This window comes from Anser anser, assembly GCF_964211835.1.
Source record: "Anser anser genome assembly, chromosome: 2".
Taxonomy (NCBI): domain Eukaryota; kingdom Metazoa; phylum Chordata; class Aves; order Anseriformes; family Anatidae; genus Anser; species Anser anser.
This window is the reverse complement of record NC_139721.1, coordinates 28,930,451-29,002,539: the sequence shown is the minus strand read 5'-3', so window position 1 is coordinate 29,002,539 and position 72,089 is coordinate 28,930,451.

The following is a 72,089-nucleotide window of genomic DNA, read 5'->3' as shown; positions in this document are numbered from 1 at the left end:
AACAACTGGTTTTGTCGCTAAAGACTGAGGCAAAGAAGGCATTAAGCTCCTCAGCCTTTTCCTCATCTCTCATCACTAAGTTTCCCCCCGCATCCAGTAAAGGAGATTCTCCTTAATCCTCCTTTTTGTGTTAATGTATTTACAGAAACATTTTCTGTTATCTTTAATGGCAGTAGCCAGACTGAGCTCCAGATGAGCTTTGTTCTTTCTAATTTTGTCCTGTAACAGCCTCGCAACATCCTTATAGTCCTCTTTTGGCCCGTCCATGTCTTTTGGCCCGCCCTCTTTTCCAAAGATCATAAACCCTCTTTTTTCTCCTAAGCTCAAGCCATAACTCTCTGTTCAGCCAGGCCGGTCCTCTTCCGCGCCATCTTGTCTTTGGGCACGTGGGGACAGACCGCTCCTGAGCCATTAAGATTTCCTTCTTGAAGAGTGCCCAGCCTTCCTGGACTCCTCTGCCCTTCAGAACCACCTCCCAAGGGACTCTGCCAACCAGTGTCCTGAACAGCTCAAAGTTCGGAAGTTTTTTTTAAAACAATGGTTTTACTGATCCCCTTCCTGACTTCACCAAGAATAGAGAACTCTACCATTTCGTGGTCACTCTGCCCAAGACAGCTCCCGACCACCACACCTCCCACCAGTCCTTCTCTGTTTGTGAACAGAAAGTCTAGCGGGGCACCTCCCCTGATAGGCTCACTAACCAGCTGCGTCAGGAAGCTATCTCCCACGCCCTCCAGAAACCTCCTAGACTGCTTCCTCTGAGCTGTATTGCATTTCCAGGATATGTCTGGGAAGTTGAAGTCCCCCACGAGAACAAGTGCTGACAATTTTGCCACTTCTGCCAGCTGGCTGTAGAACTCCTCATCTGTCTCCTCATCCTGGTTTGGCGGTCTATAACAGACCCCCCACCAGGATGCCTGCCTTGTTGGCCTTCCTGCCGATCCTAACCCATAGAGACTCAATGTTATCATTCCCAGCCTCGAGTTCCACAACATCAAAGCACTCTCTAATATAGAGAGCCACACCACCACCCCTTCTGTGCTGCCTGTCCCTTCTGAAAAGCCTATAGCCAGCCATTGCAGCACTCCAGTCATGAGAGTGGTCCCACCACGTTTCAGTGATGGCAACCAAGTCATAGCCTGCCTGCTGCATGATGGCTTCCAGCTCCTTTTGTTTGTTACCCATGCTGCGTGCATGAGTGTAGATGCACTTCAGCTGGTCCATTGCCTTCTCCCTCGGCCTTGACATTGTTCCCCCGGCACACCTCTAACAAGCCTTATTTCAGCCCCATCCCCCTTCTTACCTAGTTTAAAGCCCTCTCAGTGAGCCCTCCCAGCTCCTGGGCTAGGATCTGTTTTCCCCTTAGAGATAGGTGGGACCCGTCTGCGGCTATCAGGCTGGGTGCCGAGTAAAGCGCCCCATGGTCAAAAAAACCAAAACTTCTGTGTTGGCACCAGCCTCTGAGCCACGTGTTTATCAGGTGGGCTTTCCGTGTCCTCTCTGTACCCCTCCCTGCCACTGTAGGGATGGAGGAAAACACCACCTGTACTCCCGCTCCATCTACTAATCGTCCCAGTCCCCTAAAGTCCCGTTTGATAGCCTTCAGGCTTCTCTATTCAATATTATCACTGCCAGCCTGGACTATCAAAAGAGGATAGTAATCAGAGGGGCGAACCAGGTTAGGAAGCTTTCTGGCAACATCCCTGACCCTGGCCCCAGGGAGGCAGCAGACTTCCCTACAGGTAGGGTCAGGCCAAAAAATAGGGCCCTCTGTACCCCTGAGAAGGGAGTCACCTACAACGATTACCCTTCTGTCTTTCTTGGTGGAGGCAGTCTTGAGGCGTGGAGTCGACTTCCTCGCCCTAGGCATCCTCCTGGGTAGACTTTCTACCTCATCCTCACCAACTGGTCTCTCAAGCTCCAGGGCCTCAAATCAGTTGTGTAAGGGCACCTGGGAAGATGGGGCCGGTAGGGGGGGGGCGTTGCCTGCAAGATCGAGCAGGGACCTGCCTCCATTCCTCCTCAACTCCTAGGTCCCCTCCCTCTGCCTGACAGCGACAGGGCAGGGGGTCCACCCCCATCTGGGGTGTCTCACCCCAGTACCTCTCCTTCAGGCCTTGCAGGGAGTTGCTCCACCAGCCTTCTTCCGCGCACACTCCCTGATGGCCCTCAACCTCTCCACCTCCTCCCTGAGCTCTGCCACCAGGCGGACCAGGTCATCCACCTGCTCGCACCTCACACACACTGTGTCTCTGCCGCCCTCAGAAGGCAGCAACAGGCTCAGGCATTCCCTGCACCCAGAGACCTGAACCGCCGCATTTTTGAGCGGGCAGTCAGTCTGGGTGATTACAGACTTTCTAGAGACAGCTCTCTGCCTAGTGTAGACCATTGCGGCCTAGCTAGTGGTAGACAGCTGTTAGATGAGTTGCTCTTACGAGCAGGGCGGAACGCTCTGCCCTGCCTGAGCGCGCCCTGCCCGCGCGAACTGCCGCGCAAACTGCCGCGCCCTGCCCTTCTGATGCACCACGCCCTGTCTACCCATCCTGGTCACTGCACTCCTGGTCGCTCACGCTCCCTAGGGGCTGCTTTTGAACATCAGGGTAGAAGGGCATTGCTGGCTCCGCCTACGCCTCATCAGCCTCCCTCGCGAGGGCTGCCGGGTCCTGGCGGCTCCCTCGGCTGCCTCGAGTGGCCTCGATGCCGGAAAAAAAAGCCCTGCCTGCTTCGATCCCCCACTCCGCTGCAGAATGCGTCTGCCCTGGAGCCGGTCGCCTCGGCGAGAGTGCATGCTTCTGTATGCTGAGAAAGCTGAAACAACTTCCTCTTCTAAAATGTAGAAATAGTTGTCCTGATTCAATTAAAGGTTTCAGCTGTGTCAGAGTGGCCAGTAGCTGATTTATAAGCAGGTGATCTATAAATTAAAGAATAGTGTATATTTTTCTGAAAGTCAGTAAAATTTGTTCTCTTTGTACTTTTTATCTTTTATGCCGCAGTTACATTTTGTGTTCTAAAACAACTATTAGAAATGCTGGAAGTATTTATCAATATTATTTTTCTATTTCTTAATTCAATTCATTAAATTATTTTTCTTTTGTCTAGAAGGTTCCTGGAGTGCATGGAAGACAGCTTCCTAACTTAGCTGGTTAGTGAGCCTACCATAGGGGGTGCCCTGATAGACCTGCTGTTCATGATCAGAGAAGGACCAGTGGGAGATGTGGTGGTAGAGAGTTCTCTTGGGCAGAGTGACCATGAAATGGTAGAGTTCTATTCTTGGTGAAGTCAGGAGGGGGGGTCAGTAAAACTGCTACCTTGGACTTCCAGAGGGCTGGCTTTGAATTGTTCAGGGCACTGATAGGGAGGGTCACTTGGGAGTCAGTCCTGAAGGTCAGAGGGGTCCAGGAAGGCTGGATGCTCCTGAAAAAGGAAGTCTTAAAGGCACAAGAGCAGGCTGTCCCCGAGTGCCGTAAAATAAGCCAGAGGGGAAGAAGACCAGCCTGGCTGAACAGGGAATTTGTGCTGAGTCTCCAGGAGAAAAAGAGAGTTTATATCCGGTGGAAGAAGGGGCAGGCAACTTGGGGAGAGTACAAGGAAGTTGCCAGCACATGCAGAGAAAAAATCAGGAAGGCCAAAGCCCAGTACGAGCTCAACCTGGCCACTATGGTAAATGATAACAAAAAATGTTTTTATAAATATATTAATAGCAAGAGAAGGGACAAAGAGAATCTCCGTTCTTTACTAGACACAGGTTAGAACATGACTACTGAGGATAAGGAAAAGGCTTAATGCCTTCTTTGCATTTGCATTTACTAGCCAGACCACTTATCCTTGGGGTACTCAGCCTCACAACCTGGAAGTCTGGGACAGGGAAAAGAAGAAACCCCCCACAGTTCACGTGGAAACAGTTAAAGACCTGCTGCTCCACCTGGACTGTCACAAGTCCATGGGGCCAGATGGTATCTACCTGAGGGTGCTGAGGGAGTTGGTGGATGTGATTGCTGGGCTGCTTTCCATCATCTATCAGCAGTTATGTCCATCCAGAGAGGTCCCGGATGACTGGAGACTTGCTAAAGTGACAACAGTCTATAAGAAGGGTCATAAAGAGGACCTGAGGAATTACAGGCCTGTCAGCCTGACCTCAGTGCCAGGAAAGGTGATGGAACAGTTCATGTTGATTGAAATCACACAGCATGTGCTGGACATCACGGTATCAGGCCCAGTCAGCATGGGTTCATGAAAGGCGAGTCCTGCCTGACCAACCTCATCTCCTTCTATGACCGGGTGACCTGCCTGATGGATAAGGAAAGCCTGTTGATGTAGTCTGCCTAGACTACAGCAAGGCCTTTGACACAGTCTCCCATAGTATTCTTCTGGAGAAGCTGGCAGCCCATGGCTTGGACAGGTACATACTTTGATGGGTTAAAAAACAGCTGGATGTCCGGAACCAGAGAGTTGTGGTGAAGAGAGTGAAATCCAGCTGGTGACCATTCACCAGGGGTGTTCCCCAGGGGTTGGTGTTGGGGCCCATCCTCTTTAATATCTTTATTGATGATTTGGATGAGGGAATTGGGTGCACCCTCAGTAAGTTTGCAGACAACACCAAGTGGGGGGGAAGTGTCAACCTGCCAGAGGGTAGGTAAAAAGTTGTGGGGAGTTGGGGGTTGGCCTCTTCTCGCAGATAACCAGTGACAGAACTTGAGGGAATGGCCTCAGGTTGCGCCAGGGGAGGTATAGCTTAGAAATTAGGAAACATTTCTCAGAAAGAGTAGTCAGGCATTGGAACGGGTTTCCCAGGGAGGTGGTGTAGTCACCGTCCCTGGAGTTGTTTAAGGAGAGGTTGGATGTGGTGCACAGGGACATGGCTTAGTGGTTGATACTGGTGGTAGGGTGATGGTTGGACCAGACGATCTTGAAGGTCTTTTCCAACCTTAATGATTCTATGATTCTATGATTGAGATGTATTTGTAGGATGTTTTAATTTCAAATAATAATTTGGATGCTTTTCCAGGAAACAAAAGCTATACTTCCTAGTCCATAAAAGTATAATGCATAGGGCATGGATTTAGCAAATGTTGTTTTGTATATGGTGTGATTTCATCAATATAGCTCATCCATTTAAACTATCAGAAACATTTAGGACATCAGAATGGGGGTAGACCATATTTGACTATGATTTTTCAAGTTACTTTAACTGCTGAATGCAGAACAAATGTACCTTATGGTAAATGTGTTGTCTTTACAAAAACAAACAAGCAAAAAATCAACATGAGCCACAAATTCTAAAGGCAACTTAATTTTTCTGTCTGTAAAAGCATTTTATGAAATATTGATTCCAGTCTGCCCAATACTTTTCTGTAAGATTCTCTCTTTATATCTTGTCTTGATGTGTTTTGATGTTGGCCACAGTATAGAGAAAGACTATGTCATGTAACTCTCTTGTGGAAATGTACATGAAAACAGCATTTACAAAACATTGGCCTTTCACCACACTAAGCAATGTTTTACTCATGCAAGTCAAAAACTCTCCAAACTCAGGAGATTTGACTATGGCAGTATGAATGGCAGGCACGTAGGCCACTCAGATATTAACTTTAGCAGTATTACAAGTTTCTGTGACTTTTTTTTTTTTTCTGAGACTGTTCATTCTGTTTCTTAATATGCTGTGTTTCTGTATTTCTCATATTGCCTGTCCTTTATGCTGAGTTAAAGATGTCTTCCTCACCTCATACAGTCATGACTGTAGATTAAAATTTTCCATTTCTGATGATTTTGTATGAAAATCATAAAGTCTAGTCCTAGATTTTCAGCTTTGACTGCTCCCATAATTACTACCTCAGAACTCTTTTAGTTTACTTAGGGGTCTTTTCTGCACCTTATCAGGCTATTTTCTGCAGAAAAAAAAATATATATCTATATATATACGTACATAATATATATAAGGTAAGGACACTTGATTTTAATTAATAATGAGAGGCAAATACAAGAGGATGGAAGGTGCGGAGATGAGTATAGTTAAAAAGAAAAAAAAAACACAACTTATATGAACATAGAGACTGACTCTATTAAAAAGATACCAGAATCATTTACTATCAAGGGCAGACATCTAAGTCTCTCTCTTCATAGTAAGTCCAGCAGTAAGGCTAACATGAACATGAACATACATGATTATAGGAAAGGTATTTGACTTTTGAAGTAAACAGCACTTTGGAACCAGAAAAAAAAAAAAAAAAAAAAAAACTGAGAAATGGAAATGAGATAAACCTAAGTATAGCAGTTATTTCCATGTTATTTGTTACAATGATTCTCTCTTTACTGAGACCTTCTTGCTGATAAGTACATTACACAGGTACAATACATAGTGAAATGAGGATGACTACTTTTAGAAAACACAAAGTGCTAAACTGATGGACAAACAAATTTAAAATGTATTTGCATAAATGTCATCCTCCTTATATTGAGCTCATATTTTTATAAAGGAAAAAAATTGATGCATCAATGTATTACAAGCTCAGAATATGATTCTGCTGTGGTCCATCTCCAAATCCCTTCTTCCTTTCTTATGTCAACACCAGCACACACCTAACCCTTTGAGAGAGCTCAGCTCACAGAGCCAACAGGAAGCTACTCACTTGTGTTGTTGCTGGATTAGTTTTCTCCTGGCTCAGATGACTCACCAATTTCACAAAACAGTCAAATAAACCACTCAGGACCACATAATTACAGTTGTAACTGCAAAGGCAGAAAGAAAACTGATTTCTACAATAGTCTCAGCTTAAACAAATGTGAAGGTCAGAGTGCACAGACCTGGGAAATCAGACTGGATAGGGGCAGCTACACTGAGTGCTCAGAATGGTACTTACATCCTAGTCAGTTGCATTTATGTTGATACATTGAAGGTAATTTCATGAATGAGTGCATATTCACTGTCTTCTGAACAAAGGATCTGACCTGTAATTGATGTAAATTAGCATACCTGTTCTGCCTTTAGTAAACGCATATTACTCTAGGTCAGATGCAGTCCTCTTCTATGTGATTAGCACAAGGAGTCTGACTCAAGAGACCGAAGTATGGAGTGAACTAAACAATTGAAAAAGGTATGCTAGGACAGATCCAAAATGAGGATTAACTAAATGTTTAAAAGAAAAGGTATAATAATAATAATAATAATAATTATAATAATAATAATAATAAGTAGAATCATGGAATATCCTGAGTTGGAAGGGACCCATAAGGATCATCGAGTCCAACTCCTGGCTCCACACAGGGCTACCCAGAAATTCAGACCATATGACTAAGTGCACAGTCCAAACGCTTCTTAAACTTCAGCAGGTTTGGTGCTGTGACTATGTCCCTGGGGAGCCTGTTCCAGTGTGAAAGTACATATGCTTTGTATGTAAATTATCTGTGATTCTGTATTATAATATGAAGAACAACTGTTAATAGGTTCAACATCCCAAATTAAGTACGTTTTTAATTAGAAGTATCATTTGGTCTCTTAGGACTATATCAAGATTTTAAAAACTCTGCAGACATGGGGTACTGATGAAATTTCTTTGTTTTCTATGAACATCTGATATACCATATGGGAATCAAATTCACTAATGCCTAAAGTAAACATGGACCTGAGAATTTATAATATATATAAGTTATAATATAGGCACGGTTGATTTATGAGCTTTTTCCTATTTCTAGCAATGGCAATAGGTAAAATTTAAGCACTAAGCACTAACTTAGTTTTTTTTATCACTTCCAGAATGCACCACATTTTGTGCTGTTCAGTTGCCTCTTCCTTTCACCAGTCAGCTTCAGTCCTTGCCCACTTTACAATTGATGGGCCATACAGGTGAAGTCTTAAAAATGAGCAGAACCGCCTCATGGTCAGTGGTCATGGCTGAAATTGTTGGCATCCAAGTAAATGTGTCCATCTCTACTCTGCAATTTTCAAATTAATAAATAACTTGTTCAGTCCTTTGCATTTCAGGGAAAAAAAAATAAAAAAAGTGTTGTGGTTTAACCCAGCTGGCAGCTAAACACCACACAGCCGTTCGCTCACCCTCCCCCCTCCCTCTCTGGGATGGGGGAGAGAAATGGGAAAGTGAAGCCTGTGGGTTGAGATAAAGACAGTTTATTAAGACAGGAAAATAATAATAACAATAATAATAATAACAGTAGTATACTACTAATAATGTGTACGAAACAAGTGATGCACAATGCAATTGCTCACCACCCGCTGACCGATGCCCAGCCTATCCCTGAGCAGCCGGCCCCCCCACCCCGGCCAGCCACCCCTATATATTGTTCAGCATGATGTCAGATAGTATGGAATACACCTTTGGCCAGTTTGGGTCAGCTGTCCTGGGTCTGTCCCCTCCCAGCTCCTGCTGCACCCCTAGCCTGCCCACTGGCAGGACAGAGCGAGAAGCCGAAAAGTCCTTGGCCTGGTGTAAACACTGCTCTGCAACAACTAAAACATCAGCATGTTATCAGCGCTCTTCTCATCCTAATCCAAAACATAGCACCCTACCAGCTACTAGGAGGAAAATTAACTCTGTCCTAACTGGAACCAGGACAAAAAGAAAAAAAAAAAAAAAAAGATGATAAAAAGTCTTAGTGAGACTGTTTTCAAAGGAGAGCAGGATCAGTGAGGACACTAACAGGACACTTCTGAAGCATCTCCCTGATTGGTCTGTAACACCTGGCACTTCTTCAAGATGCAAAGAAGGGAAATACACTTAAGCCAGATGATGACAGCTACCTGGCAAGAGGTCTGGTGTGGTAGTTAGGACCACAGGAACATGTGAAAGCCTACCACAGGAAAAGTTTTTCAGAACTTGAGTCTAAAAACTGACACCATGATTTGAGAATTCATAGTTTTGTGTGTGTGTTTTTAATTCGGGAACATGTATTTCACATAACAGATTGCACTACAAAATAACTCTCAAAGGAATACAGAACTGATGAGAATTCATTAGATAGCAGAGTGACAAGCCAAAAGTTATTTTTAAAATGAGTAGCATAAGGGCAGGTGAATGAAGCTCATAGAAACTAATCTATATGAATCACTTAAAATGAAATTAGATTAAATGTTAAGCAACCACTGTGCTATTGACACACTGCATAGCTCCTTTTTTATTCGCCATTAAGTTCACAGGGTACTGTAAATTAACATTTCACTTTTTTTTATTGTTATTTATTTATTTTTTTCCTGGAGAGGGGTATATCTAGTATCATGCACTGACAAACATGTTAATACCTTTTCTCTCTTTATTTAGATTTTGGATCCACTGCAAAAGGCTAACATGTTAGAATAAAACAAACATAAAAAAGAAAAAAAGAGTACATCTCTAATAAGAGATGCAGGTACTAGTACAATAAGTAGATTCAGCCTGTGGGTTTTTTGTATGACTCTCCTTGCCTGAATAGCAGAGTGGGCTTGTTTTGTCTAAAGATTTTCATGACTCTTGCACCATAGCTCCATGTTCTAATATACATTAGATGCTTCTGTGCTATAACGGCATTAGTCAAAGCAGATCTGTATCTGGACAAACATGCTATTGAAACTCTACAGGGACGTGCTATTAGGAAAGCAGACAGTGAAGCAGGAATCTGGTGGCCTGCTTGAGTAAGGGGATTGGACAAGATGACCTCCAGAGGTGCTGCTCAACCTCAGCTGCTCTGTGATTTTGTGATTCTGTGACAGAAAAAGCAGTGTGTATACATAAAGATTAATGTATGCATGTGTAGGTATGTATGACTGTGTATAAGAAATGCTACATGAAGATTTTCTGACAGACGTCAATCAGATATTGTTATACCACTCTTCAACAAAACTATGCCACAGAAATATGTTACATAGATTTGGCTTCATATCCACATTTTTTCTTCATATTTGCCATGAAGAAGTTTCTATTCATAAACTACTTATAATGGGAAAGTTGAAGGTTTAGTTTCTCATGACTTCTTGAAAGTAGATGCTTTATGGTCAAACGTTTCAGGTCTGTGAAATCACATGTCCAATTGGACATTGCAGCTAAAGGAAACTTCAAAAACTTCAGCATTTGAATAGTTAAGACCTGGCATTTAGTATACCTGGTTAGTTTTCAGAGTTCTCACTCTGAAGGGAGTGAGGGTAACTTACACCTCTCGGTCTTGTAATTTTACCACACACAGTATTTCTTTTACACTGTTTCTGACAATTCTTTTCTCCAACAAAAACATAATCTTAACTTTAAAAATTTGCTACTGAGACAGTAGCCTATTGAAAGAGGTGGATCCTACAATAATTTTCACAGCAAAGGGATCCTGATTGTTCACTATGAATTATTCACTCTTCAAACAGTGAGGTCAGATATTGTTTTCTCTTTGTTCTTTGTCTCTCCAGGTATTATTATCATTAATCAATGCTTCTGCTTCTTGCAGAATATTCTCTTACTTCTTTATTTATTTAAAGAGAAAAACAAACTGAAATAGCTATTTAGAAACTCAGTCATTAGAGATTTTTATTTTCTTTTTACCTACTGGATTTTCATAGAATTTTTGTCTTTTCACAATACTCTGGATATGTGTAGGCAATATTTTCTTATTTCATTTGGTTTCATTATCTGGCATATTTTAATCCTGCTTTATTATGTGTCTTATCTTATTCATGTACGCTGTGATAGCTGCCTTCTATCTGTTCCTTCCATTCTCCATTTTCTTCTATTTTCTGTACCATTTCATTCTGCAATACAAGTCTATTGCTAAAATTTCTTTCAGTGATGTGTTGGGAGTTAATTTTGATTTGATTTGTTTTAATATCATGTTTTGGTGATGACGAAAAGCTTGGTTTTATCTTTAACATTTTTTTTCTTTCTTTTCAAGCGGTCTACTTGTCTATTTAGTGCTTTGTTCATTTCAAATAGCAAAGTTTGTGTATCCTGATATGACTAATACACTATATAACTGTTGTTTTTACAGTTTCAACTCTCACAAAATTTGTCTAAATATTTCTTTGACAAATCTCACTAATCATTTTTCAATAAATCTCTCAATAAGCACCCAATGACACACCTTCTCTATGATAAAGACCATACCCTGTCCATGTAGCTCACTACTGTGAAGATGAGTATCACAGAATGGTTGAAGATGGAAGAGACTTTGGGAGGTCATCTGGTCCAACTTTCCTCTCATAGGAGAGTTGCTCCAATCCCTTCATTGTCTTTGTGTCCATTCACTGGAATCTCTGCAGTATCTCCATACCTTTCTTGTATTGGGGAACCCATAACTAGACATAGTACTATACCAGTGCCTAATAGAGGGAAAGGATTACCTCCCGAGACCTGCTGGCAATACTTTACCTAATGAAGCCCAGGATACCATTGATCTTCTTTGAGACAAAAGCACACTGCTGGCTCATGTTGAACTTTGTTTCCACTAGGACCCTCAGGTCCTTTTCTTCAAAGCTGTTTTCCATCAGGTTGACCCCCAGAATATACTGGTGCATGGAGATTTTCCTCCTCAGGTACAGGAATTTGCACTTCATGTTGAACATCATGAGGTTCCTGTCAGCTCATTTCTTCAGTCTTTCCAGGTACCTCTGCATATCAGTACAACTCTTTGGTGTATTAACTACTCCTCCCAGTTTTGTATCATTAGCAAACTTGCTGTGGATACACTGTCCCATCTTCCAGATCCTTAATGAAGATATTCAAAAGGATTGGACCCAGTATTGATCAATTATTGACTAGTGGTGTACACCACTAGCTGCTGGCCTCCAGCTAGACTTTGTACACACTCTAGGCCCAGCACATCAAGACAGTTTTTGATCTAGCTCACTGTCTGCCCATGCAGCCCATAGTTCAACAGCTTCTGTATGAAGATTTTAAAGGACCATGTCAAAGGCCTTACTGAAGTCCAAGAAGACAATAAACACTGCTTTCCCCTCATCTACCTGGCCAGTTACTTCATCATAGAAGGCTATCAGACTGGTCAAGCATGACTTCCCCTTGTTGAATCTATGCTATCTACTCCTGATGATTTTCTTATCTTTCATATGCCTGGAAATGGTTTTGAGGATTAGATGCTCCGTCATCTTCCCAGTAAACTCTCTGTCTGCTCCTTATTCATCCCTAGGCAGAGCTCTATGCACTCTAGCTGGTCTTTCCCATAGAGGACAATCCCCCCTCCTCATCTTCCCAGCCTGTATTTTATTTTATTTTATTTTATTTTATTTGTTTTGTTTTGTTTTGTTTTATATTTTATTATTTTTTATTTTATTTTGTTTTGTTTTATTTTTCATAAAAAGTCTGTATTCCTCCATTGTAACACTCTAGTCGTGGGAGCCACTTCATCACATCTCTGTGATCCCAACTAGCCTTACAACTGCACAATTATTTCTAACTCATTATGTTTATTCCCACACTGCATACATTAGTGTACAAATACTTTGTAGAGGCACTGTGTCACATTGAGGTACTAGAAAATGTTAGAGAGTGATTTGTCCATAATGGTGTCTTGTAGGCTTTCCCTTCCTTACATGCAAATGCTAGAGGTGACACCACTTAAGTCCCATTTTGTTGCCTTTGTGATCCCTTCCTGTCACATCACTGAGCACTTTGCTCAGTGGCCCTGTCTGTCAGTCCTTCACAGGATTACTAGTTATTCTGTGCCTCTCCCATCATTCCTATCTCTGTGAAGGTATGCATGACATCAGCAGTAATCTGTTATTACTCTCCAGGAATTTGTTTAGAGGGAAGATGAATCAGACTATAAGTATCTGAATGTCTAAAATACATACCTCATAACTAGGCTTCTTAGAAACTTTTGGATTCCTCTTTGTAACCTTTGTTTGATTGGTCATGCTGGATATTTTATTTAATGAAATACACCTCTTGGTTTTCTTAAGGAATTTAGGATTTGACTGTGAATGGAAATTAAATGCAATAGAATGTTCTTGGAAATTAAGTTAAACCTTTCTGTACACATGCACACCATGCTCAGAGGAAAGTAATTAAGATACAGTGGTCTTATATGACCTTATTTCTAACTTAAAGTACTCATTTGGTGGGAGTGATACATTTAACCTAACTAACTTACAGACTATATCACCATGCCTTCCATGGCTTCACATTAATGTTTCATATCATCGCTGGGCAGTCTAGCCATTTTTCATTTATATGAAAACACAAACAAAGACACAAAATCAAATGTAATAAGGCCTGTTCTCTTTAATTCAGCTCTTTAACAAATTTGAACAAGAAATCTGGTAGAATTATTTTAGAGGTATTTTAGGGCATCAGATTCAGAACTTTTAATAAATTGAAGTTGATCTCATACAATGTCAGCACATCAGAGGCACAAAATGTCACTTAGTCAAGAAGCAGTCTTTTCTGAACACCAAAAGAATTTTTTTGTGGTTTAATAATCTTTTCAGGTTATTGACAGTCAGGTATTTGAACATACTGGGCTTCAAATTCCTGTAGACAGTTTTAACCATATATATATATTTATTTTATTTTTTTTTTGAGATGTTTATTTTATGTAAATTTAATATAAATGGAAGGTATTTAAAGTGCCTTTTCCAAAATCTAAAGTTATGTGATTTTTTCTCTTGTCCTCAGACAATACTGTAATAGTTTTTGAAGATTTAAAGTTAAGAAGTTCAGTATTTTATTATAAATGTAAATTTAACAAAAATAGCTCTTTGAAGCTCTAAAATGCATACTATTTACATTGAAAAAATATTAGTGTTACAGAGTATAATTTACAGAGTAATATACAGAGTATAATTTAATTTAAAGAAACTATTGTTTCTACAGAATTTCAAAGGTTTATAGAAAGATTGTAATACCCTTAAATTATAAAGTTCAAAAATAAATTAATAGGAATATAGAAGTAGAAACAAAATAATTAGTGGAATGAATGAGGATGACACAATGATCTGTCACTCCATATTACAATATTTAGATATTTATTTCACATATCAATACTGCAAGGAAAAGAACAGAAGATAATTAGGCATAGGAAATTCTAATTCATATATTCATGTTTTCACACTGTTACCAAACATAGCAGTATCTGATATGTATTAGTTAAATCTTGCTATCTGTTTTTGAGCTTATTAAAAGTGTAAGAATGACCATTTTGAGTTATGTTTTACCCCACTGCACTACCCTGTATTACATTGCAAGTAAATGAATCACAGATCTGAAACTTTTCATGTTTTTTCAAACAAAACAAAACAAAACAAAACACATCATTACTGTTGTGATCATAACTATCTGACAAGGAAAATATTCTGAACATATTTCTCTCAAATAATGAAGGTTATTTCAACTTTTCTTGCAAGCTTATATTCATTTTAATCACACCTAGCCAGCTAAGCTCTCTGAAGCTTGCAAGGCTCTCTGTAATGGTTAACGTAGCTACAGGATAAATTTATCTTCACAGGGACCTGTGCTACAGTACTACATATTCTCACATGCCTTTGACTAAAGTTCTGTTCTGGACCTAAAACTCTACTTGTAGATAAATGTTCTATGAGTCAAGATTTCATCCTTCATCTTCAGATGTCTCTTGAATGGTGAAAATGAGTCAGCAATGTGCCCTTGCCACTAAGAAGGCTAATGATATCCCAGGCTGCATTAGGCTGGCAAAAAGTGCCACCATCTGCTCAGCACTGGTGAGGTGGCACCTGGAGTACTGTGTCCAGTTCTGGGCTCACCAGTACAAGAGAAATGTGGACATACTGGGGAGTCTAATGAAGGGCCACTAAGGTGATAAAGGGACTGAAACATCTTTCCTATGAGGAAAGGCTGAGAGCAGGGACTGTTCAGCCTGGAGAAGGGAAAGGTTGGGGGGATCTCATCAAAGTCCTGAAGGGGCTATAAATACCTGAAGGGAGCCAGGTTCTTTTCAGTTTCACAGTGACAGGACAAGAGACAATGGGCATAAACAAGGGGTTCCTTCTGAACATCCAGAAGCACTTCTTTACTTTGCAGATGACTGGACGCTGGCACAGATTCCAAAGAAAGGCTGCAGAGTCTCCCTTGGAGATCTTCAAGAGCTGCCTGGACATGGTCCTGAGCAACCTGCTCTAGGTGTCTCTGCTTGAGCAGGGGGGTTGGAGTAGATGGCCTCCAGAGGTCACTTCCTACATCACCTATTCTGTGATTTTGTGATTCTGTGAAATGGGGGAACACAACTATCTTGCATAACAACCCTTTTGCTAATAGGTCTGTATACTTGTCCACAAGTAGCATCTATTTCTGAATAACCACAGTTTCATTTTATTCATATTCTAATCCAGGCCATCTGAATGTTCCAATTCCCAAAGATAGAAAAATATATTTCTAATTGTGATACTATGTTCTAAATATGTCAAAGTCCTAGAGAAGGTAAAGTTTCACATACACAGTTTGCATATTTCACAAAATTTCATATATCTTGATAACATTTTTCCATTTACAATTCAGAGCTGTCTATGGTGTTGCAAGTGAAAGTATTCTATACATTTGAACCTTCATTTGACCTTTTTCACTGTCGCTTTCTCTTGTCCATAGTTTATTATTTTCAAGTTGTCCATAGGCATAAGAATACCATTGACACCACGCTATACCTATAGCTATTTGAGCACCAAAAATGGACAGCAACTTATGTTTCTTGAACATGTGCAAACTGTGGTGATTAAAAACTTGGCCATTAAAACAATGAAATCCTTTTTTCTTTTCCACATTTCAAAATTAATACAGTATACAACTAGTTTTGAAGAAAGCTAAAAAAAATACATTATAATCCTTTTAGATTATTTTCAAATGAAACTGCAAATAGCAACATTTTTTTTAGCTTTTGGACATTTTTCTTTTAATCCCATTTAATTATAGATACCAAAGATTTCTCCAAGCTCCTTGTAGAAAACTTTGTGAGATCTCTCTCCTCACGTTGTGATATTCTACTCAGTGCTTTCCATGCCCCATTTCTGATTGACTGAAGTGCTTCTGGAATTTTTTTAGAGTGATAATTTTTCAACTGAATCATTTTTTTTTTATTAAATTTGTCTTCTTTTTTTTTCTTAAGTTTTCTTTCACTTACAGACATCCCATAACCTTAGTTACGTTGTTTACCCTCTTAATACTATAAGCAGTATTTCTTTCCAGTTGGTGATTGCAACTTCCAAAAATTTGTTTTAGTTCTTCTGTCATGTCATTATCTCACCAAAGTAGACATATATAGCTCTAGTGTTTATACATTGGAAATGAGGAAATCCCTTAATCATGGTTTCTTTCATTTGACATTCTACCAGTGTCTTCACATCTTTCTTGTATTGAAATGCTAAGAACTGAATGCAGCATTTTTTGAGCCACGCAAAAGAACTACTTTTCTCAATATAGAATCATAGAATGGTTTGGGTTGGAGGGGACCTTAAAGATCATTTAATTCCAATCCCCCCTGTCATGGGCAGGGATAACTCCCACTAGATGAGGTTGCTCAAAGCCCCATCCAACCTGGCCTTGAACACTTCCAGGGATGGGGCATTCACAGCTTCCCTGGGCAACCTGTTCCAGTACCTCACCATCCTCACTGTAAAAAAATTTCTTCCTAATACCTTATCTAAATCTACACAGATACTCTCAGATTACTAGGAAAGCAGGACAGAGTGAATTCAATCTCAAATGCAAGCACAGACACCAAAGGCCAATGAGACTATACAGCATGAAGGATCATGGTGTTAGCCCATTTACTGTCCCAGAAAAGATCTGGAGGTTCTATGTAGATGCTTATGAAGAAAGCAGGAATGCTCAGGCATTCCTGATGAATAAAGTGAATAAAGATGGCTGTCACCACTGGACAACTTTAAGCAGATGGTGAATATTTGATGCGGATTAGAACATACCAGCGAGTCACTGAATGGTCTTTACAGTTAAATATCTTATATTTGGCCCTGCAATGAAACAAGAGCCATTTGAAGCAAAAGAACTAGAAAAATACATCAATATGATAACCAAAACCAAAGTTTTATATGAAATTACTGAAGTTTTTAAATTAATTAGTTGTGTGGAAGGAAAAACTATATCATCTTTCATACTACATATAACTAATTTTCTAAATCCTTTTCCAAAAATATTTTCTATTAATGTCCATAGCTTCTTTTGAGGTTAATCAGAATCATACAAATAGATTCTTTTGTCACCACGTAATGTAAAATGGACTTCTCCATTATAATAAAACTAACTATGGAATAGGAAATATGAAAACTCTAGTTTGTTAGGTCTTCAAAGCTTACAGGGTTTATTACAATGGAGTTCTAGTTTCTTGTTATTACCACAAGTAAAACAACAAATAACTAAAAATAAATTACATGTCATATAATGTTTATTTACACTGCAACAATTACGTGCTATGACAAACTCCTTGAGTAGTTCATCTATGCACTGTTTTTACACAAAGCTTGTAGAAAAGCTATGGTTCAAGCCTGAGACACACAGGATGTTGTGTCCTCACAATACAACTCCATAATCTAGGTAGAATTCTCCCATAACATCTCTCTCTGCAGCTTTATTTACTGATCAAAAGGTCCTCCAATTCTGCAGGGTAATCATTTATCTAGATGACCTCTATTAACTTCCTTCAGAAAAATCTGGATGAAGAGGATAAAAGCAGTCATCAGATTTATAAGAGCTGAAAGCTCTTCTGTTTGCAAAGGACTGTAAATATAAGAAATGGCTTTTCATGAAAAAAATATCACAGAAATAAAGGTGAAGTTACATTTACTAAGGAAAAGATACAAAGAACTAATTTCAGTGGATGTTATCCTTGACAGAAACCGATGTTCCTTTTCCTTCAAAATTCAAAGTTTATATTTAGTACCTAGTGAACAAATAGCAGATTCATATGGGTATGTTTATTTCCTATTCTGTCTGGTAGTGAAAAACAAAATAAAAATATCATAAAATACTATTTTATATTAACTGTCTCATTTCGTTTGCAAAGCAATATCCACCTCACCCACTCTAGTCTTGATAAAAGGAAGTTAATTCTTAAGGCTTCTTATGTTTGTGCTTCAATACCTTTTCCTGTGTTCCAGCTGGAACTTGTCAGTCATTATGAACAGCCTGTTAAGTCTCACGCCTGCAGCAAGTTTTAGCCAGCATTTCTGAATAGGAAGAGGAGAGTGAGATATCACTGAATTATAACAGGAACTTAACTCCTGAAATATGAGAGCACCATATATATCAGTGTGTTCTTTATAAGCGGATTCTCTCTTCTTTACAGAAATCTGAAAAAATGCTTTGCCATAAAACATATTTGCTGTGTTTGAGCTTATGTGCTTGCAATACTTTTTTCTGTTTGCTGTTTCACCATGAATGCACAATATTTCAGACACTGCATTGTGTGGTTCTTTGTTTCTGCATCTATGCTTGATGTCAGCTGATTATCAGTGTATATCACATAAAACCAAGTTTGGTAACCATCAGAGGTTATTTAGCCTAGTGTAATTATAGACACTATTCTGTCTACCTCAATCTAAATACATGTTTCAGTAAAACACAGCAAGCTCTTACGTGTTATAAAGCAAAATTATGTTACAAATTAATGTTATAAAATCAAACCACTCTTGGACACTCACAGTTTTATCAGTTTTTGTGCCAATTTTGTTTGCTTATTTTTAATAGAATTCCAAGAAAATATTCCTTGGGCTCAGATAAGAAAATACAATTGTGGCACATGAGAAAACATTGGATGTGGCATTTTGATTTTGAATTGAAACAGAACATGCAACTTACACGGGTTGGCATCAGTCTTTGCCAGATAGACTTATCTTACTTTCCCTTGGATATGCATGACTGACTTCTGCTACCATAGAAAGGCAAACAGACTAAAATTGGAATAAAAAGAGAAGAGATTTCTCTTCTCTTTGCTTCTCTTCTGTGGAGATCCACAAAGGACTGGAGACTTCTCATGAACCCACTAGTAAGCACCTTAGTAAGTCTCTTCAGGAGCTGGCTCACCTTCCAATTAATTCTGTACAGTACATTTCTATCCAACAAAACAAATGAATACTGGGATCAACATGAGCTTTTGTAGCTTAGGACACACTAATTTTTGCCATCTTAGAGGCCTGTACTGTGGAGCTGGGTTCATTCATATCTCTAATTTACAGTTCCTTCCCTCACTTGTCTCTTAATTGACTCTGACATGCCATGGTGACATTTGACCTAGTATCTCCAACATCTAACAGCTCTCCAAACTGCTACTTCTCCTCCAGATCTGGTATCTCTACTCCTTAATGAGAGGAATCATTAAGTCAGTTTTCTGCAGAACTACAGAGTTGAATCTTAGATTTTAATCTACACATCACCTGCATCTATAAAGTTTGCTTTGAAAAAGGCAATGAATTCAGTCACCCCAGGTGAGCAAATAGAACTTAGATCAGAACATAAACATTATGACTACTTAGAGCTGCATAAAATATATGTAATAATAACAGATTGGTATAAAATTAAATGGATGAAACCAAGAGTCATATAGAAATTATATTTGTCTTTTAGTCTTGTCATAAAGTACGCATCCTGTTAGTTCAGTAATCAGCCAGAAGTCTGATGTTTCCTTTATCAGGATATACTTAGTGATGCTTACATTAACACCCTTATGTGTCTGTGTTAATCAGTGCAACTTCTGTTTTGGCCAATCACATGAATTTTACAAATACAATCTGAAGCTAATAGGTTTGGTTATCAGGAGTTCACTAGGCCTTTTTCCCGTATTCCAACTGTTTTGGCTGCACTATAGGGAAAACCTGTCAGATGCAGAAAGAACACTGTTGGCTTCCCCAGAAGTTTGCTTAAGGGCTGCACAGGAATCAGGAGGCTGGAGTTAGCAGAGGGAGGTATATACTTGATGGTGAGACATCTATGCCCATGGAAAAATACTATGGTCTTTAGAGAACCTTGGCAATTCAGAACGTAGCAAGTTAATCTGGATCTGTCTGCCTACCCTCTCTCAGAATGAATTCTTTGTGTGAGGCTTTCAAAGCAGCACTGAAGAATATCTAGAAATGTTTTTATATTCTTTTAGAAAAGTAAGACAGGAAGGTTAGGGGAGATATTATTAATCTTGCTTGTGGGTGTCTATGTGGGCTGTTTAGTTAGTTCACTATACAGCGTTCAGATAATTTTGTGCAATGAAAGCCAATGTGTGAATTCATCCAAAGGATGGAATGGTATACAATGAATCCTGTTTTAATGATAAATGAAACATTTTAATTCTTCATCTTGATCTCATTCTCTGTATTATATCTTTCATCTGTCTAGATAGAAATGACTAGCCAAATCAAACTTACCATTGCTATGAGGAACACTATAGTCCCATTTAGAGACATCCTAGACACAAATAAACAATAGAGCTTTTAACAATGTTTATAAAAGTGTTCAATTTGTACTGGAAAAGGAAGGAAAAAGTAGTAAGTTTCATTAATTAAAAATTACTATGCTCAATTAATTTGTTAAGAAAATTATTGTCATTTTTATGTTTTTAAGGAAAATCTAAGAAGTAAAATCTAGTGTGTTTTTTTTTCTTTTTTTCTTTTTTCTTTTTTTTTTTTCCTGTGAGTCTTTTACTTGCCTAAGTGCAAGTTATTGCATTATTTTCATGAATTTTAGGAAAAATGGATGGGAAAACTGAAGGTAGGAAAGTCACACTCTAAAAAATCTTGTCTTATATGTTGTATATATGTGCTTGCAATAGGGTGAAACATTATTAAGGACACTATGTCGATCTTTTCAAAAACATATTGGGTGCACTTGCTCATATTATCCAATCAAGTGGGCAGTGGATCCTGGCAGAAAAAGTAGGTATGCCCAAATTTGCTTCAAAGAGAACGATAAAACAGAGAGGCCTGTGCTATATTGATGCCATAATAAGCACAGCAACATGACAGTTGTAATAATTTATCTGTTTGGTTTTATTCCCCAAGAATAATATTCCTGGCTTTTCTAAGAAATTGCTTATCTAAGCCTCTTTCCTTTTACTTTGTTAAACTGATCACAGCTGTTACAAGAAGGTGGAAAGAACAATGGACACCTTGAAAAGTATTACATTTTGCTGTTCTGTTGTTTAACTGTATGGTGATGACATACACCATGAGCTGACCTTTGCCTAGATGAAGATAGCTGTCACATTTCTTGCCATGTTTCTGCTACATTAGAGCTACCCATGACTCACTCAACCTTTGATACATGCAAGAACTGTAAGTACTTGTCATAATGATTAAGAATTGGCAAGGCTCTTATGAGCTAGATAGACCAAAATATAAAGTTATTTAAGTTATTTTCTAATTCATCAGAGAAGAGGCAGAGGATGCAGACCAACTGATGAGGTCGTTCCAAGAGAGCAGTTTCATTTCATGCCTTTTTTTTTTTTTTTTTTTTCCCAAGTGCTGGAGAGGGTGCTTTATCATAGTAAGCTTTAAAGAATCCAACCTACTTGCTTTATGCAGAAGAGTGGCATATAACTTGATTATCCTAAGTACTGACAGGGAAGAAAATCAGTGGGTTCTAATTAATTGGTCTAGCAAAGAAAAGGAAATTAAATAAACAGTCAGGTGTCTAGGGGCAAAGCTAAAACAAAAATAAAAAATAAAAAAAAAATACTAAAAAGAGCACAGAATTTTATAACCATTTTTTCTATTTTTATATTGAGTGAGAACAGTGAGAATGGTTACTGCTTGAAAAAAAGAAAAAACAAAAGAAGACAAAAAACAACAATAATAAACACAGTACTGTAAAAACAGTTTTTATCCAACAGAAGATATTAGATTCTCTGCAGCCACAACTGGGTGAAACCAGTTTGCCTGTTGTCTGCATGGGGTCAAATCAAATCTATTGGTTCTTCTTGAGATCCAATTGCTTTGGAACATGTATTCTTTGGTGTTTAATTTTAAAGTATATAGCATTGAAGATGTGTTGTTCCAGTTACTCTGCCTACAAATCTATATTTACTAGGTAAATATATTTTCCCTCAGCTCATCAAGCTATCTTTTTTTTCTGATTCATGACACAGTGTAAGTCTATCTTTCTCATCCTGGCGAAAACATGCTCTGATCTGTGTTGCCCCCAAGACCATATGCCACATGAGGACAAGAGGCAATGGATCAGCATCAGTGATTTGTACTATGCTCTAAAGTGACATTAGTTCACAAGGACATTGTTTGTTGATTTTATATTTGAGATGTGAATGAACAAAAATGATGAAACTCAACAACTTCATATTTTGGTAACGTAATATAAAGTGGTTTTGATATAGAATGTACTCTTCTGTTTATAACAAGAAGGAACAAAACTAGCAATATGAGTTTTCCAAAACTGGTGAGATGCAGGTCTAGATCTGGAAGTGAATTTTCCAACTTAAAACAATTTGTAATGTTTATTGTTGATATGATAAATGAGATATGTTGAAAAACTCACTGTTCTTTGCTAGGCAGGTTTTCTCGCAGGAAAGGTGTTGCCAAATAGTAACCCAGATGGGTCAGCTTCCCAATCTTAAATGCATATTGACCTGCATATTGACCTACATATTGACTTTTAGTGAAGTGTAATTCATTTTTAAAACAGTACCAAGTCATTTAACGATATATCCTCAACAGTATTAACTTACCCATTTTGCTAATAATTCTGAATGCTTTTCTAATAATTCTGAATTCTGAAAATGCAGGAATAAGACATTCTTGCAACCCCAAAGTGATGTTCTCTGATTACCTGTTCAGTCATTAAACTTCTTCAGCTTTTGAAATGCATCAGAAAAACTAAAATACTGTGTTACAGAGAGTATATGCGTTAATGTGCTTTTTCCTGAGACCACAGATTATTGTCAGAAGAAAAAAGAGCAATGATTCCATTTCAAGATTATTTGCTTCAAGCAAAATTGTTTTAGTCATGGGATCAATACGTTTATAGTGCGGAGCTTCACCCAGTCTGAAATGGATCCTATGTTTGAAATTTAATCAATCAATTAATTGGAGAATTAATGAATATCTCATATACACTTGTTAAATGATGGATATTCTATAAGCAACAGAAACCCTGCCATGATATGCTGTTAAAGTTTGCCTTCAGTAATTTTCTATTTAAGATGTTGTCACATCTAAGCTATTATATGTATACAATAAAAATTTAAATTACCAGGGCTTGTAATACATATAGAAGCAGTATCATGGTGGTGTGTATTAGAAACTAAACAGCGTTATTAAGTCATTAAGAAAATAACATTTTTAGAAGGATTATCTTTCCCTATAACTGAGCAATCTTATTAAAGTCATTAAGAAAAAGAAGACCAAATACAGGAATGTATTTAAGTAAAAATTGCATCTTCGTTCTTATTTTAAATATTTCAGACTTTTTTGTTTGTTTTCATTTGGAAATACTGTGATATATAAGATTTTTTCTAATCTCAGAGGCGCAGCTTTATACGATACTGACTGTCAGTTATGCATGCAGTTACTCAGAAAACCATGGAAGTAAAATAATTTTTACTCTGGACCAATCTCCAGGTTCAGCTATTACAATATCCTGTATCCAGCACCAGACGCTTACTAGGACTATGGAATCATTTCTGGAAAGAAAAAATATAAGAAAGCTATTTTAGTTTAGTTTAGTTTATATTTTATTTATTTAGTTAGTTATTTGGGAATACAAAACAGAGCAAATGGGAAACTGTAGTCTTGTAAGGCTATCAAATCATCTTGATTAAAACAAGTAACAAGTCATTGTTCTTGATTTCATGAGACTTAATAGGAAACTACATTTCATAGAAAGAGTGCAGAAGTTTAACAAAACACAGCATTGGATAAAAAAAAATGATGATCAAAAAAAGATGATCAAGGGGCTGGAGCACCTCTCCTATGTAGAAAGGCTGAGAGAGATAGGTCTGTTCAGCCTAAAGAAGAGAAGGCACCAGGGGACCTCATTGCAACCTTTCAGTACCTGAAGGGGACTTATAAAAAAGATGGGATGCAACACTTTGCTCAATCAAATAATGACAGGATGAGGGGGAATGGCTATAAACTAAAAGAGTGGAGATTGAGATTAGAGTTTAGGAGGAAATTCTTCACTCAGAGGGTGGTGAGGCACTGGAACAGGTTGCCCAGAGTGGCTGTGGATGCCCCATCCCTGGAGGTGTTTAAGACCAGGTTAGATGAGGCTCTGAACAACCTGGTCTAGTGGGTGGCATCCCTGCCTATGGCAGGGAGGTTGAAACTAGATTATCTTTGAGGCCCCTTCCAACCCAAGCCATTCTATGATTCTATGATTCTATACCTTGCTTTCTAAAGGATATAAAACAAGCCTATAAAGATGACTGTATCTTGAAAATATGCTGTCATCAATTTACATGTGCTTAATCCTGGGAGCTCAAGTGGCAGCACTCAGGATAGTGGTCTCTCTCAAGTCACATGCACAAACACTTAACCTCATGTTTTGCAAATGTTATTCTATATTAAATTTACAACTGCACTAGTTTCTTCTTATTCAGGTTCAGTGTTCAGCAGGTAACTCACAGCGGATCTAGATTTTCACCATACTTCACATTGTTCTAATGAAAGAATTTGAAACCAGATTATGATGGTTATTCATTCACTGACTATTTAAACTCCAACATTCCAAAAAACAACAACAACAACAACAACAACCTTTAGTCCTTGGTGTGCTTCTACATTATCACTGTATTATTAACTGTAAAGAATTGTATGCTTATTTTCTTTCCCCATATAATTTCAGCTTTCAGGAACTGCTTCTATTTCTGTTTTAACTGAATTCCATTCGGGGTAATGCAGTGTTTATGTGTCCAATACAGAAATGCATTTTAACAATATCCACGCTAGTTGAACTTAGAATACAGGTCCTTTGGTCTGAACTCCAGTATACTTTGATAGTCAAGATCCCTAGTTGGCTGGGCTTCTAGCCAGCTGGGTATTGCTACACTACATTGCAGCAAACACAAAATGGGCATGGATTATGATAGAAAATTGTATAGTACTTGTGTCATTTCATAATTTTCTATATGTATTGTAAAAGCAGTTAAAATATAAGTTCTCATAACTGATTTTCTTTTTTGTTTTTTCTTTTTCTTTGGCCAGCTCATTCACTTTTAACAAGCCTGTGGAGTCAAATGCAAAAGACTTTCCACCATTCCTTTCATGGACTTCTTAATAAAATATAAATGCTCTGTATTTCTTCATTATTTTCTCTAAATAGTTAACTGATGCAGAAAGGTACAGCAAAGCATAAAACTACTCAAAAGCTTAATTGAATTATTTCAGAAAGAAAAATATATTAAAAATTAATAATCCCCATCTAATAAAGATTTTTTCCTTGATGGTGGAAAAACTACAACTGGAAAAAAACTAGTCCAAAGTCTGTAATGATTCTTTATTATTATCCTGTCATAAAATATATTTTTTTACCATTGGTTGTTCAGTTCACAGTATGAGTTCAGACAGCAGTCACACTACACTGTACATTGAATTATTATTATTCACCTGTGGTGTCTCTTTCACGCCAAGTGATCACAAAAGCTTCAAAAACTTAATCCAAAAATTATTTTTTTCATAAGATGTTAGATTTTATTCATCAAAGTGGTACCATAGATGTCCTGAATAAAGCTTATGAAAAACATACTTTTTAATACTTTTTTTTTTAATACTTTTTAAAAACTCTTTTTAATAATCAAAGTACTCTGAAACATGGCAAAATACTTCTGCAGCAACAAAAAGTATTCACTAATTCTTTAATTACAAGGAAAAAAAAAAGGAAAAATTGTCTTATGGATGTCAAATAATGATCTAAATAATAATTCCCTGTGTGCGTTAGCTGTTCGGGTAAGGTCACTTTTTGTTGTTATTGTTGGTTTTTTTCTCTTTCTGCAGGACAAGACCAGTAACATGCACCCTTCCCAGGCTTTCCTTTATGAGAAGTGTCTGTGGTAGTTTTGCCTGGCAGGGCAGCTGAACTCGACCACAACCATTCTCTCACTCTCCCTCCTTAGAGGAAGAGGGGGAGAAAATATGATGGAAAGGACTCAAGGACTGAGATAAAGACAAGGAGATCACTCAACAATTATCATCACAGGCAAAACAAACTCAGCATAAGGAAAATTGTCTTAATTCACTGACTTTCACTAGTGGACTAGTACAGTGAGAAACTGAAAGTAAACTAACACCCCCCACCACCACCACCCCCCGGGGGGCTGTGGTCCATCCCTAACACTTTGTCTCCGTCACGGCTTTAGGATCACTCTCTGCCCCTGCCCACGTGGGGTCCCTCCCACGGGATGCCGTCCTTCCCGAACTGAGCCTACGGGGGCTGCCCACAGGCAGCAGCTCTTCGACAACTGCTCCCACACGGCTCCGTACCACGGGGTCCATCCCCCAGGAGCAAACTGCTCCAGCACAGGTCCCCCATGGGTGGCAGCTCCCCCCAGACCCCCTGCTCCTGCGTGGGCTCCTCTCCACGGGCTGCAGCTCCGGCCCGGGGCCTGCTCCTGCGGGGGCTCTCCATGGGCCGCAGCCTCCTCCAGGCCACATCCACCTGCTCCACCGGGGGCTCCTCCACGGGCTGCAGCGTGGAGATCTGCTCCGTGTGGGACCCATGGGCTGCAGGGGCACAGCCTGCTCCACCAGGGGCCTCTCCACAGGCCGCAGGGGAACTGCTGCTGTGTGCCTGGAGCACCTCCTGCCCTCCTGCTGCACTGACCTTGGGGTCTGCAGGGATGGTTCTCACTCCTCTTGCCCAGCTGCTGGCTGGCCCCCCACACCCCCTACTTCTTAAATCTGATTTCCCAGAGACCCATCCGATGTCACTCACTGGCTTGGCTCTGGCCAGCAGCAGGTCCCTTTTGGAACTGGCTGGAGCTGGCTGTAATTTGCTGGGCTCTGCTCACAGAGGCCGCCCCTGCAGCCCCCTTGCTACCAAGCCGTTGCCACGTAAACCCAGTACAATGGCTAAGGCACTTTCTTCTTCAGAAAATTGAATTAAACACAGGCTTCTGGGTTCTGCGTAAATAGCCATGTCCATAGGTTTCTTTTGTTGAAATCAAACGAATGGACCAACCAACACAGGAGCCAATACTGTGTTCTTTTGCCTGCACTTTGAAAAGAAAGTGACTGTGACTGCTGGTCATGCTGAACACAGACTTAAGTACCCCAACCAGACTGGCCCCTGTGAGAACCTGGACATCTCTGCTAAACGTCAGTTTTTAGAGGTGCTTCCACATATGTTCAAAAGTTCAATGTCTAGGGTATGACCATGTATTAAATGAATTTCAGCTTAATTAGGATCTCTCAGGTACCACCATTTTTCATCTTTCATGACATATAAAGAATTCTGCTTAATGTTTCTTTGGCATGAGCTTTCTTTTATCTTCAGTCATAATAAGCATGAGGTTGATGTAAAAGCACTTATTTTACTTTTCACATATAACCATAGCTTGCTGTGTCATTAATGAGAACTATATGTGAAAGCATTGAAAAAGAAAAAGGTCCTGAATATTTTACAAAGGTGAACTACAAATAAGTGACTAAAATACCACAATAATAAAATAAGCACATGGGGACTAAATTGCTCAAGAGCTGGTAATGAAACATGAAGCTCTTTATCTATGATGTCTACCTATCTATCTTACCTGGTTAATATATTTCTGTAATCCCTCTGAAATGTACTATCCAAATTCATTATCAGTAATTTCTGTAAAAGGATATTAAAAAAAAAAAAATCCCTTCTACCTGCTATAAATAATAATAATATAAAAAAAAATCAGAAAGCATAAATTGTCAGAATACTTGTTTAACAGCCTTGTTTCATGCCTTCAGTTAACTTTAGGAATGAAAGCCTAAGATTCTCCTATAAACACAAAATGTCTATAATCCACCAGGGTATAATGAAGCAAATGATTATTTCTGAAACACCTACCCTGCTTGTCAGCCCCTAAGCACTTCAACAAAGCACTCTGAGTCATTCTTATAAAGAGGTGGTGTGACAGAAGAAATGAGCCACAGGTTGGAGATCCTCAGGCAAATGCAACCCAGTGCATATGGTACATCATTACCAGTCTGATTTTAATGAAGTTTTAGAGCCTTAAATCTCACATCACAGTTGGTGCTGATATGCATTTTACTGTTATTGCCTTTCATTTGCCAAGTAAAGATAATTGATGATCTTTACTTAGAGAATTTGTAGATTTTGGAGCTGTCTATTTTTAACAGTGATTTCTATTTTTTTCTGTGTGGTGTGCATGCTTTCATTTTTGCAGATTTTTTATTGCATCTAATGACTTTTTTTTTAAAAAAATGTTTTTTTAAAATAGAATGACAAAGAGATGGGCTTCTTTATCTTTATATAACAGAGCAAAATTTCATTTACAACTCCGCTAATATCAGTAAAAATATGTGTGAGGAAAGATTACACTAACTCTGAGTAAGAAAAGAAGAATATGGTCCTTACTGAGTATGTCTTCTACAAACTCACTCTGAATCTTATCTATCATTTTATCACTTTGTTAGAAGACTGTATTACAAGAAATAGAGGTTTCTATTATTTTTTTATAAAGAAAAAAAGAAAAAAGAAAAACATTAAAAATATGGACAGATTGTAAAAAGAGGCAAGAGATAAGCAGTAAAAGTTGAACAGAAAAAAATGAAAATGAAAGAAAGGGTGAAAATATTTTTTTTATTATTATTATTTAGAAGGAACAATTAAGAGAGTAAAGCTTCAACCATTCAAAATCAATCTAGAGAAAGGCATATTAAAATGACTGCTTATGTAGTGCATTTCATTGCATCTGTCTTTTACTTTCCTTGTTTTTCTGAGTGATCTTCCACATCTCCTTCATATGCTGCATAGGTCCTGGGTACTTCCCAGGTTCAAGATCACAGTCACTGCTGATCTGGAGTTCTTTGCCAAAATAAGTTTTTAGATTGTTACTACCACATCTAAAATAACATAATTTCTGGGAATATAGCTAACTGCTAAATATTCGGAATTACTATGATCATTCTGCCTGCTTTGAGCCTCCTATGTCCAAGATCAACAGATTTTATGCTCTGTGCCACCAGAATATAGGTTATGAGAAACGTTTTAAAGTCCTGTTTAAATAATAAAAGCCTGAACATAGAAAGTAGCCCTCACTGCTGTTTTTGGAGTATGGTGGATATTCAGAAATACATTTTAAAACCATCTTTTTGTACATTAATAATAGATTAAGTTTAAAGAAAATAAAAATATTTTTGATTTAAAGGCCCTATTAACATTAAAGAGATTGTATTTTAAGATCAGATTTATAGGACTTCATTGTAAATGATAAGGATTTGGGGGAATACGAAGAAGCTGTCAGCAAAGATCAGCTCAGATTTAGTAATTCAAAGAGTACAATGTTATAATGTTTATAAATGACAGACTTTTAAAGATATTTTCCGTATCACCTGTCTCCTTCATTACTCACAAAGTACTTGTCTGTTTTTAGTTGTTGTTTATTTGTTTTTTTGTTTGTTTTTTCCACATAGTGCTGAAGGTCTTCTTCAACACCTTTCTGATATTATGGACTGAAACTCTTCAGAGATTTGAGTCTTCCTTTACCTATAGGCTAATAAATCTGGGTTAATATTTCCATTGTATATTTTCATTTTCATTAATATTTTCTTCTAAAGCTTCTATCTTGAAAAAAAAAAAATGTGGCATGACAGTTCTGCCATTTCAAAGCTGAACAACACATCCAGTAGTCACTGAAAATTTGTAGTATAGTATAAGTTCCTTTACAGGGGAATCATTTCGTAGTTATGTTGCAGTAAATATCACACAAATTTTCTTATACGTAATTTCCTTATTGAAATTGAAAAGGTAGAAGGCCTTTGAAATACATTACTTTAACATGCAGCCCCAAACACAGTGTCATAACCATTAACTTTATCTCAATTGTGCAACTTAGTGCAGGCTTGGGTTAACATAAAGATTTTTTTTTTCTCCACTCTTAGGTAAAATTTTCTAAAAGATTAAGTTTATTTAGGCTGAATTCTACGCTGAACACAGGGTTTAATTAAATGCTGCTTTGCTTAACATTCTTCTGGAAAATATATTATTTCAACTTTTAATCAATCAAGAATGTTAATCACCTGAAGGGTTAAAAAAAAAAAAAAAGTATTTTCCCTGTCAAAAGGGAAAAAGAAAGGAAATTATCCCAGTTATGGGAGTTTTTGTTGTTTCTGTTGAGGCTCATAGATCCTAAACTGATAAAGCTGAATGCTCTGACCACCCCAAGGCTCTCATTTTTAACATTAACATTCTGAGATGATTTATACTGTATCAAAGAAATGCAGTGAAAAAAAAATGGACCAAAACATCACAAATTTGTTGGGACAGATATATTTTTCATCAAACCGTACTGTGAGAAAAGAAACCAGTTTGTACTGGGATGATGAACCACCCTTGCTAGAGAAAGATGTGATAAAGTCCTTCACAGAGAGATTACTGCAAAGTTTGTGTCTGCAAGAGATGCATAAGACACTAGAAGCTGCTGTTAAACCATCTGCAGGGGAAAAAGTATGCAGCCTGGTGAGGTTAAGGACAATGGTTGCTGATATGGACACCTTCAAGAGACCATAAATTAGAGGGACTAGAGGGCAGGAGATGCTGAAAGTAGTATCTTACAGTGGTCAGAGACACTATCTAGTTTCCTACCAAACATCAGTAACGTTAATACAAGTCTGTTCTATAAATAATAATAATAATAGTGGTAATATCTCCTTAAACAGGCTGGAAAAGACAGTTAGCTACCTTTCATACAGTGAAGCAGCTGTTAGAGTTTTAGCTTGTAAAAATTGTACAAATATTGTTCATTAATAACAAATTAATGCGTATTTTACAGGGCAAGAGTAGAAGGGAACAAAAATGTCTAATGCAGCAGAGAGAGGAAAAGGAAAAAAGGGATAGACCCTAATTTCTTTCTTCAAGTACTTCATGGATGGAGAAAGCTGGGTTCAATTTCTCCAGAGGTGATTATTAAAAGGACAGGAGGCAGCAGATACAAATTGCAGCAATGGATATTCTAACTAGATAAAATGAATAGATTATTTGTGATAAGGATGGGCAAAGACTGAAGAGGTTACCTGGAGGAGCTTTGGAGCCTCCACCCTTGAGTGTTGAGAGTGCATCTGGACAGGTTCACAAGACACCTAACATGACTCTTAAATTAGTAACATAAATGTCTGTCCTGTTTTCAACTAACTCAGCTGACCTGCAGAGGAGACTCTAACTATAGATATCTTATACTATTTTATTAATATATTATCTTCCAAGGAAGACTCTCCTTCCTTGTGCATATTCAAAAGCCATCTGGACATTGTCCTGGGCAACCCTCTCTAGATGGTCCTGCTTGAGCAGGGGGGTTGGAGTAAATGACCTCCGGAGGTTCCTTCCAACCTCAACCATTCTGTGATTCTATGATCTTATCTTAGACAAACATTGAAGCTTCCATATTAAAAGGAAAATAATGTCTTTAAGTTTTTATTATAATTATTATTTCAGCTTTGTGCTCGTAATTCAATGCTATCAATCTGTCAGTTAGCTGAAGCCACTGTTCAGGCAGGCACTTATCAAAACCTGAATTCGTCTCTCAAGAAACTGATTTTCCTTGCAGAAGGCATTGCACCAACAGTGATAGCAGCTCAGGAGGGTGAATAGGGGGTAACAGATTGATCCCACTAGACTTGTGATCCAACTGAAGATTTTAACCCTGGTCCCCAGAGTGAAAAAGCTAGTGCACTGACCCACTTCCCAATTATCCCTGTCTCTGGCTGTGATTTACTACTAGAATGACTTATGGACCTGCAGAGAAAATATTTACTGAGCAGCCTGCTAGCAGAGGATGATGTGGACAGAAAGGAGAGAGATTGGTGTAATTGAATTTCATTTGCTTGGTGATCCTGCATCTCTCTGATCTATGCAGATATATATATATATTTTCATTTAAAGATAATATAAACTGCAGAAAACCCCAAAGAAAAAATGGCAGCGTTTAAAAGTATGGTTTAAACAGCATAAACATGGTAAAACGATATTTCAAATTAATTAAAACAGAGGGCAGATAGTCACCCAACATTGTAGCCTGTAGCTATTAGTTAATGGATAGCTAGCCAGAGGCTATCTGCAAGCCTGATGGGGAAAACAGGCTGGCAACTACCAGACATTTTGTTAGTGGTTAAATATTTGCCTCACAGACTCAAGCAAAAACTCTGGAGCTATTGTTTCACGTTGCAACTTTCGCTAAAAAAAAAAAAAAAAAAAAAAAATTCTCAGCAAGGAATCTTACAGGTTAAGTGGAAAGATCATTCTTTACCTCATACTCTTGGACAATAAATTAGCCCTATATTAGTGGGACCACAGAGTTTCACAACATTTACAAAAGGGAAGTGAAGGGAAGTGGTGTCCCACATAAAATTTCCCTTAGATAGTCCTGAAAGTGTGTATTTGTGCAGCAAAGGGCGGTGCTAAAAGAAAATATTTGCTTGCATCCTGGAAGAGGTATTAACTGCATTAATTTGACTCTGTTTCCAGGTTAATTTAACCTTATCTCTCAGCGGAGATAATTATCTGGGGCATGATACTAGCATTGCTGTTTTGCTTCCAATTTCTGAGCTAGATGTTGCCGAGCTGTTTTAGGAATCTTTCTACAGTTTGCATCTGGGACCTTAATTCTGAGAAAGCCAATACAGCACACCATTTATTTGACATGTTCAGTCCTATGTATAGCTTAGTTTGTTAACTTCTGTTGGCCTATCTGCATTGTGGAAAATTGCCACACCACCTTATTTTGGGGTTTCAGATTTTCTTGTAACCTTTCTACATAGATAATAAAACTTGGGGGTAATCCAAATGAAAAGGCAGCATCTGTCCCTAGACACAGACTGTAAATGAGGGGTTAATGGAAGATAAAAACTGTACATAGCTTTGCATTTTGTAATTTTCTCAGTTCTAACCTCTCCATACTAGTGACTGTGAAATCTGAATCTGATACATCAGGAACTGGCACTAAGCTGTGCTTAAGACAACCATAGAAGTTACCAAAACATTCATTAAAGAATTCTCCACAATACAGTTGTTCAGTTGTAGACCTTGGGATTTATTCTGGGTCCAAGATCTGTTCGATGCCAAAGTTAAGATTAAAAATACAGGCATCCCTGATCAGCACTCTCCTGTGTTGTCAAGCCAGTGAATCATACCTCAATTTCCATGATTAGGTGTGAAGATACAAAATTAGTTTCCTAGCTCCCTAGGGGAATATGAAATGCTAATAAATCAGGACTAGTATAGTGAAGGGGAAAACATTTGGCACTGACACACGTGAACAGTTATTTGCTAGTGTTAACAATGAATCTATACAATAATGAGTCTCTAGTACAATATAGTTTCCAAAAAAAAACATCACAAGCGCCATTTCAAACTTACGGTTATGGTCACCAAAAATATTTCTACCTTTACAGTGAAATTTGGCTATGCACATAAACATGATACATTAGACAATGGACCTTGACACTGAGTAATGACAGATAGTTCCTTAATTACGGTAAGTAACTATCTCCTTCTTGCATTGCAGGGTATTTTCTGTTGATAAATTGAACATTTGGTCCCCTGTCAGCATCAGTCTTTTCTTATGACCACTATACAGACTATCAATATATGTAAATTCTTTATGTCCTTACAGGAATTTTGGGCCCCAAACGCAAATTTCTGGAAGGTCACCTGGTGCTGGGATGAGCAACACACCAACACACCTTTATAGATCCTCAGTCCAATATTAAGAATCTGCAGCACAGGACTTTTGGAATTCATTTTTAGAAAGCTCATTCAAACTAAGGAAAAACTGAGGCAACTAGTTACCAAATTCCTGCTGCATTTAATTCAATTTCTTGCAGCACAGTATACCACAGCAAGAGAACCACACATATAAACAACTATCCGACGAGATTCTTTATCACATTATTACTAAAAGTAGAAAATGAGTCAGGAAAAATATCTTTGAAAGTATTATTTCTTAAAAAATCTTGAAGATACTGTCAAACATATTTCAGTAAGCAGTAAATGAACCCTGCTTGCACCATAAATCATTAATGTTTAATCACCAGCCAATGCCTCAATAAGCTCACTGGCATGGAAACTCTAAGATACTCAAAGGATAGTTCTAGCAAATCTGGCATGCATGGTTGGCTTGTGTGCTTAATTACTGTTTATGCATTGGCAGTATCCAAGCAGTTGTATGTAATAAATAGAACACTGTCACACTGTCCAGATGGTTTTAGATTCAAGGCCTAGGGAGTATGTTTGAAGATTACAGGCCTGATTTACTAACAATTCACACCAGCTCAATTGCTGAAAATCATGCTAATAGCATACGTTTCAGCAATTGCATCAATGAAGAAATAAATACACTATTAATGACTATTTAAAAACACATTTTGTCCTCTATTTAGGCACTCTTCAGAGGAGGTATAATAATTTTATGGTTTGAGGCATGAAGCAGCTTTATTTCTGCAGTGTCCAGTTGGTTTGAGAGAAATTTGTTCTTTCACACAAAACAAAGGAGTGCCAAACAGAGACAATCCAAGCTATTTAAAATGATAGTTTATTTATTAGAATCGGTATAGCTGATTTAGTGTGGTGTTGTGCCTTAATTAATTTATGCTATCAAGAATTAGGTTCAGAATTGCTTGTCAGCAAATTAAGAACGAAATAAATTCATTTATTTACCCCACATATAAATATGAGGCAAAATTATACTATAATTTTCAAGGGAGGCAAAATAATTTTGGTAAATAATAAGTTTATTAAGGATTGCTGTCTTTTTCACCCCCAAACTGAATTTGTCCCCAGTTTGTGAAATTGCATTAAGTAGGTATTCTTTGGGGAAGAAGAGAGAGGAGAGGCAGGGACAGAAGTTGGGAAGAAACATTTAGAGAGGAGATGCACTTTTGTTTCATAAATTAATGCTTAGATCTTCTTCAATGGACCAAAGATATGGAAAACCTGAAAACAAGATTTTTTCTGTTTGAGAAAATATGAAGTCCTGTCTCATTTTTCACATGAATGCCCTATCTGGAAAATTATAGGATGATCAGGATGAAAGTAAGAATGGAGATGTACTTTATTCTCCCTACAAGAACAGGAAATGAAGTGTGATTTCTTCTTTGAAGGGTATGGGTAAAAAAGGAAAAGAATATCCCAGCAGCAGGTAATTGAACATATGGATCTTGCAACAATAAGAGAGTTGAAACCAAAAAGACTGATGAAAGGGGTACAGTCATAATTTTCCCATTTATGTTGGTAAAAAATATTACTGCCAATCTGATGAATTATCTTAGTAACTGGATTATTGTTGTAAGTTTGTTTTTGATTGAAAAGAAAGAACTCTGAAAAAAAAAATCAGTGACCATACTTGGTAGCCATTGGTCATATTTCATGGTTTCATGATCTCTCATGAAGATGCTGTTCCGCAGCTTCTTTTTCACCATAAAACAACTACCTGTAATGTTTCAGAACTGTATGCAAAATGGGATTTATGGTCATAAGAACCTAGGTCTTAACTGAGTAATTCAACTCATTCTGTAATGTTCACTGATCTTCAGTTATTATTAATCCTCACCTGCTTGTCCACTCCTTCACAGCCAACTACTCCCAGGATACAGTTCATTTTATGTTAAAACAGATATCTGAAATAGAATGGTAACTACATCTCCACTGGCTGCAAAAAGGACTCCAGAAAACTAGTTCAGCTGTTGACATACACAAGGTAAACAAATATCTTTAAGTGAGAGTTACATGTCTATTGTCTACACCAAAATATAGCCCAAAGAAATAATTGTCCCACTAACCTAGGAGCCACCTTTAATTTTATTTATGCTTTATGTTTTTTTTATTTTATGTTTATGTTTTTATGGTTTTTTATTTATGCTATTTATGTTTATTTATTTATGCTAATGCTGCACTGCTCCTGCCTATGGGGAACTGGAGTACAAAATGAAGTACTGCCTTCACTTTTTAGGACCTTGATACAGTAATGGTATTGAAAGACCTCCTAACTCATACCAAAAAAAAAAAATTATAATTAAAAAAATGCCATTATATATATATTTTTTAAATTAGTGTTACAAAATGAAGAGAAAAAAAAATCATTACCTGTGTTTGGTGCTCCCTCTTGGTTAGCTGTAGATAACTAGCTTGGTGTAGGAGTTTTCCAGATGACCACAGAAAATCATATCTCTTTTCCTAGACTGTGTAAGACATATCTACCAATCTAGAAATGTCTAGCTCTGCAGGTTGAACTCTACAGCAGGGTCAGACAAATTATGTTAGCGATCAAATTCTAGGTGCTTTAGTCATTGTGAGTCAGCACAGGCAGGAAGCAGGAACAACCACAGACCCACAGCTGAAATTCAAAGACTAAATTTATTTTCGTTACCTTGCCAACCAGGGGATCCCTGAAGGAACACCCACACAGATGCACACAAACAGGGATGCAGGCATCACTAAGCTCAGTCCATGCTAGAGGATCACTGACCTGCTGTTCACACCTGTTTATCAAGGGCTCACAGAGGTGTAGTTTACTACCATGCTGTGATCTTCACTGTGCTTTTTGATCTACTCTGTACCAAAGCCAGAAACTCAAGCGTGTCTGATAGGGCACTTCCAAGTCTACCAAAAACCTACATTAACTATACACAGGTGTGCCACTTGTCAAACACAGAGGATAAACAGCAGCATGTACAAGCTATGTGTTTTCCTACATTACTGCTCTCCAGACTTCATGCATTCCCAGCAGCAAGGTCACTTGAGCGTATTTACAATCTTCCTCACCCGTCTTTCATTCTTGTCCTATCCTTCTCACCAATCTTCCACTTTTATTCCTTCCTCCCAACAATGATTCTGAGTTGTACTAAACAATTAGCTTACGTTATTGTAGGCCAGAGCAAGCCCAACTGGAAGCCTTCAAAGCTTATTAGTGATTAAAATCCTCTTTAAAAGGGTTTTTAAGGTACTGTCTGTAATGGGGGGATTAGCCATGGGTATTGTCAAAACTATGTTTTATATGGATCTGGAAATGGTCTGTAGATTTAAAGTGCAGTGAACATCTTACACATTTTCAGTGCAATTTAAGTGCAGCATTTCTGTAATGGCACTATGAGATGTTTCCAAAATCTGAAGAGCAGAAGACAGATATCTAACTTCTAATACATTAAACGTTCACTTTTTATTTTTTTTTCAATTGCTAATTCTTCTAGATTCTAACTCATATATGAAATCCATCAGCCTCTCATCAAATTTGAGCAAATATTTTATAGTAGAATGGCTCTAGTGAAGTCTCAGGTTACAAAGACTGTACAAGCCAAGTCTGGGTCAGGGCAATAGTCTGTTGATGTATACAGGACCATGAACATCAGCAGGCTTTAATTGCCCTTACTATATGTGACATATTCTTCATTTATAACTTGAGATGTATTAATGTTCAGAACTAAGTCAAACCTGTTGAATATAAAAAGTGATATCTCTCCACTTGTTTTTATACCCCGATTGTCAGAATTTTAGCAATAATAATTTATCTATTGCAGAGGCAGTAGAGATTCCCCATGTTGATCACAGAGATCGTTACTTACCCTAATTGTCATTACAGATTTTGCAGGTTTTTTTTCTGTTTGTTTTGATATACATATATATTTCAACTGACCATACATTAGACTTTTGCCTTCACTGCTCAACCAATGAATAAATGCTTTTGTCTGGTAATATACTTTAAGTTCCTAGTTCTGGAATATGAGACATTCAGGTATGTTACCTTTAAAGATCTGCTCTTTTCTTATGTTTAAAGTTCAAGAAATGTTTCCCTGTTCTTTCTAAGGTTTTTGCAATTTAGTCATTCAATTAAGAGACAGAATTGTACTGAGTCTTTCTCTTCTGTGGAGAGTAACATTATGTACAGTAAATATTTGATCCTTTGTTTATTCAAAATCTAACGACCTGACTAGAAGTAAAGTTTCCTGCAATCTGCTAATAAAAATCTGTAAGGGACAAATTTCATGTCAAATAAGAATGATTGTCTTCTGGTATTTGAAAGCAAATATAGCACAGATTGGCACAACTTATATTGGTAATAACATGTCCATTCTTCTAGAAAATTTGCATTCTCAAGGAACATATTCATCTTACTTTTGTAAGGAATGAGAAGGCTCTGTTGTTTTCACTTACAAAATAGTTGTGCAGCAACTGCAAAACTGAAGTGGTCCATCAAGATTTACAGAGGGAAAAAGGAGAACAACATTTCCCTGTTGACATATTTTAATAACAATAGACATAATTTTCTAACAGGTTTTTCATTTTTTTTTCCCCAGGCATGGTTTTGTTTCGTGAATGAATTACACTCCAAAGTTATTCTTGAATTATTTCTACATTTTTCTACAATTTCTACAATTTTACATTTTCTACATTTTCTACGACTATTTCTACATTATTTCTGTTGTTTCTTCTTTTTCACAGTTGTTCAGAAATAATTTTTATTTACCTGAATGTTTGAATAGAAGATTTTATTTGTACAAAATGAGGAATTTTTTGTGCTAATGAAAACCACTTTATATTAGAAATGTTTTTGCAATGTCTTAGTTGGAGATATTATCATTGCCAATAATTATTATTGCTTTATTTTGCATGATAAATATTGCTTTTACTTCCAGTTTTGCCAAATTTAAATATTTGAATAATATTTTTCATGCAAATTATCTATATAAGAATATTTGGAAAGTGTCACTTATAATGTCATTTATTTTCCATGAAGGATTAGCTGTAGTACTTTAAAAGACAAATTTCTGTGCTTGGTTATTTTCTTTATCTAACTTTATACTTTTATTGCTATTGCTTTCTGATAATGTGAAACATTATTAAAATTTATTACAAGATAACCATGTCTCAAAATTTTGTCGTTTGTTTTTTCTAGGAAAATATGCTTTAATTTGATTAATTCAGTTCTGGTTGGGGGAAAATATATATGTATATGTATGTTGGTACATGTTAAAATCCTGAAGCTAACACTTTTGAAGATTCTTGCTCAAGTAAGAATATTCCATTATACTGTAGTTTCAGGCTCATAAGTTTTCCACCACAAATCCTACACAATTCATATCAGCCCAATCACCAGAATGAAGAATCTACCAATGCTTTCACTTCCTATCCCTAATAGAGAAAAACATTTGGTCTGAATGTTGGGAGAGCATGTAGAGGAAAAAGAACTTAGGAGGCAGAAGAGAAGCGGGCAGGAAAATTGGGAAGAAAGTAAACAGGGTTGTGAGGTACAAAGTCTAAATGAACCATGGGACTGAAAGGTGGGTGGTTGATGACTACCTGGCAGAAGGCATTCAGAAATAGAACAAACATGGATAAATATTCAATGACATAGTTACTTAGAACCATCGTGAGCTCAAATAAACGGATTGAACTAAAGTATAGGCAACATAGAGTATCAAAATGCAAGTTAGGTAAGGTTATGTCTATGCATGATGGCACTGAACTGAAAAACAATCACATTACCATCAGTTTACAAATTACAGCCATGAAAGAAGAATAACAGAGGGGCAAGACCACTCTGTGGATTATCCATTTTTTTAAGCTTCTGTACTGGAGATAGCCTGATCTCCATGGCCCATGGCAGTTCTTTGTCTTGCTTTCTTTGGAGTGTGGTTGGGACTAAAGATGTGCTACAACAATATTATTTTTTTAAATCTCAACTATATTGAAAAATGACCATTAAATATATCACATTACCAGTGAAAAAGTTAGCAGAGGGAGAGGATCCAAGCCTTTAAAGTGAATTGACTGCAGCAGTTCAACTAGCTCTCACTTTAGCTGAAAGGGGATCTCCTCTGTTGGCTGTTTTTTCAAAGGGCACGCATGTATACGGATCTTTAAACTATGGTACCATTCATTTTCTAAGGCACGAGGCGCTAAATAACAGTACTTAAAGATGGTACTGAAATGTATTTACTTAAAGGATCTGTCTAGAGGTTGTCATTTCTTTACATTCTTATCTTACATTTTGATAAGGTGTATCACAAGTCCAACGTATTCTTGTTTCCTTGTGACACTGTGCTTTTATAGCCAAAAGAGTCTGATGAGATAGCTGTATAAAGGTTGTCAAGAGGATGTAATGGAAAAATATCTTTCTAGCTCTACTTCTGAATTTACGGAATAGTTGAAAAATAAAGATTTTAAATTGTTTGTCTATAAAAAGTACAATCTTTTTATAGTTAATGGTGGTATAGTAATATGTTCAATAATAAAAGTAGATCATACAGCATTCTCCAACTAGTAGTATTATTAAGTAATAACCTAGAAATATTGACATTTGTAACACAGAAAAGGACATTCTCATACCACAGACTAAAGTTGTGCATTTATCTCCTTTCACTCTTTCCTTCAAATTGTTATACAGTGATAGTATCCAAATGGCTATCTATTGCTAAGGCTGTAAATGCTGCAATAACAAAGTTAATAGGATAATTCTAAGTTGTCATTCTGAAATACTGATTAAAGCAATTGTTAAACTGAAATGGTTGTGCCTGTTTATAGGGCATAAATTTAAAGACAATTCTACATAAACACATTAAGAACTGTATTTCAGTGGCATTATAGCCTTCCAAGGAACTGAAAACTGATAACTAGTAACTGATAGATAAATTTAGCATTGTTCAGACTCATAGAAACAAATTGAAATGAAATAAAAGTATAAAATCTAATTTCCTATAAAACTTACATTTTCACATATGTATTGTTTTCAAAGAACTGGAACTAATTCATAAACTTTGTGCAGAAACATTTTTTCAACACTATGGAAAGTGAATTTGGCATGATTCTATGATTCTATGATAAGCACATAAGATGTGAGACAGGGAAAAATGAACTGATTTATCAAACAATCAAAAGTAGTATGAATCAAAAAGAAGTTTTAGAGCTTGAATTCCTGACTCTCATAAGAAGATGTGATAACCTAGACATTTTGACTTTCAGTATTTAAACATTATGCAGCTATAATCAAGGAGAGAGAGACCTAGACTGAATATAGGAATAGCATCAGTGGCTGTGCAAATTAAAATTTATTTTGTTCCTTAACTAGAAAGAGATTCAGGGACAGCAAGCTGCACATCTTACAGTTCACTGGAACAATGGTGTCATCTTTTTTTCGTTCTAGCACGTTATCTCCTCCCCAAAAGACTCTGTTAGACAAATGGAAATTCAGTGACAGACAGATCATAATTCACAGTCTGCTTCCTTAGGTGCTGAATACTGATGTTCCAGGGCTGCTTCTCCTCTCCTACCATTGCAGCCTGCAAAAAACAGGGAATAATTCCCATATCACAGGCTGCAGCTGTCACAATGGAACTATCATGGAGGCAAAAGCAATCTTCATGAGCTTTAGGACTTCCTTTCTTCCTGAAAAATAAACATCAAGCTGTGATTGCCTGAGTCACAATTTGGTTACTGTTCTGCTATTTAGGTCATTTGGCCAACTACACACTGCCTTTACTTAAAGGCACAGTAAATGTAATTTACCCTTGCACAAAATCTCTACTATTCACTGTGCATGCTGTAACAATCCCAGCTTTAAAATCTGATTATAGAAATATATGTTAATTTTAAGCTCTATCATAATATAATGAGAAAATGGTGCAGAAAGACCATAAGCCTGATGCCTACACTGAAAACAGGTAAGCATGCTGTGCATGCTGCATAAGCTTCAAGAACAAAGATGTCATCCAGGATTACAGTTAAGTTTTGTGCCCATGATGCTGTCCTTTGCTGATGTGAAAGGGTTACAAATAGAACAAAAGACTCAATTCTAATTAGTCAGTATAAGTGAGACGTTCCAAAATTATTTATGCCCACAAATACCACATTTAAATCAGATCTGAAAATATTGTAAGCAGTGGTTTCATATTTTTCCACAAATCATCAATAAACTTAAAGAATAATTCAGGCCAATACTAGACATTTGTATCATTATACGTCCCTGCAAGGTAATTTTCCCATCTCTAATCATTCTATGATCTGTGTTGTTTTATGTGTTGTTGTTTATTCATTTAATTTTAAGAATGTTGCCATTTTCAATGAAGATACTGTACAAACTTCCATTAAATGCATTTATCAACTAGAAAAATAATTTCATTAAAAAAAAAAAAAAGTATTGAGTTTGTTACTTGCCTGCTGGCCATAAAACTACACGGTTTAGTGTCAGTTTGGCTATGTTCCTTTAATTCTGCACTTACTGCATCCTATTTCAGTTTATGCATTTTTTAGATGTTGGTTACCAGCCTAAAGTTAATTACATCATCCAGATCAATATTTTTGTTCAAATAGTGATACAAGTGTTTTAATTTTTACACTAGACCTTAGAAAACTAACTAGCTTGTGACTTGATGAAGATATGTAATACTCACGGTTTCAGAGAGCTCATCAGACTCACTGACAAAGATTTCAGTTCTTTTCACTTCTAGTAATCACTGACTTTATGTTATATTTAGCAATTCCTCCTCAACGAAACCCTTGGCAACTGCTGTACATATTCTTCTTTCCAAATACTAAGTGGGAATATATTTTCCAAATACTAAGTGGGAATATATTTTGACTTCTCAAGACTGTTCTGAATTATTGTAAATTATCAATTTATCTATGATAAAATTGTTAACATTGTTAGAACTTTATATGTCTGTACTACACCCATGTCCTTAAAAAAAAAAAAAAAAGGAAATAGGTCCTCACCATAGATTGGCTTTCAAGGACACTTCCTTATACTCCCAAATATTTTCCCCTTCTCTTATTGAGGCAACAGGCCAGATTCTTCTCGGTGCCCAGTCATAGGACAAGAGGCAACAGTCACAGAATGAAAGGAAATTCTGTCTGAACATGCGGGAAAATTTCTTTACTGTGACGGTGACTGAGCGCTGAAACAAGTTTTCTGGAAAAGTTGAGGAGTTTTCTTCCCTGGATATATTCAAGAGCCAGCTGGATACAATTATCATAGAATTATAGAATGGCTTGGGTTGAAAGGGACCTCAAAAATCATCTAGTTCCAACCCCCCTGCCATAGGCAGGGACGTTACCCACTAGACCAGGTTGCTCAGGGCCTCATCTAACCTGGTCTTGAACACCTCCAGGGATGGGGCATCCACAACCTCTCTGGGCAACTTGTTCCAGTGCCTCACCACCTTCTGAGTAAGGAATTTCCTCCTAACCTCTAATTTAAATCTCGCCTCTTCATGGAATGGAAAACCATTCCCTCTCATCCTGTCATTATTTGATTGAGCAAAGAATTACTCCTCATCTTTTTTATAAGTCCCTTTCAAGTACTGAAAGGTTGCAATGAGGTCCCCCTGGTGCCTTCTCTTCTTTAGGCTGAACAGCCCCATCTCTCAGACTTTCTACGTAGGAGAGGTGTTCCAGCCCCTTGATCATCTTTGTAACCCGCACCCCCCCACACCCCCCCCGGACCCGTTCTAACAGATCAATATCCTTCTTGTGCTGGAGGCCCCAAACCTGGATGCAGTACTCCAGATGGGGCCTCATGAGGGCAGAGTCGAGGAGGACAATCACCTCCCTCGACCACTTCTTTTTTGATGTAGCCCAGGATGCAGTTGGCCTGGATTGCAAGCACACACTGCTGGCTCATGTCAAGCTTTTGATCTCTCAGAACCTCAAAGTCCTTCTCAGCAGGGCTGCTCTCAATGAGTTCTTCACCCAGTCTGTGCTCATGTCTGGGATTGCTCCAGCCAAGGTGCAGCATCTTGCACTTGGATTTGTTGAACCTCATGTGGTTCACGTGGGCCCACTTCTCAAGCCTGTCCAGGCCCCTTTGGATGGCATCCCTTCTTCCTGCTGTATCAAGTGCACCACTCAGCTTGGTGTCATCTGCCAATTTGCTGAGGGTGCACTCTATCCCACTGTCTATGTCACTGATGAAAATATTAAACAGTACCAATCCTAGGACAGACCCCTGAGGTACGCCATTTGTCACTAGCTTCCACTTGGACATAGAGCCATTGACTGCAACTCTCTGGGTGTGACCTTCAAGCCAGTTCCTTATCCACTGAAGGGTCCACTCTCCCTTGTCCTGTGAGTCTTTCAAATGAAAAGCTGTTCTGGGCTGCAAGCTTGTTTCCCTACCCCTTGCCTCGACTTAAAGCAGGGCTGTTGATCAGCCTGTGTCAGCGTGTAATACCATTTGTCAATCTCCCGTTCAGATTCCCAAGTGCTATGCTGCCTGGTGAGTTCCTCTCGCAACTGAGCCACTTGTTTAAAGAGCTCACACAGCTGAGCTCACTTGCACCCACGACACCCTCCTCTGCCTTCAGGCCCCAGGGAGACCTCCAGAGACCAGAGCTCCCTGGAACTGGGGGTCTGTGCTGCGCTTTGGGTCCTTGGGAGGTCTGTTTGGGTGGAGGCATCTGCCCGGGGAGGTTGCGTCCCCCTGGTCTGGGTTTCAGCTGCAGACCATCAGGTTTGGTGGGTGGACACCATTTCTTCAGTAGAAGGTTCTTTCCAGAACTCAAATATGACCTACCCTGCTCAACCTCCCAGCGCAAACTGACACGCAAACTGCCATGCCACGCCCTGGCTGCCACAGTTCTGGTTGCCATGCTCCCCAGGGGCTGCCTTTTTATGAGCTCATACAAAGAGGGGGTGAGGGGGCTTCTGGCTCCACTCACACCTTATCAGCCCCCCTTGTGAGGGCTGCGGGGTCCTGGCGGCTCCCTCGGCCTCGAGTGGCCTCGATGCAGAAAACCCCCTGCCCGCTGCGATCCCCTGCTTCGCTGCAGAACGCATCTGCCCTGGAGCTGATCAGTCCTGGGTATTGTCCACTAAGGTACCATTCTTGAGCAGGGAGGCTGGATGGTCCCTTCCAACCTCAATCACACTGTGGTTCTGTGAGTTTTACTCAGTTTTAATGACTGTTTAGTCTCTTTTTAAATAAGAATCATCTTCTGTTAAAGCAGAACTGTGTGTTTTATGGGGGATGGGTGGTATCTAATAAAGTGCACTCACTCTCTATGTTATCATTAACATTCTTCCTGTCCAGTTTTGGAACTGACAGGTTTCAGTGCGAAGAAAATGGGACCATTTAGAGTAGCATGACATTTATTATAGCTTGGGTCTATGCTGTATTCTTCAATTAACATAAACTAGCATACAAGAAAAACATTCAGTGCAGCATTCATTGAGATCTTCTAGAATTTGAATTAATATTACTACACTTTTTAAACTTAAATTTTAGAAAACTCAAGAATAAATAATAGAGTTATTTGAGCTATCTAGGGTAAAATATAAAATCTATAACTCTCTATGTAATATGGATAGAAATTTTAAGAGCTTCTTACCTGGTTTTGTCTTCTAGATTAATGATCTTTAGCATGTCTTTCATAAGCATCTTCTCTAACATGCCAATTAGAACATTCCTTCCTTCATATCACCTATGAAGTGCCACTCATTCTAAAGTTGACTAGAGCTAGCTGATTTTTATTTTTTCCCAAATATAAATTTTGAAAGAAAAATGATATTCTGCATAAGTGTCAATAAATCATTTTGATAAAGCTTCGTAGGAATTTTCTATGTCTGAGACAGACTTTTGAATCCTAGATTAATGAATTTATACCCTGGAATGTGTGAGAGACTTGAACACACCCTTTAAAAATGCATGCTTGTCTATATTTTCCACATATAAAACAGACATTTTGAAAAGTTTGAAAAAAACTTCTCTATATTTCTGCATGCAACAAAAGAAAGCTTTGAAATGGCAAATAGTGCCACACGACAGAACTGTCATCCTGACAGATGGCAGAGGTATTTTAAAGACATTACACCCATTCACTTTTGTACAGTCCTTTTTCAGACAGTTATATCTTTTAATTTGCCTGTTGCTTAAAACCTGTTGTGCAGCCATTTTTTTGTATTTCACTTTGTTGTACAGCAATTTTATAGCTAAACAGTCACATAACCACACTGATTCTTCAACCTGATGTTATCTGCAGTTTATGTGTGTAGAAAAAGTTTGCTACTCTAGCTGCCACTCCTGTTGAGAAAGAGAGCTGAGAACTTTAAGAGGGCATCTCATCTCATTCTGAAGTACCTGCCTAGTTCAGACTAGTTGCCCAGTTTCTAGACAGCTTAAAATATGAGTTGAATACCAGACAGTGTGATTACATGATAATCAACATTGTGCATCCTTTTCTTCAAGGTAAAATAATAAATCAAAATTAGCAAAGATAAATCTACATGTGTACATGGTTTAGTCCATAGAAATTCCATTTTGAATGCATTATACAGTCTAAAGAATTTTGTAATATGTGCAAAGTTATACAATTTCTGACAGTTTCATGTTTTCCTAGAAAATGTAATGCAGAATAGCATAAATCTTGTCTCTGACTCACATAGAGGTAATATAAGTGAGATTTTGCCCTTCTCTGAAATATATTTGATGAATATGCTTTTATTTCCAATAAATGAAAAATGTTGGAACAGAATCATAGAATCATAGAAGGGTTTGGGTTGGAAGGGACATTAAAGATCATCTAATTCCAACCCTCCTGCCATGGGCAGGGACACCTCCCACTGGAATAGGTTGCCCAAAGCCCATCCAACCTGGCCTTAGACACTTCTAGGGATAGCGCATCCACAGCTTCTCTGGGCAGCCTGTGCTAGTGCCTCGCCACACTCATAAAAAAATATCTTCATAATGTCTTATCTAAACCTTCCCTCTTTCAGTTTAAAGCCATTACCCCTTGTCTTATCACTACAATCCCTGATAAACAGTCCCTCTCTGGCTTTCTTGTAGGTACCTTTTAGGTACTGGAAAGCTGCTGTAAGGTCTCCCTAGAGCTTTCCCTTCTCCAGGCTGAGCAACCCCAACTTTCTTCATAGAAGTTCTCCAGCCCTCTGATCATCATTGTGGCCCTCCTCTGGTCTCACTCCAACAGGTCTATGCCCTTCTTATATTGGGGGCCCCAGAGCTGAAAACAGGACTTCATGTGGGCTCTCACAAGAGAGGAGTAGGAGGGAAGAATCACCTCCCTTGAACTGCTGGTGATTCTTCTTTGATGCAGCCCAGAATACGGTTGACTTTCTGGGCTGCAGTCACACATTGCTGACTCACGTTGAGCTTCTCATCAACCAACAAACCCAAATCCTTCTCATCAGGGCTGGTCTCAATCCATTCTTCACACAGCCTATATTTGTGCTTGGGATTGCCCTGGCCCAGATGCAGGACCTTGAACTTGGCCTTGTTGAACTTTATGCGGTTTGCACAGGCCCATTTCTCAAGCCTATCCAGGTCCCTCTGGATGACATCCCTTCCCTTCAGTATGTCAATGGTACCACACAACGTGGTGTCATCAGCAGACTTGCTGAGGATGCACTCAATACCAATGTCCATGTCACTGACAAAGATACTAAATAGCACCAGTCCCAATACTGACCCCTGAGAGACACTATTCGTCACTGATCTCCACTTGAACATCAAGCCATTGACTGCAACACTTTGAGTGCCAAGATCCAGCCAATTCTCTATCCCCTGAGTGGTCCATCTGTCAAATCCATGTCTCTGTAATTTAGAGACAAGGCTGTCACAAGGGATAGTGTCAAATGGTTTGCACAAGTCCAGGTAGATGATGTCAGTTGCTCTTCCCTTATCCACCAAAACTGTAATCATGTCATAGAAGACCCCCAGGTCCGTGAAGCACAATTTGCCCTTAATGAAGCCATCTTGGATGTCACCAATCTCTTCCTTATTTTTCATGTATCTAAGTACAATTTCCAGGAGGATGTGTTCCATGATCTTGCGAGGCACAGAGGTGAGACTGACTACCCTGTAATTTCCTGGATCTTCCTTCTTTTCCTCGTTAAAAATGGAGGTTATGTTTGCCCTCTTCCAGTCGGTAGGAACTTCACTGGATGGCCACGGCTTCTCAGCTGTGATGGATAGTGGCTTAGCAACTTCATCTGCCAGCTCCCTTAGGACCAGCAGATGTATCTCATAGAATCATAGAATCATTAAGGTTGGAAAAGACCTTCAGTATCATCTGGTCCAACTATTCCCCTACCGACAATATCACCCACTAAACCATGTCCCTGTGCACCAGGTCCCACTTTCCCTTAAACACCCCCAGGGGTGGTGACTCCACCACCTCCCTGGGCAACCCTTTACAATGTCTGACTGCTCTTTCTGAGAAGAAATGTCTCCTGATTTCCATCTTAAACCTCCCCTGGCACAACTTGAGGCCATTCCCTCTTGTCCTATCACTAGTTATCAGAGAGAAGAGGCCGACCCCCAGCTTCCCACAACTTCCTTTCAAGTAGTTGTAGACAGCAATAACCCTGAGCCTCTTCTTCTCCAGACTAAACAACCCCAGTTCCCTCAGCCGCTCCTTGTAGGACTTGTGTTCCAGACCCTTCACCAGCTTCGTAGCCCTTCCCTGCACATGTTCCAGAGCCTCGATGTCCTTCTGGTAGTGAGGGTCCCAAAGCTGAACACAGTACTCACCAGAGCTGAGTACCGGGGGACAATCACCTTCCTGGTCCTGCTGGCTACACTATTCCTGATACAAGCCAGGATGCCATGGACCTTCTTGGCCAAGTGGGCACACTGCCAGCTCGTGTTTGGGTGAGCATCAGTCATCCAAAACCTCCAGACCCTTTTCCTTTGAAAATCTTTCCAGTCACTTTTTCCCAAGCCTGTAGCGCTGCATGGAGTTGTTGTGACCAAAGTGCAGGACCCGGCACTTAGCCATGTTGAACCTCATCCCACTGGCCTCTGCCCATCAATCCAACCTGTCCAGGTTCCTCTGCAGGGCCTTCCTACCTTCTGACAGATTGACACTTCTCCCTAACTTGGTGTCGTCTCCAGACTTAACTGAGGGTGCACTCAATTCCGTCATCCAAATCATCAATTAAATCATCAATATTAAAGAGGACAGACCCCATCACCAATCCCTGGGGAACAGCCCTGGTGACCGGTTGCCAGCTGGATTTCACTCCCTTCACCACCACTCATTCTCTTTTTATCACTGATGTATTTATAGGAGCCTTTCTTGTTGCCCTTGGCATCCTTGGCTAAATTTAATTCTGATAAGGCTTTAGCTTTCCTAACCCGATCCTTGGCTGCTCAGACAATTTCTCTGTTTTTGTTCCAGGCTACCTGTCCTTGTTTCCAAACTCTGTAGGCTTCCTTTTTTTGTTTGAGTTTGTCCAGGAGCTTCTTGTTCATCCATGCAGGCCTCCTGGCATTTTTACTGTACTTCCTCTTTGTTAGGATGTACTGATCAAGCTTGAAGGAGGTGATATGTAAATATTAACCAATTTTCTTGGGGTCCTCTTCCCTCCAGGGCTTTATCCCACAGTACTCTACCAAACAGATCCCTGAATAGGCCAAAGCCTGCTCTTTTGAAGTCCAGTGTTGTGAGTTTGCAGCTCATCCTCCTTGTTGCCCTAAGGATCTTGAATTCCACCATTTCATGGGCAGTGCAACCAGGGCTGCCCTTGAGCTTCACATTCGCAACAAGCCACTCCTTGTTGGTGAAAACTCAGTCCAGCATAGCACATTTCCTCATTGGTTTCTCTGGCACTTGGAGAAGGAATTTATTACCAACACACTCCAGGAACCTCCTTGATTGCTTATGCCCTGCTGTGTTGTCCATCCAAAGATATTGGGGTAGTTGAAGACACCCATGAGGACCAGGACTTGTGAAGGCTGTTGCTACCTCTAGTTGGTACTTCTGTCAGGATAAGTATGAAAAGCTGGGATAATATCAGTATCATTTGAGCTCGTTTTAAAACAATGGTTTAGAGCACTTAGTCTTAAATAAAATAAGAAAGAAAAAAAAAAGACTATGAACTAATCTCTCATGAATTGAACTGAGGACAGTGTGAAAAATAGATCCCCACAGACAAATAAGTAAAACAAAAAATCAAAAAAAAAATTCATAGTGTACATAAAACTCCAGATAATACTGTCAGCCTTTTTTAAAACTAAAATGCACATCCTCTATTTTGGTAGGCAACATCAGCATTTTTTTTTTCTTGTGTTTAATGCCACTTGCTAAAGCAATTTAATGTTCATTCTTCCATGTGGGTCTTAGGAGCACAGCAAGGTAGCAGGGTGGGTCTTAGGAGGAGCACAGCAAGGTAGCAGTGGACAGTAGACAAAATATACATAAATGATGCATTGAAAAGCTGATAACTCAAAAAAGAGAAATCAAAGGCAAAATGACTTTTGCTGCTGTCCTTTTTTTTTTTTTTTTCCAGATGTATTTGGGTTCTTTGCATTTACTCATTTATTTGTTTGTTTGTTGTCTATTAGAGAATGTTTAATTTTATTGTCTGGTTTTGCCTTTTCCCTTAAAACACCAAGATTTATGGGTCATAAATTTGATGTTCATGGTAACTGATTTGCATGAATGTTCAAGATTCTCTGGGCATCTGCAGTTAGTCAACTTTGTTTGTCGTAACCAACTTTGCCAACTGATACAGCTGAGCTCTGGGAAAAAATGATAGTTTGTTCTCATAAGCTCCAGATGGTAGACTAGTCTTTGAGATTCCATTTCTGCTTGGTGATGTAACATCTACCACTACAGTCAGAAACCAAAACATTACTGGAGCCACTGTTAGACAAGTACAAAAGAAAACAGTACTTACAGCACAAAGGCAACAACAGACTGCTGAGGAGGAAATCAAAGGTAAACGCAAGACAGTTTTGGGGCAGAAAAACAAGCACAGATGTCCTTACAACAGGGCCGATTAGGTTAGATCTATTGCTGCTGCATCGTACATTTCATGACAAAAATTAGAAGGAGGGCTGTAACAGTATTACAACCTCCCTTCCACCAACAGCCTCTTACTTATGAACCAGTATCCAGTTATAAATAGGCTTCTGTAAATGACAGTCTTGAATTCCAACAGAGCAATCAACAGTCTTTATTGTCTTAAAAAGTGCCAGATTATAAATTGTAGTAGTGCTGTATATATTACTGTATCTACATAAAGCATAACATCAGGATTCCGTTGCATATAGATTGTTTTAGTGTTCGTGTCTTTGGACATAGCCATGACCATTTGGTCATAGTTAAGATATGGTGCACATAACCTTTGAAGTTGAAGAGTAACAAAATAAATAAAAAGAGAGTCTTATAAAAAAGATGGAGAGAAACTTTTTGCTTGGGCAGACAATGACAGGACAAGGGGGAATGGCTTTAAACTAAAAGAGATTTAGATTATGGGTTAGGGCAAATTCTTCACTGTGAGGGTGGTAAGGCACTGGCACAGGTTGCCCAAAGAAGTTGTGGATACCCCATTCTTGGAGGTGTTCAAAACCAAGTTTGACAAGGCCCTGAGCAAACTGATCTAGTGGGTGGCATCTCTGCCCATGGCAGGGGGGTTGGTATTAGATGATCCTTGAGGTCCTTTCCAACCCAAGCTATTCTGTGATTCAGTGAAATACTTATTTTTAAACAGGCATAGCTTTACAGATATAAAAACAAATCTATAGAACTATACAATAATGAAAAGCTCACATTTAGAGAAAACTAAAATGAAAAAGCATCAGGTTTTATACCATTTGCTTTTGCTAAATATTTAGGATTTCAATATATTTAATATTATTACCTTTCAGAGCCTTTCAGTGTTTAGTACAAAATTTTCTTGATTGTTAAAAGGCAAAAAATCTATGCGGTGATTTTGTACATCACAGAAATGAAGAATGTTCAAGTATAAAATTGAGTATAATTAATCAGCCCCATTTTTATTGTCCACTCATGTACTGCAGTCTATTCTATCAACATTGTTTTAAATTTCTCATTACAACTGTTAAATCTAAAAGCGGAATTGTACAGTTTAAGAATGCACATCAACACCTCTAAGAACAAAAAGGAATATGGAAAGGGTGTGAGGAAAGTTCATCTGAGACAAAAAAGTAAGCAAAATGAAGAGCTTGTTGCCTCATCCAGATATGTGAAATACATAATGAGTCTTTTCTGAAAACTAATGAATCACTCACTGCCTAATATATTTCCATATCTCCATTAAGATAATAAATTTTAATATAGTGAAAGATATCTGAGTCTTGGAAGTGATCAGAAACAAAGTATGAGCTGAAGAAATGATAATATGCATTCTAAAATGCACATGGAGTGTGAAAATCTTTGAGTGAACACTTCAAAAAAATGAAAGAGCATTAGGAAATGGGGTCATTCAAATAAATACAGATTATGCTAAAAATGTAAAGCACTATTATACAGTATCAAAAATTCAAAAATAAAAAAATCACAGCTTGTATTAATGTAAATACTTTTTTCATATGTAGGAATTTGCAATGACATCCGGGCACATATAAATTGCAAAGTCAAGGCCTAAAATGACTTGATTCATTCACTCTGAGTAGCCACAGGTGAATCAGAATATAACAATAAAAAGAAACAATGGATTTGCTCTTGTCTCTACCCTCTTCTCCATGAAAACAAAAGAAAACAACAGCAACAACAAAGGATTATCTACAAGATTTCACTCCCTCTTGTCAAAAACTTCAGTGTGATTGCCTGAAACTGTCTTAGGACTTACCCTCCTTAGCATCCCATCTCATAGCATCCCCATTCCATAGCATCCCATTGCTGCTTCACTAGAAGAGACAGGCTGCACAGCAGTGCACAGCACAGAAAGGTTCAGCAGTCTCAGGAATGGCTTTGAGCAATATGATTGTGAACAGTGGTGGCACAAAGCAGTAGGGAAAGCATATTCCTTCAGACAGGCTTCCCAGAATAGCATCAACGAGACAGAAGAGGTTCAGTCCCACTGGAGCAGAGGTAGAAAACATAATATGAAAATTATCTGCCTGCCCAATTTGAATAAAATATTGAAGTATTTTAAGACTGTGTCACGTGGTAGATAGCATATAACATTCTAACATGACACATATATTGGTATTGGGGGCACCAGTGACAAGGCTCACATCTCAGTCCACCTCTTTAAATTGGTAGGAAATCATGTCTAGAATACTTATTTCTGTTTCTCTGTAGTTAAAAGCAGTGTAAGAAATGCAATATTTCATTCATACCCAAAATTCAAAAAACATCTCACACACAGAGAAGAAGCCATTTTATTCATGTTTTTCTTTACCTTATTTATTTGTGACTGACTGTGTAGTAGCTGTGTAGCTGACCATTAAGCCAGCCAGCCAATTTTTAACAAATATGTCTTGACTGACATTCAATTTTAATAACTTTCCAACTTTTAGGTAGTAGGAGTTATGGGCTTCGTTCCATTTAGCAAACACATCACATGCATTCAGTAGATACTCATAAATGTATTGAGGCCCTGCTTTTTGATTTTTAAAGTTTTGAAACAATCAAGTTAAAAATCACTCTTGTATACAAGGTACAAAATCTCAAGCAACAAATAGGAAGTTTTTTTAGTATGGCTCAAGATGATAAATTTTTCAATTGTGGCTATTTCTAATTTATTATAACATATCAGCTCCCCTCCCTCCCCTTTTCCTTTCTAATTTTATAACTATCTAAAAATTTTTAATCCATTTATTTATTCTTTTTTATAAGATAAACTTTTTCACAAATTGCTCTAGTTTTGGTAAACTGATGCCCTCTGTGAAAAGAGAACAAATAAAATATATTATCTTCCAATTAGCTGAAATACTTAAGACTGTAGTTATATTTTCAAACATTTAATTTCAAGAATGAGAGTTTAAACACGGGTTCCAAAGGTTTTCTTTTCCTTTTATTGTTTTTTTTTCCTCTCTTCTTCTTCTTCTTCTTCTTCTTCTTCTTCTTCTTCTTGTTCTTCTTCTTCTTCTTCTTCTTCTTCTTCTTCTTCTCTTCCTCCTCCTCCTCCTCCTCCTCCTCCTCCTCCTCCTCCTCCTCCTCTTCTTCTTCTTCTTCTTCTTCCTCTTCTTCTTCCTCTTCTTCTTCTTCTTCCTCTTCTTCTTCCTCTTCTTCTTCCTCTTCCTCTTCTTCTTCCTCTTCTTCTTCTATTCTTCTTCTCCTTCTCCTTCTTCTTCTCCTTTTCTCCTTCTTCTTCTCCTTCTTCTTCTTCTTTTTCTTTCTTTTCTTTTTCCAATAAGACAAAAAGAAAGATTTTCTAAAGTTGTGCTAGAGGTAATGCAATATTCTTATATTCTTAGACAACAGGTATAGGCCAGTGTACCTGAACGCTAAACATGTTCATTAAACAATGAACATTAAACATTCACAAGAAATTTGAGTTCTGTAAAACTTAGGATGTTTCAATTTCATCTGTCTCGTGCCATAATCTACCGTAAGTAACAGGACTTGAAATTCTAGTAAAAGGCACAGTGACAAATAGTCATCAAAAAGTGTTCTTTCTTTCATTAAAAAAGAATAAATAAATAAATAAGAATAAGAATAAGAATAAGAATATCTAGATTCCATAATAAAAAATGTGAAGCTGTTCAAATGGACCAAAGTTGTTTATTTAATCTTACAAAACATTTTTTTTCTTTAATATATATTTGATGTAGTGATAACTAAATATTCAACATCTTTGAATAAAGTATTTGAACAAACCTTTTAGAAAAATATAAAAAAGAGAAAAATGAATGATGAGTTAACAGCAATATTTCAGAGACAATGGAACACCTAACTTTCTGCAAAATATATGAATTTCAACTCTTCTCAATTTAGCAAGTTAATAAGAGAGACTACATAACAATTAAATACATAAACCATATATATTTTTCCAAAATAGAAAGTTTACCAGAAAGCGACTGAATAATGTATTTTCCTCTCTATTTTCGATTTTTTTTCTATAAAGTTAAGAAACAGCGAACATTTTTGCTGATACAGGTACCAGCTCTCATTATCTGTCATAGGAGAAACTGTGAGGTTTTCATGGTAATGTATTTTTTCATATGGATAGCTAGACAATAGCAGAAGTGGCAATGTGTGTAAACATAATAGCATTACAATGGATTATTATTTTTTTTAATTCAGAAGTGCTTTGGCTTTAATAGAAATGAAGTCTAAGTTTGAATTCTGTATTGTTTGTTTCAAGTCACAGATGACATGTCAATCTTCCCTTTCATTTATGTGGCAAAGATATATGTAAGTTATATTATAGTTGTTAATACTAAACAAATGAAAGCCAGCCATAGGCTGTTCATTCATAACATGAAGGGCAATTCATACTTGCCACAAATCCGGAGGTGACTGACCTTAATTTTATGCTTACAACTGTCTGAGAATGACATAAACCAAAGAAATCTTAGAATAAATGTCCACTATTTAGTTTATTCACTGAAAGTTAATACATTTTATTAAATGTTTAAAAAAAAAAAAAAGTTCTTTATTGTGTTTATCCAAAGATTTTCGTAATAATAACATTTGCTACCCAGATCTCAGGCACCAAAATTTTCATCAACCCTATTTACACTTGGTACTTCCAAGAAAGAGACAGATAATACTTAAAAGCAGGGTGCAACAAAGCAATAGGTACCTCAACTGTTGGATTTAGTTTTGGTTTAAGATTAGGGAATGGGCTTTTCAACCTGAAACTCTTCAACCCAAAACTCTCTGAAATGCACTTGATATAGTTAGACCAAAATTGTTTTTTGCCTGGTGATGTTGTCTTCGTACATGTCAGACAACACTATTTTTCTTTGTAATCTTATATCGAAAGGAAGTGTCCATATATTTACATTATATTAATGTGTTTACATTTACATTACATTTACATTATATTAATGTATTTACAGTTAGAAATGGATATTCCTTTTCCATTTTCTAATAGAAATTCCAGCTCTTAGGAGCAAGATAAAATGTCACACACACACACACACACACACACAAGCAAACGTAAACCTAAACATTTACTGATTTATCTGTATTTATTTACCCTTCTTTGATGGAGATCGCTTCCACACTCCACAGACATACTGTACATTGTCAATTGATTTGTAATGATTACTCAGAGTTGCTGTTCCATTGTAAACATTAAGTCATGCAATAAATGAACTTATGTCCTGAAGAAAGGTGGGAAATATTTTCTTTTGCCACATAGAAGAATATCCTAATGGTTCTAACTACACAGATAAATTTTAATGGTAAAGTAAGAAGCTTATACAAAACTGTATGAGAAAATCAAAGGAGCAGAAGTCTGTGAGTAATCACAATTCTCAGAGGAAAGTAATAGATATTTATAAGAACATTTTACTTTGTGTAAGGAATGCTTTCCTTGTTGGATAAAAGTAAATAACTGAATATATTCTAAGAATTTTTAAATTAAGCTATGAGATAAGAAGCAGTTTAACAGTTCAAAGATTCTTAATGAGTAATACATACTTCTAGAATAATGACAACTCCAAAGTTACTAAAAGCTGTTAACAACAGATATGGCAAATCTATTGCTGTGAAAGTGCAGATACTGTATAAAATTCATGCTAGTGTAGGAGTTCCATCTGCATAAAATTGAGCAAAATTCAAATAGGATTTCAAGATTTCCTTCTTGCAGTGTTATTTCTTCAATAATTCATTTCAATCTCTGCAAGCATTATTGAACTGACACTAATAAATGACTAGTTAGGAACAATAACAACAAAAAAGACAACAATACATTTAAAATTGTTAATCAGTGAATAATTCTTTTTACTTGGGCTGCTATTTTACACCTTTACATACATTCCTTTATGGGGATCCTCAAAGTCCTGTATGCTTAAAAGGCCAACTCACATTCTAAAAAAGGACCTAATATTCCTAAACTTTCTGCAGCAAAAGCCTTCAGCTAAATTTTAGTGAAAATTGTAGTTAAGTCCTAAGAGTCTCCTAACCTGAAATATCATATACTGTCACAGAATCCCATAGAGACATTTTATCTCCCACTCTCCCACACTCATGCCATAAAGTCTGCCCCCTTTCCAGTTCAATCAGAGGCAGTAATAGTAACGTTCATTTCCTATGCAAATTACCATCCAAAATTCTCAATATTTACTTACTCTGGAAAGTAATTTATTTGGGGAATAACAGCTGTTTTGCTTAATTGCTCAACCAAGAATCAAGGTAAGAGGAGGTGTGTGACCACAAACATCAAAACAAAGCACAACCAATTAAATTCTGTGCCATCTGAAATCTACGATGTTATTGTAAATTTTAGTATGTTATACCCTCTTTATTTCTTGTTGGAATCAAGAATGTAAATTGCTGTGTTATATTGTTTTATTTTTCATAATGTAAAATATTTTTCCATGTATTTCTGAATTCTACCCAATCTTGTGAGCAGTTTGAATCATCTAAATCTGCATATTTCTGGTGAATTTAGTACTTGTTAAAACAGCTTTTCCACATCTAATGTTTTTAGTCCTATCTTATAGCTAGGGAAACATGAGATACCCAGAGAAGTAGCTTGCCCTGAGTGAGTCAGTATGCAGAACTGGGAAAACAAGAAAATCTCTAGGGCTTCCCTTAAGAGCCCTACCAGTACCCTTCCTGCAGATTGCCTCTTTGTTGCAGTAGATCAGAGCAATGTGGTTTACCAATACTAAGCAGCTAAATAAATTAAATCCATTCAGGTATTCCAAGGTAATTTCCCTGGGGTTTCTGACAGAAATCTTGAAAATATCCCTATGTTAAAATATGAGGTTAGCTTTGGTTCCTGGCTTTTGACTCATATTGGTAACCCTTAGGTTTCATATTTAAAAGAATGAAAAATGAATTTTCACATAAGCCAGAAGGGTTTTTTTTATTTATTTATTTTTTTTATTTCCAATCCTATCCTATGCAAGGGCTTGATTTCCTTGTTTTTTGTTGAATTTGAATAGTTTTTTTGCTTTTGTTTTGTACATAATCAAATGTTTTTTATCTCAAATTCTAGGCAGCCCTTCCATATAGTTAACATGCAATCATATATTAATTATAAAACTAGCAATTTAATTTTAACTCCCACAACAAAAGATAATCAAACCAGAAAATTAATCTTAATAACACATTCTATGAGGGTAATTTCTTCTCACACACTTTCCAAAGATCCAGAGAAGAAAAGTTCTTGCTCAATGTCTTAATGTCCAACAGATTGTTTTCCTCAGGCTTTGGAGTAGGTTCAGAACAGATCAGGGGACTTCACAAAGACTGACAATCTTTATTAAATTAAGACAGATCTGCTCAAAGGCATCTTACGATCACGTCATCATCTTGAAAAGCAGTCAGAAAAGTGACACTATGCCAGTCCAGAAAAGTGCTATGAACACTCACTAAAGAAATATGCTGTCACTTACATCTTCCAGGACTAATACCAAAATAAAACAGATATAAGGCATAAAACAGAAGGATAGATGAATGTCTTGCAGAGAACACGAGAAAAGACCTAGTGAATTCACCAGTGAAGTAGCCTAGTGTATCCAGCTTTTTATGAGGGAAGGAAGAAATAACAATAAATGTACAATTAATAATGCCAGAGAATCTGGCATCTACACACATCTACTGCTGGATTTCTTGGAATTTTCTCAGGTACTTCTTGTAATAAGAATAATGACTACCAAGCCTTTCCACATAACAATTTATAAGACCCAAGTACTCTGTAAACTTCTATGGTGATTACTGAAACTACAGTCAACCCCAGTTTCAACTGAAGTGTGTTTTTTAGACAATTTGTGATGAAAAGCCCTGGCACAATCTGACATACTAAGACTGTACTATGGGCGATATTGGATGACTCTAGCAGGATGCTAAGCAAATTCAAAACAAACACTATGATGCATTTCTGCATTGAAAAAGGAATCTGAACTATGAAACATTTTGTGAAAGGATGTTGCATATTTTTAATATATGTAAATATATATATATAAATATGTTTACAAAAGCTCAAAGTGATGTCTGACTCATTCATGGGGATCTATTGAGGGCTACTAATAGACAGAATATACATTAAGCTGGGGAAATTCTTGAAACTAAAGTGCCTGGAGGTTAGAGGAGTGTTATAGGAGAAGTTATCATACATTGTCCAAGTCTTATGTCCTTATACTCTTGCCTTTATATGTGCTTTTGACCACTTTCAGACACACGATGAAGCTAGGCAGATCTTAGATCTGGTGCAGCATGGTCAAACCAATTTTTTATACTTAAAGTCTAAAGTAAACATTAAAAGAAACAGAAAACTTTCAGAAAAAGAAATTGTAACTGAGCAGGAAAAAAAAAAACTGTCAAATGAGTAAAATGTGAAATAATCACAACAAAGAGTGTGTTTTTGAAATTATATTCTCCATCTGAAAATATTACAATAAGCATTTAGCGTTTTGATGTTCTAGATTTTCTTTTTCATCAAAGTTAATCCAGAATCATATACTTGAATTGCGCACATAAAGACTCTGATGCAAAAGTTGTGGAATCTCACTCTAATGAGATTATTTTATTTTTTTCCAGTATCACCACACAACTCATTCACAAAAAGGTAGCAAAGACTCCTACTGAAATTAATATAAAGAAATGTGTTTTAGCCTATGACTTGTCTGAAGTTTTTAGCATACTAATGAAATTAATGAAACTACTAATTAACTTCCTAAGTCTTGGAGAGATAAGAAATGTGAATTTAAAAATATGACACCTCCTAAATGTCCAGATTTCAAAAAGAATGCACCTGCTTTGCACTTTAGCCTTCTATCAGTAATGCAACACAGTTAACACATTTTCCAATTTTGATTGCAGACAGTGTAACTGAACTGAAGGAAGTTTCACTGTCCTTTACTCCAAAAGTGAATTTTCAACACTGTGATGTTTATTCATGCTCTCTTCTAAAGACACTGAACAAGTACTCTGAAATGTCTAGAATTGCTAATCTGAGAATTTATTTATTTTTTATTTGTTATGAAATTTTCCCTCTATACAAGGAGATATATTTCCATTGGGGAAACCTGGATGGGTCTGCCACAGGATATTCAGCAAGACAAAATAGGTTATAGAAGAAAATTCTGCCATTGGAGTCCTACTGACTTCAGACAAGAGATTTCTTGAAAAAACTTCCCAAACTTAGATTTTTTAGTTAAACCATGCCCCAAGTGTTGGTTTTTTTTTGTTTGTTTGTTTTGTTTTGTTTTGTTTTTGTTTGTTTGTTTCAAAACAGGACCTCTTGGTAAAATTCCAAAATCTCCCAATGCTCCACCCAGACCCCATCCCTCACTGCAGTACAGAAGGATGCTTTTCCAGTCATATGGTCATGTCTTTAATTGCCTTCCCAGAGCTCAAAATGGGAATCACAAAAATAAATATATTAGGAAATGGCAAAAAAGGAATAGAAGTGGAGACATTATTCTGACTTTATACACAGAGGAATATTTTACCAAATGTAATAAAATCTGTCAGAACTTTAGAAATATACATTTGTTAATATTTGATTTCTAAAACAACAACAAAAAAAAAATTAACAAGTGTACAAAACACAACTGACGTACCTGGAAAGAACAATTGTTTTCTTTGTTCTTTGTGAGTGAAGTGGGGGGAGAATTTCATCTAAGCTTGTTTTGGTTCATTAGGCATGTTGGAATTAATTTTCAGCTTTTTTCCCTCTTGCATTTCCTGCTTATAGAACAACATCTGTTTAACATGCACTTTTTATGTCAAATTAGCTTCAATATTTATTTTGCATTTCCAATCACCATTTGTCAAAAATGCATCCTTGCATTTAAGGTCCAAATCTGATCTTCAGTTTTTCTGCAGTTACTCTCATTGACTTGATTTTTTATCAAATGAAATTAACATCTATGTGTCAAGTTTTCTTGGGAAACAAAATAATATAAGATAGGTAAAGATAGATTCCATTCTTTAATCTCACTTAAATTCACATTACACTCCTCCTTATCCTATATTCTGTATTTTATTTATGGATCTGAAAAAAAGAATGATATCAAGCTAATTTGTAGCTGAACTAAACAAGTTGCTCTTTGGAGGTCACTGAGTACTCACTTCCACAATGACCAAGTTGAAAAGACATAGCCAGTCTTTGAGATGCCTTTGCTTTTGTGAAGCAATGCCATAAATGTTCCCGCAGTTTGTTTTCAAGGCCAAAGGAAGAACTAAAGGGATTCATAAGCACTTTTATTGTTAGCAGTTCTGTCTGACTCTTTCATGATGTTGATACCCAAATGTACAATATCATCAAATATCATGATATTATATCAATATTTCTCTGAACTGTGAGGGCTCAGTGAAGCTTTGGGAGCTGTGAGTGAGTATGCAGATCTTTTCGTCATTCTTCAATGCTAGCCCTGTGTCTCTAGAACTTTCAGCACTTAGTGAAAATTGCACCACATGACAGATTAGGGTCTCTCTCCCTTCTGCCTTCCACTGAGAGGTTAAAATATTTCATCTTTCCATCTCTTCCATTCATTCTCTAGAAGGGAATTAGACCATCATTGTTGGTATTGGGCAGACACAGGGCTGAGGAGATTGTGTTGACTGAGGAGTCCGAATAATGGATTGCTGAAGGGAAGGATTGTGAGAGAATGTGCAGCATAGGGCAGAAGAAATGGAGATGGGTAAACCAAATGCACAGGAGGCCTCCCACAACCTAGCAGACCAAGACAGTATCTACAGCAAAACTAAAGCTACCTGATGTCTGTATCTAATTCTCTGTGGTTTCAAGCACCCCCCAGGACACACAGGTGAAAGTCAGAAATAGGGATAACCAGAATTGAACAAGTGTTAAAATAATGTTATTACTTGAGGGACAGTCTCTTGATTTGAGATTGAGTTGAGAATCTTTGATTTGCCTAGGCTGTTCACAGTTTTAATCCAATGGCTATTTCTTGGCTTCACATAACACAGTGGTAGTCATTTTATAAATGCAACGTATTCATGATGAAATAAAACGAGACTCTGGAAGTAGAACAGAAGTGACAGGAGTTCCTTAGAAAACGTGTTTTTGATCACTCTGCTGTTCTCAATAATTCAGAAGAGTTTCGCCTTCTCCCTTCAAAATGAATGTTCATCAGAAACTATTTTGCCTGGTTGCATTACTGCTGTATGCTCTGTTATGATCAGGAATCTGCATGGAATAAAATAATAATAATTAATAATAATATAAATGAAAAAGGCATCAAATCTTTCAGTGAAACCCATCACGGAATCATAGAAAGATGGTTTCTGCTGATGGTTTCTGCTGTATCAATTAAGCATCTTAAAAACAAACAAGCAAACGAACAAACGAAACTTATTTTCTGTTCTACTCATAACCTATCAGCTGAGAAGACAGAGGGGCAATATGTTAAAGTCGAGCAAAAATTGTGAAGTCAAGGATTTTTTTAGAAAAGCTTGAACACTACTGTTCCTCTCAACAGGGAGACAGAGACTAGCTGAATGAACAGGGACTGACAAGCTGGAAAGTAAGGAGTATGGATTTTTTTTCCTAATAGAATGCAGTAGTGCAAAAGAGAGAAACTTTTTCAAGTGCTATTCAATAAGGCGTTGGCTTTTTTTTTTTTTTTTTTTTTTTCCAAAAGGATTTCCATGTTAACTTCAGTCTTTTTTATGGTAGGTTTCTCCTCCTTTCTAGATGCAATGTTGATGTTGTGGAAACACTGTCAAACTCAGGACAAATTAACAGCACTGTGTTCCTTCAGTTCTCTTCTTTAAAAGATCAACTGTCAGTAAGTGTTCATTTACCTCACCTATAAATTTTGTTTGAAAATGTAAAAATAATAATAATTTAAAAAAAACTCTCAATCATGTTCTTTTTAGTCTCTTCTAAGTCATTGTCTAAAAAACACTTCTTAATCACTTGGTGTTAAGGAAGGTTCCACTCAGAAATTACTTGTAATAAACAATGATTTTTAATCACAATTATTCAAGGACATGTTCTAAGAAAATACATCATAAGAAGGCCATATATAATCCTGTCTTGCTCTCAGCAATGTAAGCACTTGTGTTTTAATTTCCAGCTAAAAACAACCAACCAACCAAACAAACAAAACTTCTGAAAACTCCTCTCCAATGAGAATACTATAATTAACACTTTTTCTCTGCATAAACAGTATAGTTTCAGTATGATAACATTTGCACTGTTGCATCTTTCCATAAACAACAAAACTTTGGACAGAAATACAGAATTTTAATAGATTGAATCCTGTTTCCACTAGAAAAAGATGAATTGAAGCCTATTATATAAAAGATCTTATTTTAAAGGAACTTAGTAACTTAGTGTAGCTGCTCAAAAAAAAAAAAAAAAAATTCCTTACAATGGAAATCTTGTGGTTCATCTCCTTCTCTCCTAATATTTTCCTCTCTCAAATCCAGTAATGTCACCATGAATGCCAAGATCTAAGAATTAGTAGGGTGTTAGAAATTAATAGTCTGTGAAAGTGAACTCAGTGTAAAAGACAGTAAATACTTTACATAGGTTTAATAGATCATGTATAACACTGGAAAACCAGACATTTTCTTTAATGAAACAACCCAGATTCTGCTTTCATTTACACCAGATCAAATATAATTTCAGTTATGGTGGAAAGCTTCTTCTGTACTATTTATCAAAATGCAATATGGCCAAATATGCAACAACAAATTTTGCAGAAAAAGCAATAAAACTGAAGACAAAGTTTACACACATGGCATTTTATAGATCAGCAGCTATCTCATACTGAAAGCTAAAATAAAGGGAATAAAAAAGTGGGAAAGTGGGTATAAGCAAAGAAGTCAGGTACAGAAGAGATCTTTTTTCCTTGTACATAAGAGCTGATAGTGGTTGCAAAGTTTGTTTCTGAAAAACAGTTCAAACGTTTTATTCACATGGTCTAGTGTTTTGATGAAATATTATTTTATACAACATTAAATTTCAGCTGTTTGAGTACATATGCCTATTGTCACTGATTCAGAAATTCACAACAAAATTTCATCAACAAAATTCCATCAATCCAAAACCATTCCACCAGAAGCAGAGGTTTACTGATGCTTTCAAACATTTTGGCTTTATTTCCACTCTATAAGATGTTTAAAAGAAAGCATCTGTAAGGATTCAATAAACACATTAAAGAAATTATTGTCCAATTTTAACATCACAATTTAAAAAGTATGCCAACCAAGGGGCACAAGCAGTTACTTCTTTTCCAAAAAGCAAAATTAATCCAATAAAGTTTAAAGAATGGAATCCCAACAAACCCATATTTCATTAAATCTTTCTGAAAACTTAAATGTGCATAAATAAGCCTGAACTCGTTTGTTTTCCTGCACAGTTCTTAGTTTCTCAGAGACTCTTCACTACAGTCAGGAACTTCAAACATTGATCTGTGCATATCTGAGCTGTCTTTGATAATTCCTTCTTGTCACAAGCATATCCTGCACACAGAGGCTAGCCAGTTAACTCATGAATAACATTATTCAAAAGTTTTATATACCAAACTAATGCACTTAACTGATTTCTCAGTTCTTATCATTAGGAAAATATACCCATTCTGTCAGTAACTGTACAAAATATATATGCAAATATATGTTATTATGTATTTATAGGAACAATAAACCAACATTATTAAAAGCTGCACTGAGAGGAAATCTGAGCTTTTTGGTTTCGACCATTGAGCTTTCAAATAATTACATAGCTTGACTTTTACAAAGCCTAAATCCTGACTCCAGAGCTCTGAGTTTTTAAGCATTAATCTCAAAGATTAAATTCCAAATTTTGACAGCAGCTTTGGACAAGTGAGGATTTGGGTGTGACACCTTCTCTGCCCTTCTGTAGAAGCTGTCATTGTGTTGGCTCAGCTGACCAAGTTCACATGAAGGAGTGCTCTAATGTTAGTACATACAGGGAAGGCTCCCGAAGGCAGTCAGCAACTCTCTGCCACTGATCAAAAGTAAAGAAAGACATTGCTGTAGTGCTATACACAATTTATGATCTAACTATGCAGGCATACAGAAAATACTAGCAAGATTTCTCTAAAAATTGTAGGTCTGGTTGAAGAGTCTATTCTCTCTATACACCCCTGCAAAGGTGCAATGTTTACCAGGATGTGTTTTCCACCTGATAAGACAAACTCAGAGACATCTGCCTTTAAAGGCATTGACTCACATACCTTACATGCCATTTTACCTTTGCTAGCTCCCAGTATCAAGGTGGGTTTTCTCAGGTAGTAAAGAATTAATCATCTTTTATTTCCTCTTCTCCTTAAGGAAGGGAAAAACATAGCAGTGTTGCATGTTTGCCACATCCCCTTTCTGGTGTGAAGATACAGGTTTTGTCCTGGCTTCTGTCAAACTCCCCTTATTTCCAGATTACTCCAACCCAAGTTCCCATAAAGGGAAATTAGTGTACTGCCAGAGCAGAAAGTGTTTAGGATTGTATTGATTTTCCTTGAGTGTATTTGATGTCTTCAAGTTCTGTGCATAGCACATTTATATGTGCACAGTCTTAACTAAAGGCTGTGGTTCCTATAATTTTTGACAGTTTGTAGCCAATGGTCATGAAAAAGCAAGGAACAGTGCAGAATTATCTATTTTAGAGGATTTATTTCCAAATAAAGAGACTATGGCAGAAATACTTTCCTTATTTCAAATTTAGAAAGCACAGTTCATGCCCCTGAGAAGAATCACCATATTGTCTATAGATCTCATGTGGAGATATTGAAAAGTCTGATTTAGAAACACAAAAGGTACCAGTCCTAAGATCCTTTGGTTATCCCTGAGGAAATAAACAGTCTCCTGGGCTGTACATCCACTGCTTCTTGCTAGTATGTATTGCTACATCATAGTGTGTCATTCCAGTCCACTTAGTAGGAAAAAGACGAATAGCAAAATATTTCCATTGTCACAAGTCTGTGCAAGCTGAGTTAGAAAACAATGAAGATTCCATTTCACTTAGGCACATTTGTTTTAATCAATATGTATGTCTCTTACAGGAGAGATTATGGCTCATTTGAGTAAGGAAAATTGAAACAGAGAAAAGCACCTGAACATCAGCTCCATGCTATTTTCTTCGTCCTATTCTAATGATCTAATAATCTTCTGGTCCCCCTAACATTTAGCATAATACATCGGAAGGTTATCAAACTGTATTGTTTCTGTGCAACTGAGATATGCACAAGGCTAATTACAGTAAACAATCTTAAAGAATTACACATTAACAAAAGGGAACTACTGAATTTGTTCACACATACAGGACATGTGCTGCAAAGACATGCACTATAAATTTCTCTTCCTCTGTTAAAATGTATTCATCTATGCGTAAACATCTAAAATTACTTGTGAAGCCAACAGATGTGTGAGCCAGAACTCTAACCACACAGAAAAGACAGCTAAAGAGTGGTCCTTTCTCCATGCATGCTTACTTTGAATTCAGCCAACGGATGCAGAGGGGATTCTTTCAGACTGAACAAAGCTTTTTAGTCACATTTATGCAGGCTCAAACTCTGGGAATTATAGATACTCTTGAGACATACTTTGTGATAGTTCCTTGTCTTTGGAAAACAGGAGACAATAGAGAGCTTTAGTCTTTGAACAGATTACAAAAGCAAATCTAAATATTTTAATGGATTCAGCTGCCACGGTAAGAAGTTACTGATTCATAAATCAAATAAAATGAAATTCCTTTTACTCTTCCATTTGGCAATTCAGTGGCTTACTGTTACACAAAACAGAAGCTACCGAGGCAACTCGTGTTCCTGACTCCATCCTTTTGCCAACTGTCCTGTGTTCTGTCCAAGACTACTAAGCACCATACATTTTCTGAAGTACAATAAATCCCAATAGACACAGGTGAATGCCTCACAGTCTAGTGACTTTCTCCTTTAACTTTCCAAAAATGCCTAAAAGCAATCTCTAGGAAGTTATTGTGGTGGTTTTACTCAGGTGGGTGACCGAGCTTCACCACAACCGCTCTCTCACTCCCTCTCCTCAAAGAGGAAGGGGGAGAAACTGCAATGAAAAGGGCTCAAGGGTTGAGATAAGGATGAGGAGATCGCGCAGTAATTATCATGACGGGCAAAACAGACTCAGCATAGGGAGATAGTAAGATATATTGCTTATTACTAACAAGCTAGAGAAGTGAGAAACAAAAGAAAGAAAAAAAAGCACCTTCCCCCCCATCCACCCTCTTCCACCTCCTCGCCCTGAGTGGTGCAGGGGAACGGGGGAATGGGGGTTATGGTCAGTCTATAGCGCTTCTTCGCCGCCGCTCCTTCTCGGTCACTCTTGTCCCCTGTGCTGTGGGGTCCTTCCCACGGGATGCAGTCCTTGCTGAACTGATCTGGCGTGGGCTGCCCACAGACAGCAGCTCTTCAAGAACTGCTCCAGATATGGGTCCGTACCACGGGGTCCATCCCTCAGGAGCAAACTGCTCCAACCTGGATCCCCCATGGGCTCCTGCCAGATCACCTGCTCCTGCGTGGTCTCCTCTCCATGGGCTACAGGTCCAGCCTGGAATCTGCTCGGGCAGGGGTCTTCCGCAGGCCGCAGTCTCCATTGGTGCAGGTCCACCTGCTCCACCATGGTCTCCTCCATGGGCTGCAGCGTGGAACCCTGCTCCACCGTGGTACTCCATGGGCTGCAGGGGGACAACCTGCTTCACCATGGTCCTCACCACAGGCCTCAGGGGACTTCTGCTCCGGCACCTGGAGCACCGCTCCCCCTCCTTCTTCACTGACCTTGGTGCCTGCAAGGCTGTTCCTCACTCCTCTCACTCTCCCAGCTGCCGTGTGGCGCAGCGTGTGTTTTTTTTTTTTTTTCCCCGCTCTCACAGAGGTGCAAAACAACATCACTTATTGGCTCAGCTCTGGTCAGCAGTGGGGCCCTTACCAAACATGGGGCAGCTTCTAGATCCTTCTCACAGAAGCCACCCCTGTAGCCCCCTCCTACCAAAACCTTGCCACGTAAACCCACTACAGTTATCTAGAAGCAGCCCTGTGGAGAGAGACTTGCATGTTCTAGTGGATGAAAGGCTCAACATGAGTCATCAGTGATCACTTGCAGCCCAGAAGGCCAACTGGTTCCTGGGCTGCATCAAAAGAGATGTGACCAGCAGGTCGAGGGAGGTGATTTTCCCCCTCTACTCTGCACTTGTGAGGCCCCACCTGAAGTACTGCATCCAGGTTTGGGGCCCCCAGCACAAGAAAGATGTGGACCTGTTAGAGCAAGTCCAGAGGAGGGCTACAAAGATGATCAGAGGGCTGGAGCACCTCTCCTATGAAGAAAGGCTGAAAGAGCTGAGGTTGTTCAGCCTGGAGAAGAGAAGGCTCTGGGCTGACCTCATTGCAGCCTTTCAGTACTTAAAGGGGTCTTATAAAAAGGGTGGAGAAGGACTCTTTACTCGGATAGATAATGATAGGAAAAGGGGGAATGGTCTTAAACTAAAAGAGGATAGATTTAGGTTAGACATTAGGAGAAAATTCTTCAGTGCAACATTAGTGAGGCAATGGCACAGGTTGCCCAGAGAAGCTGTGGATGCCCCATTCCTGGAGGTGTTCAAGGCCAGGCTGGATGGGGCCTTGGCCAACCTGTGGCATCCCTGCCTACGGCAGTGGGGCTGGAGTTAGATGATCTTTAAGGTCCATTCCAACCCAAGCCATTCTATGATTCTATGATATTGCCACTACGAGGCATGCTCTATTTTTATTATCAAGTCAATATCCTCCACAGCACTGCTTATTGTCTTAAAACTTTGACATAGTTTCTGTGATTATCAACTTTATATATATATACATGCGTATTTATATATATATATATATAACTGCGATTTTGAATTCAAAATTCCCTTTCCATAATCATTTTACTAAAACTGCCTATGGCCTGACTTAAAATCTTTAACTTCTCCTGCTTTAGGCAATTTCCAACCCAAAAGTTTTGTCCTTTTTAATTTATTTTTTTTTTGACTTCTTTTCACTTTCTCCTATCTTCCATATTTGCGTTCATGACTCTTCTTGGCTTTAATTCTCTATCCTTTCTCCTGCAGTTTTTACAGATTTCACCTATATCCCCTGCAGCTTTTACCTAACCTCTATTACTTGGGATATTTCCTCTCTCTCACAGTAAAAATGTACAAAAAGTGGTTGAAAAAATAGATCTTACTTATCTTGTAAGACATTTTGTAGGTGATTCATTGACATTATCCAAATTCAAACACCTTCTTCTAGACCTAAACCTTCTTCACATTTTATTTTAGCTTCTTGAGTCCATATCTTTCAATCTGTCATTGTTTCTTGGGATCTTTTTGTTTGTTTCTTTGTTTGTTTTTAACAATGCAAATTTAATTATGCTGATCTGGCATATGAAGGTTACTATCTACCAGACGATTGCTTGTCACCACTAATCTTTCCAGTTGGTGGTACTAGCAATTCAGACTTCCCAGCACGAATAGTATTTAATGATCTTTATCCACTTAAGTACTTTAACAATTGATCTTTGGGAAAAAAAAAAAAAAAGACGGTGATTATTTTGATAAAACAAGATCAACTGCATATGTATATATGTCACTGTGTCTGAAGAAACTCCATCAGGAGAGTAGTGGGGAAAGGAGAGAGGAATAGCCATGAGTGAAGGCTGGCTACCCTACCTAGACTGAAGTCAGAGTGGCAAGCCTATTTATAGTCTAATTCTTTAAGTTAGGGGTCTCATCCCCAAAGAAACAGAACTAAACTAAAAAAAAGGGAGGAATAAACAAAGTGTATGATGATGAACCCTTTGTTCCTTGTTCCTTTTTTTTGTCTCTCTCCTCCATCATTATTTCCTTCTCAAATTGTAAGTTCTTTTCAAAGCAAAGATTTTTTTTTAACATATTGATAAAATTACAAGAATATTTTCAGCTTTAAAAAGCTAATGGTAATCTATATTGTAAAAATTCCTCCCACAGCTTGAAGTGGCAGTGGGGCCAAAAGGGTTCTCTGCTGAGTTGGAAACCTTCTCTGCAAATTTTTAATAATATGAGTAGTGTTTACTCACAAAAGCATTTACTTTAAATCAATACTGCTACTTGTATGAAGGTCACTTAAATGACTGCTTGCAATAGAGAGACTCGTTGGATTCCTACAGACTGAAACTATATAAATTATATGCTTTGATTCTGTTTGTATATTTTTATATGTGCATTACTTTAACTTAAAAAGAAAATGTATTTGCTTCTTATATTCAATTTGCTTTTCTATATTGATGTACAGCTTTTCTCTAATTGGAAGATTTTAATATCAGATAACAATCACAGAATATGCTTCTTGCATGTAGACAATTACATGTTGACAGGGGGTGGAAATGTTATTTTGTTGTGACAAATGAACATCATATTTACAGAGCACAGATTTATTTGTTGCTATGAATTATATGGGTGCTTATATTCTAATTACAACTGTAGAAACCATCAATAATTAGTATTTCTAGTAGAATACTTACATTATCAACACTATTATTTTTGGCAACTTTCAGACTGTTTCATTTTTTTTCTGATATCCTCCTTCTCATCCCTCTATTTTTGTTATTCTCATTCAGCAAATGGTCACCAGAACTCACTGGTTTTTCCTGGTTTTATATTATTCCTTCTGAGCTGCATTGCAACTCCTTATCAGTATCACTATAAACCAAAAATATATACTTCCTTTTGAACAGATGAGTAAGATAGTCTGTAGAGGGGAGAAGAATATATGAATAGAAATGCATTTTCTTCCAACTTGCAGTCATGTTGCAGAATACAGAGGGAAAACATTAGGCAAACGTGTGAAAGAACAGGGAAAAAAAAGTAAAGAAAAAAAAAGAATCATGAACACACGCACACACACAAAAAACTACTATTATTAGGTTACTTTCTTATTTTTCCCTTTCCCTTGTATAGATGATATCACCCAATCAGCATTTTCTTGTTTCTGATTTAATACTTAACTGTGGGATTGCTATGCTATGAGTATTACCAATTGCACTGCAGGTGACTACCTCTACCTCTACCTCTTGATATGGTAGATATTGGCTAAGTAACATTCCCTGAGAAAATCTATAGTTCTACCTTCAGAGATCTATAATTGTTCCTCTTAAAAAAAAAACTCTATAACCAGGGCTATCAACAATCTTTTCCTCCCAAGTTACCTTGATGTTTTAGCTGTATTTCCTATGCATATCTTCAGCAATGAAAAAAAAGTTCTTCTACAGACTACTTCTAAAGATTTCAGATAGACATTCGTTTTTAACCTGTACAGATCTGCTGCTGAGAAAAATATTGTATATAAAGAGTTGCAAAAGACACAAGAGAAAGGATTTTTCTTTAAAAGAAATTCTAGAGAAAAACATCTTTTCTAGAAATAACCTCTGATGTTCTGCAAATTCACATCATGTTTTGTTTCCCAATAGAACTAAAAATTGTCTAAACATTTCTGTTGTTACTGTAAGGCATTTCCCACTTTTATTAGGAAAATAGGGTCTTTAAACAAGTTATTAGCAGTGGATACCATACAAATAAGCTTGTGGCATTCTAAGGAGTTAAGGATTGCATGCAGGCTTTCCTGACTTGGTTTATATTTTGTATATATATATATTTGTTCAAAGACTTCCTTCTGATGAAGGTGCTATAAGAATCGAGGAACTTGAAAAGCAAAGGGCATGAACCAGGTTCCCTCAGCATGTGACATTTCATTTAGTATTCTGGAGACTCAGCTTGTTAGTGCAGACACCAGACTGCACTACTAAACAGTGCCTACTGCTGTTTGGTCTGTAAAAGCAGTAAAGGAGGTACAGCCCATTCCACTTCGTGTTCTCCCATTTTTCTGCAGGTAGGAATCACTGCCAGCAGTAAACTAACATTGTCCTTCCTGGCTGCAGTGTTACTGTTCCACTATAGATGCCCCAAAACCATTCTCCAAACTACCTCTGGGAGTCATTCATAAGTGTTTGTGTAGTGTGAGCCAAAATCATGCAAGAGATAAGGTTAAAAATTTAATTATCTGATTGTTTTATCTGGAAATATTCCCTACCATTGTTTCATTGCCTGGCAGAGACCTACCTCTTGAGCCTTATTGAAAGCAGAATTGTTCCTACAGTGCACCAGCTATAGGTGTAGTGGGTATCATGCACAACCAGTTTGAAGGTGCAGATAGCATTCAAT